Raw genomic sequence first — 72,089 nt, 5'->3', positions numbered from 1 at the left:
GAAGCTGAAGAATCTCTAGAATTCTCTTCATTCCTACTGTACTTGGTGCCTGCAAGGCCTTTAAAAAATAATTGTCATTATTTAAAGGTGTAATAATACTGATGAGAAAGTAGAAAAATCATATCTATACAAATGATTGTCTAGCCCTCAGCATTATGTAAGAGAACCCATGGTTTTAGCAAGGACCTCGCACTCTTCACTGTGCTGGGCACGTGGAGTATGAGGAACAAGGAACCTCACCTATTCTCAGCGTCACCATATTCTGTGTTCATATTCCATTTTGAAATAATTACTAAATTGGACAACAAAGACAGACTTCTTGTTGTCAAGTCAATTTTGACTATATCGACCCCATGTGACAGAGTAGAACTGCCCATAGGGTTTTCAAGGCTGTAATTTTTACAGGAGCAGATCTCCAGGTCATTTTCCCGTGGAACCACTGGATGGGTTCTAACTACTGACCTTTGGCTTAGCTGCCAAGCGCTTAACCATTGGGCCACCGGAGCTCCTGGACCGTACAGAATGAAGTCATTGCCCTTGTGATCATACTGCCAACCCTCTTCCTGCATTAATCCCTCCTTTCACTTTAAATCATTCCCATTAGCATACGAACATGCCCTAGGCTTGGTCCTGAGCCTTCTACTCACTCTTCTGATTCATCCAGTCACAAATCATTGTGTACCATCTATATGCTGGTAACTCTCAAGCTTATATTTCCCTCTCAGTCTATTCATATGAGTTCTACACTTGCATAGTTAACTGCCACCTTGACATTGTCTTTTGAATGTTTTACAGGCACCTCAAACTTGTTCTTAACTTGTGTATTTCCCCAAAATCTAACCTCCGTACTCCACTTCCCTATCACAGTAAATGATAAATGTCCATCCATTTAGGTCTCATGTCAGACACCTAGGAGTCATTTCTTTTTTGTTGTTGGTTAGTTGCCATTGAGTTGGCTGTGACTCATGGCGATCCACATACAACAGTACAAAATGTTGCCCAGTCCTTCGCCATCTTCACAATCATTGGTATGCTCAAGTCCATTATATTTGAGTGCCTTGCAACCTACGGGTTTATCTTCTAGCACTATATTGAACAATATTATGTTGTGATCCACAGGGTTTCACTGATTTTTTTGTAAATTGCCAGGCCTTTCTTCCTAGTCTGTTTTAGCCTGGAAGCTCTGCTGAAACCTGTCCACTATGGGTGACCCTGCTAGTATTTGAAATACTAGTGGCATAGATTCCAGCATCATAGCAACACACAAGCCACCACAGTGTGACAAAATGACAGACAGGTGGTTTTTTATTTCTTTACTCCTCATAGAAAACCACCAGCAAGTTCTTTTACATCTATTTCCAAAACATTTTAAATCCATTTGCTTTTCTCTATCACTCTAGTTCAAGTTACCATATCAAGTCATTTGAACAGAACAAGGGGATGCTTCATGGTTTAAAATCAGAAAAGATGTGTGGCAGAGTTGTATCCTTTCACCATACTTATTCAATCTGTATGCTGAACAAATAATCTGAGAAGCTGGCCTGTATGAAGAACATGGCACCAGGATCAGAGGAAGACTCATTATCAACCTATGATATGCAGATACACACCTTGCTCGCCAAAAGTAAAAATGACTTGAAGCACTTACTGATGACGGTCAAAGACTACAGCCTTCAGTATGGGTCACACCTCAGCATGAAGAAAAGAAAAACCTCACAACTGGACCAATGAGCAACGTCATGATAAATCGAAGTTGTCAAGGATTTCATTCTACTGGGATCAACAATCAATGCCCATAGAAGGAGCAGTCAAGAAATCAAAGGATGTATTACATTGGGAAAATCTACTGCAAAAGATTTCTTTAAAGTATTAAAAAGTAAAGGTGTCACTTTGATGACTAAGGTGTACCAGATCCATGCTATGGTCTTTTCAATAGCCTTTTATGTGTGTGACAGCTGGACAATGAAAAAGGAAGATTGAAGAAGAACTGATGCATTTAAATTGTGTTGGGAAAGAATACCGAATATACCATGGACTGCTGGAAGAACAAACAAATCAATTTTGGAGGAAGTACAGCCAGAATGTTCCACAGAAGTGAGGATAGCGAGAATTCATCTTGCGACTTTGGACACGTCATCAGGAAAGACCAAGCACTAAAAAAAAATGGAAATCATGCTGCAGCAGTGGGCTCAAACATACCAACAATTGTGAGGATGGTGCAGAACCGGACAATGTTTAGTTCTGTTATACATAAGATTGCCGTGAGTCACAACTGACTCAATAGCAGCTAACAATAACATGGCAACAACAACAAGGGGACAATGCATGGTTTTGATCAAAAGACTCCTTGGTCTTGAACAAGGTAATTACATGATAAAATCGATATTTTTATAAAATGAGTGTGGTAGGGTCATGAAGAATGGATTGAAACAAGGGACAGCCCAAAGGCTGGAAGAGCTGACTGGTGGCACAAACAGTCATCTGGGGTTGAGGAGGTGAGGTTGTTAGAGCTGTGAAGGAAGAATCCCCAAGACTTCATTAGATGTAGAGGGAAAGAAGAGGGAGGAGTCTAACAGGATGCCAAGATTCTGAGGTTGAGAAACTGAAAGAATCATGGAGTTGGAAAGAACCTCAAAAATCAGAGAGTCTAACCTGCTTCTCTGTAGCATCCCTGACACGTGACTGGCATCTCTGCCTGAACCATCCAGAGTCATTCTATTAAATGTCACAAGTCTAATTATTTAGAAAGTTCTGTCACATATTAAATCAGGCTTCCTTTAGCTTTTGTCTAATTGGTCTCAATTCTGCCCTTGGAGTAAATACACAAGAAGTCCAGTTGTTATTCCACATGCCAACCCTTAGATAGCTGAAAACAGCTATTATGTTCCTCCTAATTTTCTCTTTCCCAAGCTAAGCCCCTGGTCCATCAACCAACACCCACGAGATCTGGCTTTGTGTTCCCTAACCACTTCATAATTTTATCATGTTTTATCACAGTTTATACATACCTTGCAAGTGTGATATCCAGAAGTAAAGACAGTGTTTAGTGCCTTAATATTGTCTGATCAGCACAGAGCACAGTAAGACCATCCCTTCCTTTTATCTGAACACAGTTCTACTAACAGGCAAGTTTTTCCTTTTTTTCTGCCATAGGCTCACAGTGACATTTTAGGAAATGAAAACCCAGATGTTTCCCATATAAAATGAGTCACTGCTTATTTTTTAATCCTGAATTCAGAATTTTACATTTATCCCTGTTTAATTTCAGTATTGACCTATTGTTCCAGAATCATAAAATCCTTAGAAACTTGTTCTAAAATTCTTCATATTGATTCTCTTTAATTTTTGTATCAAAAGCAAAGCTGTTAAGATGTTTAAGTATATCAGACAGGGCCCAGAATAAAATCCTAAGGTCCACAATTGTTGTTGTTAGTTATTGTCAACTCAGTTCTGACTCAGGGCAACATTTTGTATGACAGAATGAAACATTGCCTGATCCTGTGCCATCTTCATGATCGTGATAGGTTTGAGTCCATTATTGTAGCTATTGGGTCAGTTCATCTCATGGCCCACAATTAGAGCTACTCTCTAAAAAAAAAAAAGAATTTTTTTTTTTTTTAACTCTCTAGACGACATCAATTCAGTAATTCATTAATTTTTTTTATGTACTTGTGCAGCCACTTATAAATCCACCTGCTATCATCCTGCTCACATTTCCCATTTAGCCATTAAATTGTTGCATTGCTGTTGCTGTGTGCCATTGAGTCTATTCCGACTCACAGCAACCCTATATGACAGAACAAACTGCCCCATAGGGTTTCCTAGGCTCTAATCTTTACAGGAGCCGACTGCCAGGCCTTTTTTCTTGTGGAGCTGCTGGTAGGTTCAACCTGCTGACCTTTCCGTTAGCAGCTGAGCGCTTAACCACTGCACCACCAGGGCTCCTTACGCCTTAAGTATTATTTAATTTATTCTTTTAATTGGTATTTTAAGGCTAGGAAGTGTGCCGACAGCAGTGAATTGATCAGGGATGGTCCTAACCCTGCCTTCACCAAGCTCAAAATCTACTGAAGAAATTAGATACTGAACAAGTGCAGCATGACATGAGAGAAGAAAAGGGAACTGCTGACACAGAAGACAGGCAAACAGCCTCGTCTGAAAGACTGTCAAATTCCTGGCAGTCCTCAATCTGTTGGTCTATCAACCCAAATAAGAAAGGGAATAGTTTAGTAATTAGTGATTCTTAATGATGTTTCTTTCTTTCTTGCCTAAGTGCTCATGTGCTTTTATTTGTTCAAGAGGACACTCTTGACTTTTACTGGGGACCAAGAAGCTCACCAGTCTTCAGATCCTGGAGTCTCTCATTTCATGGGTCTTAGAAGCTAAGGCCTCAGTTGCCTTTGTATATTTGGCACTCCAAGACTGGAAATCTGAGAGTATCTTACTTTCTCATAGATTACTGTCTGAAGCAACATCTATAACTTCCGTACTTACCTCAGGTGTGAAGGTCCAAGGAAACCCTGGTGGCGTAGTGGTTAAGTGCTACGGCTCCTAACCAAAGGGTTAGCAGTTTGAATCCGCCAGGCACTCCTTGGAAACTCAATGGGGCAGTTCTACCCTGTCCTAAAGGGTCGCTGTAAGTTGGAATCGACAACGGCACTGGTTTTTTTGGGGGGGTTTTTTTTGGTATGAAAGTCCAAATCATTAAAAGCAACCAGGTGCTATGTCCTCGCCTCTCTGAGATTTCAATCCCTACCAACAAAGCTTGTTTTGCCCTTTTTGGTTTCAAGATTGTTCTCCTTGTTAGGAAAGACTTACTGGAAAATAAAAAAAAAAAAGAAGGCGTTCGGAATTAACTGGTTTCATTTTGTCACTCTGCTAAACCCTTTTCCCCAGATACTGGGCCCACTGTTTTTCTTTTTTTACTTCATTTTTCTCTCTCTCTCCAAATACGGCTTAAATGCTTAAAAGCCCTCAGCTTCCCTTCTTCACCCTCTCCCTCACCCCAGCCTGTGGTATCGTGGGTAAAAATTGGGGAAGCCGGGAAGAAGTGCTTCTTGGGGGGTTGAGGGAATGGTAAGTATGAAGTGATGATGTGGCATCCATGTGTGGATGGTCGGAAATAAAGGGCAAAGGGCTGAGTGAGAGGTCTGTGCTAGTTATTAAAAACCCAAACCAAACCCATTGCTGTAGAGTTGATTCTGACTCATAGCGACCCTATAGGGCAGTGTAGAACTGCCCCATAAGGTTTCCAAGTAGCGGCTGGTGGATTCGAACTGCTGACCTTTTGTTTAGCAGCTGTAGCTCTTAACTGCCACACCACCAGGGCCCCGGGCTCGTTATAGACAATCAATTCCTCCACATAAAGATGAATATGGATTATCTCCTTGTGGGAATGAGAGAAGAGAGAGCCTAGTAGAGGTCCAAGAATTAAGTCATGAGGGGTTGGTACAGTCAGAGGACTCCCAAAGTTGCAGTAAAAGAAACTGAAATCCATAGAAGAAGAAGAAACCTTAGAAATGATCTAGCCCACCTCGCCCATGTAACTGATAAGGAAATGGTTGTCCATAAAAAAGAATCAGCCACTGAGGTTGGCAGACAACTACAAAGTATAAAAACCCAAAAACCATTGCCATCGAGTTCATTCTGACTCATAGCAACCCTATAGGACAGAGTAGAACTGCCCCATAGGGTTTCCAAGGAGTGCCTGGTGGATTCGAACTGCTGACGTTTTGGTTAGCAGCCTGAGCTTTTAACCACTACACCACCAGGGTTTCCACTACAAAGTATCCAAAAAAATAAAAAACCAAACCCAGTGCCATTGAGTCAATTCTGACTCATAGCAACCCTACAGGACAGGGTAGAACTGCCCCATATAGTTTCCAAGGAGCACCTGGCGGATTCAAACTGCTGACCCTTTGGTTAGCAGCCATAGCACTTTAACCACTACACCACCAGGGTTTCCACTACAAAGTATAAAAAAACAAAGTATAGAGTTGCGTAAATCCTAAGAGAGCAGGCTTTCAAGAAATACAAGGTGGTTTACAGGGCCAAGTGCTGCTGGGGGATCAAGGAAGGGGAGGCACTAAGAATGTTTCTTGAAATCGATTGATGCACTGGTCTCTAAGAATGCAGTTTTGATAAAGCAGAAGAAATGTAAGGCAGCCTATAAGGGGAGAAGGTCTGGATATGAAAGAGACAAGGAAATACCGAGTTATATACATGCAGTAGGGTTGGAGCCCTGGTGGCACAGTGGTTAAGAGCTACAGCTGCTAAACAAAAGGTCTGCTGTTCGGCTGTCCGAATCTATGAGCAGCTCCTTGGAAATTCTATGGGGCAGTTCTACCCTGTCCTATAGGGTCACTATGAGTCAGAATTGACTCAGCTGCAACAAGTTTTAAGTGGCCTGACGTTAAAGGGCTGGCAGTGCCAGATAAGAGAAATAGGATGATAGCTAGAAGGAAAGCGGAAATAAGGGAAGTTTAAGATAATGGAAATATTAGTAGGTTTAAGACAGAAAGAAGAGAACCAAATGAGAGGGAAGGTTTGAGGATATAAGAGAAAAGGATGGCGGGGAGATCCAAAAGAAGCAGGAAAGGGATGAGAGCACACATGGAGTGTAAGCTTGGGGCAAGGAGGATACCAACAAGTGAAAGAAAGGAAGAAGATGCCACAGGTGGTAAAGGAGACAAAGGAAAGAGGAAGCCCCACCTCAGAGAACAGACCTGGGGACGTGGAGAGAAAACAAAGGCAATGCCAAGGTCAGAGAAGTGAGTCTGAGTCCTGCCTCGGCCTCTCTCTGGATCTTTGCCTTCCATCTCTTTGAGTCGGCTGCTTTAGGCTTACATGTCATAGTACCTGTCTCACAGGGTTTCCATGAGACTTAAATCAGGTAACATATGTGCATATGCTCAGTACAAAGCCTTTCATTTATCTTGGAGTTATCAGAGTTTTTTTTTGAGATTCACCTCAGGGCTTACAATGCAAAGAAAAGATCCAAATGGCTGCCCTAGTGAGTAAATTTGAAAGCTCCTGATATGCTGGCTGGAATGTAGCAAGGTTCTAGCTGAAGCTGGAAATTGTGCTTCTTTGAGAAGGGAGACATGGGGAGCCCATCTTGCTGCTTTCCTAGCCAATGAAAGGCAGCACCCGAAAGCCTTCCAGAGAGATGTACTAGAGTGGAAATTGACAGATGGAATGATGGTAGCAACAGCAGTTTTTAGAAACTACCGTTCTTTGGGGTCCCAAAGTCCAACCAGCCCAAAGTGGTGGTAGCAACGCTTTTAATAGGGTTACCTTGGGGTCACCAGATTCTCAAACGCTTCCCTCCTCCTTCTTTAAAGCTGAGAATATCGAATTGGAGGACCACGCCCCATTCCTGACCACATGAAAGGTAAAATGAGGCCTGTCTCTGACTCAGACTGTTCACAGGGGATGCAGAATCCTGTGGAATCATAACAGCCTCAGATTCTCACACAGGCAGAAATTTGAAAGGCCATTTATTCCAGCTACCTGGCTACTGTGTGGCTCTCACCACAGTACTCTAGTTTCAACTCAAAATCCTCCAGTGACAGGAATCCTCTGGGGTAGCCCAATTCACGCATGGTTGGCCTTGATTCTTTCAAACATTTTTTATATTGATCCAGAATCTTTATCTCCCTATAGCTTATATGTACTGCTCTGAGTGTTGTTCTCAGGGTCCACATAAATCAAATAGCTGATATGAGACCCCTCGATCCCTCCTCCTTGATGGCCCTCCTCCAGTGTCTGTCTTTGTGATCAAGTGTGGCCTCAGCAATGAGCACTGTTCTCTGGCTGTGCTCTAAGCTGGGCAGGACCATCGCCTCCTTCAGTCCAGAACGCTAAACAGCCATAGCACGTTTAGCATTTTGAGGGATACATCGTACTATTGATTCACACTGAACAAATTGCTCACTGTGAACCCTATCCTGTTGGGGGTGATCGCTTTTAAGGACCTAAAATCAGAACTCTGCATATATCCCCAGTAAGTTTCATCTTATAATATTCAGCCCAGGATCCAAAAGAGATGTCAGCATGGACATATTTAACAGAGCTATCATTTATGCATTCATTCATTCAACCATTCAATAAGCCATTTCTCTCAGTTTTATGACTTCAACAAATGTGACCAGCCCACACTCTACATCTTTATTCAGTTGCATTTTTATGCTGGTCTCTAAGAAACATGTCCAACGGGGCAGGGGCTTCCAAACAATATTAAGCCCCTCCCTGCAGAACAGCTGACCAGTGAATTAGTTACTTTATTAACTCAGTAAATTCATTCAATAAATATCTATTGAGCCCTTACTATGTGCCAGGTAGTGACCCACATGCTGAAGAAACAGCACAGAGCAGTGAGCAAACCAGACAAGGTTCCTGCTCATTACAGAGAGAGAGAGAGAGAGAGAGAGAGAAAGGATAATAATAATAAAGTTAACATTTACTGAGCACTTCCTATGCATTAGGCATTATTCTAAACAATTTATGTGGTTAATCTTCACAAAATACAATTATTATTCCCATTTTATACGTTAAGTGTGCAGAGGCCCAGAGAAGTTAAGTCACTTGCCCAAGGTCATACATATCTTAAAGGATATGGTATCCATCGAGGCAGCCTGGCTCCGGAACCTGTGTTTAACCGTTAGACTTCTATTGCATCTCTATAAAAATAGACACTAAATTAAACACACACATAAACACATAAGAAAATATTCTCATGTGAGAAAGAGTGATATTTAAACTGAGATCTGAATGACAAGAAGGAGCCAACATCTCATGCTCTGACGGGAAGGAGAGGAAGGTGCTAGGATATGAGGCTGGAGACGGAGATGGGCAGGTGGCCTATCGTGTGGGGCATTGTATACTAGAGATTTGGACCATAGTAATTCAACCAGTAACGAGACAGTGGTGGGTGGGTCAGTGGTGGAGTTACTGCCTTCCATATGGTAGACTGGGGTTTGATTCCGGGCCAGTGCCCCTCATGCACAGCTACCACCTGTCTATCAGTGGATGCTTGCGTGTTGCTATGATGCTGAATAAGTTTCAGCGAAAGCTTCCATCTACTTCCAAAAATCAGCCAGTGAAAACCTTATGAATCACAACAGTCCAATCTGCAATCAATCACGGGAATAGCACAGGACTGGGCAGTGTTTCATTCCATTGTGCATGGGGTCACTAGGGGCCAACTCGACGGCAGCTAACAGCAACAATTCAACTGGCTGTGAATTGCCCAATTACTTCAGTATCCAGCCTACATATAGCCATCTTGTCCACACAGACACTGTTAATGATTTCCTTTCTTGACCATACCCATGATCGAAGGATGCCCCCTTTACACTCACAGAAGTTTTTCCTCCCAGTTGTTGCACCAGTGTGGCACAGCAAAACACCCTCTGGGTGCAGAATCCGGATTCAGAATCCCCTGAATCTCCATCTTATTATGTGACATTGGCTAAGTCACAGCCTTTCTGATCTTCAGTTTCCAGGGACGTTTCCCATTGCTCTATAATGTGACCTCATCCTAGAATTGAACTGCTAAGATAATAAACATTTTGGGACACTTTGACTTAGGGAGTAATCACTCCTTCAGCCTGTCCTCTCTCCGATCTCTTCCATCTCTTTCTCCACAAGGCCCAGGTAAACTGTGTCTACCTTTATACATCTGGTTTCAGTTATACTACCAGCTCCAGGGACGCACTCTCATCTCCCAGAAGCCCTGCTGGTTTGACCTTATCAAGTTCTACTTACCCAAGTGTTATACAACCCTCCCCTTAATTACACACTCAATCAGCTCTTCCCGAGCTCAGCAATTTGTGGTCTTTGGGCATCGCCCGGCTGCTTTTCCAGAGGTAGCTCCCAGGCCGGGCCTTGGCGAGCCTCTGAAGCACTGACTGGGTTTCTAAGGCCACAGTGCCCAGAGCTGAAAGCCTTGCTGCTATTTCACACTCTATTTCCTTCCAAATTAATTCTCTGATGAATACCGTCCTTTGCAGTGATTCAGTGTGGGCCATTTCCTCATATCTTTCCCTTACCTCTGAGGCTTTTAATCTCTTTTGAATACAAATTTTCCTCTGTGGAAAGCCCCCCTCAGAGAAGAGTGTTCTGCTTAACAGGTGAACAGCTGTACCAACACCAGCCCCCACCTCACAGAAAACTTCTTTTACTGGTTTACCTCGTGTGTTATGCCTCTGATTTCAAAGCACGCACTTTCCTTCTCTAAGAATCTCTGCACCCCAAGGGGCGACTTGAACTGGGCATACAGTCAGCCACTATATTCCGGTTTTCTTATGTGCCAAATAAATGAAGGCGTAGATTCAAAATTTGTATTTGAGCAGCTACCATGTCCCACAACCTTTCATATAGTATGTTTACTTAACATTCTCCCTCATTCCCCTGCCAGGCAGATAGTATCATCATCCCTAACATACAAAGAGAGAATGAAATGTTAAGTGAATTCCCAAGATCACTGGGCCCAGTAAGGTGGAAAGCTGGAATTCAAATCCCTGGCTCTTAACTCCAAGATAGGCATTTTTTCCACCTTGCTACAAGTGGCTTGTTGTTCTTAGCTGCCATGTCAGCTGCACAGCGACCCCGTGCACAATAAAGCTGCCCGATCCCATGCCGTCCCCATGGTTGGTTTCAGATTGGACTATTGTCATCCACAGGGTTTTCATTGGCTAAACTTTGGAAGTAGATCACCAGGTCTTTCCTCCTCGTCCATCTTAGTCTGGAAGCTTGGCTGAAACCAGTTCAGCATCATAGCAACATGCAAGCCTCCACTGAAGAGAGGTGGTGGCTGCACTTGATGTGCGTTGGCTGGGAATGCTGTTGTTGTGTGCTGTAGAGTCAATTCTGACTCAGCGACTCGTAGAATTGTCCCATAGGGTTTCCTAGGCTGTAATCTTTACAGGAGCAGCTCACCAGGTCTTTTATCCCTCGGAGGCCAACCTTTTGGTTAGCAGCCGAGCACTTAAGCATTGAACCACCCAGGGCTGGGAATAGAACCCAGGTTTCCCACATGGAAGGCCAGAATTCTATCATTGAACCATCAACATCCCAAACCAAAAACCAAATCAAACCCATTGCCGTCAAGTTGATTCTGACTCACAGCAACCCTATAGGACAGAGTAGAACTGCCCCGTAAGGTTTCCAAGGAGTTAGTTAGCAGCTGAACTCTTAACCACTGCACCACCAGAGCTCCATCAATGTCTCAAACACCTTAATATCCTAACCTTAGCCACCAAGGTCTTACAACCCAGTTGGTATGCCATCGAAGACGGGGCACCCACTGCCCACAGCTGCCTGCAGAACACTCAGGAGGAGGCATAAAGAGGCTTTGTTGGCAGTAGCATGAGCAATGCCTTACATTTGTACTTCACATTACAAAGGGCTTTACATACCTTACCTAAGGGTTCCCCAGGATAATTCTACAAGGGAGGCAGTATATCAAATTCCCGTTTTAGAAAGAAATCAGCTCAGGGAAGTTAACTGGCTTGCCCAAAGTCACACAGATAGAACCTACAGAGCAGAATTTGAACTCAGAGCTCGTAACTCCAAGACCAGTGCTCTCTCAAGTTCTCAGACAATAGTTTGGACCCTTGCTTCAGGATGGTGATTGTGCGCAGTGCCCCCTGCCCCCACCCCCATATAGACACACGCACACACACTCTTTTCCTTCAGAGAGGGGTACATTTCAATAGCCAAGTGGAGTGAAAGGAGTCTGGTGAAGACCAGCATATTATTGGGAAAAACGTGTTTCAGGTCTTTCCAGGAGCCAGCCTAAGAAAGGGACGAAGTTCCTAGAGGCCAGCAGGGTGGACTGGAAGGGTCAGGACTGCAAGATCCCCTTGGCCACTAGAGGGCAGGGTCTCAACAAAGCACACAGCTGCTACTCCAGAGAATTCCCCAGCCAGCCCAAGGGACTCATACTTTCCCTAGCAGTCCCCAGGATACAAGCTGAAGAATATTTACCTGCCATATGGTAAACAGAGTAGTTGCCTTTACCCCTCCCAACCTCCTTTGCAGGTACATGGGCAGTGCCCTAGAGGATTCCAGCTGAGGAGAAGGGGTGCCAGGTGCCACTTACAAAGATCTGGGTTTCTTATGATGAATACAAACAAGTGTGCATAGGTCCCAGTGCTCCAAGGACTGGGTGGGGGTAGGGGGCAGGGGGCTGAAAACTCTGTCCTTCTCCCTCTCCCCAGGTGGGCCCTTCAGGTTTCTTTCTTCTTGCTGCCCTGTCAAAGGGGAATCAGCACAGAGCAGTGACTGGCCTTGTCTGTTGTTGTTAGGTGCCATCCACTTGGTTCTGGCTCATACGAGCTCTCTGTACAAGAGAACGAAACACTGCCTGTCCTGCGCCATCCTCACAAACATTGCTATGTTTCAGCCCATTCTGCAGCCACTGTGTCAATCCATTTCATTGAAGGTTTTCATCTTTTGACTGACCCTCTACCTACTAAGCATGATGTCCTTCTCCAGGGACTGGTACCTCCTGATAATATGTCCAAAGTAAATGAGATGAAGTTTCGCCATACTGAGGTGATTGAAAATGCCATGGTTTAGGTCAGGCACACCTTAGTCCTCCAGGTGACATCTTTGCTTTTTAACACTTTAAAGAGGTCTTTTGCAGCAGATTTGCCAGTGCAACCTGTCATTTGATTTCTTGACTGCTCCTTCCATGGGTGTCGATTATGGATCCTTGACAACTTCAATCTTTTCTCCATTTATCATGATGTTGCTTACTGGTCCAGTGGTGAGAACTTTAGTTTTCTTTATATTGAGGTGTAATCCATACCAAAGGCTGTGGTCTTTGATCTTCATCAATAAGTGCTTCAAGTCCTCTTCAGTTTCAGCAAGTAAGGTTGTGTCATCTGCATATTGCATGTGGTTAATGAATCTTCCTCCAATCTTGGTGCCTTGTTCTTCTTCGTAGAGTCCAGCTTCTCCAATTATTTGCTCAGCATGCAGATTGAGTAAGTATGGTGAAAGGATACAGCCCTGACACACACCTTTCCTAACTTTAAGCCACGCAGTATCCCCTTGTTCTGTCCGAACAACTGCCTCTTGATCTATGTACAGGTTCCTCATGAGCACAATTAAGTGTTCTGAAATTCCCGTTCTTTGCAATGTTATTCGTAATTTGTTATGATCCACACAGTAGAATGCCTTTGCACAGGTAAACATCTTTCTCATATTTTCTGCTTTCAGCCAGGATCCATCTGGCATCAGCAATGACATCCCTCATTCCACATCCTCTTCTGAATCTGACTTGAATTTCTGGCAGTTCTCTGTTGATGTACTGCTGCAACAGTTTTTGAATTATCTTCAGCATAATTTTACTTGCATGTGATATTAATGATATTGTTTGATAATTTCCACATCCTGTTGGATCACCTTTCTTTCCAAAAGAAAGGCCTTGTCTAATGAAAGTTACTTCATCCCAGTGCATGCCAGAGCCAAGAGCTCTGTAAGATAAGCCATGGGCCTCTCAGGTGGGTCTGTCGGGTGGATTCCAGAGGCAGTCAACCTGCCCAAGCAGCCCAGCTGTGTGAGAGAGGAGTGATTGCTCTCTTCTTTCCTGGAAGGCCCTTTACTTTGCCATCCAGGGACGAGATGCCCCCGCTTCTGGCAATTCTTTTAAATCTCAACAGCATTCATTTTAAAAGCATTTAGAGAAAAGAGTCAAGGCTAGGGGCAGGTTAGGTGTTTATGAAGTGCTTTTCACATCTACCGTTTCCCCTTCTATCCTCAGGACAAATTGTCAGGAAGGCAAGCATTAACATCCTCATTTTATAGTTAGGAAACATAAGCTCAGAGAATTGAAGTGACTTGCCCATGGTCACACAACTGGTGAGTGATGGAGCCAGACTCTGACACTAAATCCCCCGTACACACAGGCACACACCCTAGGTGAGGGCAGGCAGAGAGGACCCACTGCCTGTAGAGACAGTGCCTGGGAAGACCATTGCCCAAGGTTCCCTACGGGCTGAAGGAAAAAAAAAAAAAATTGCCTTCAAGTTGATTTTGACTCATGGCGACCCCGTGTTTTACAAAGTAGAACTGCTCTGTAGTGCCCTCTTGGCTGTAATCTTTACAAAAGCAGATTGCTGGGACTTTCTTTCATGGCACCACTGGGTGGGTTCAAACTGCCAACCTTTAGGTTAGCAGCTGATTGCAAACTCTTTCCTGTGTCAGTTAAGCTACAGAAGGAAAAAAAAAAAAAACCCAATGCCGTTGAGTAGACTCTGACTCATAGTGACCCTATAGGGCAGAGTATAACTGTCCCATGGGGTTTCCAAGGAATGGCTGGTGGATTTGAACTGCCAGCCTTTGGTTAGCAGCTGAGCTCTTAACCACTGCACCACCAGGGCTCCAAACTACAGAAATAAGTGGGTGGAAATAAGGGGGAAGAAATGACATTTGAAGGCCCTTACATTTCCTCATTTAATTCTCACAACAACTCCGATTAGTAGGCATAATTTTCCCCATTTTACAGGAGAGGGAAAACAGGGTCAGAAACATCTATTCAAGTGTCACAGAGAAACAAAGACTCTAAGTCAGAATTTGAATCCAGCGAAAGCCTCATTTTTCCCTTTACTCCATGCCGCCCCCTAGTGGTGAGTGGGGACGAATACACAGAAGCCTCCTTTGTCCCCAGCAGGAAGGCAGAAAGGGAAGTCTTAGAATTCATTCATTCAGTCAATAAATCTTTGCTGAGGTCCACTCTGTGCCAAGCCCTGTATTTGGCCCTAGAAATGCATTAAAGGACAAGACATACAGCCCCCTACTGGGAGACAGATACAGAGAGGCCTAAAGGGGGAGCAGGGAGGGCCGAGACAGGCAAAGGTGGTGTGTGTGTCAGTGGCCGGGTGGAACAACATGTTCCAAGGTCCAGAGGCCAGAGAAGTAGGGCTGATTTTCTGAAAATATAGTTCAGTCTTGTTAGGGGAGGGTGGATAAGGGGGTGTGAGGAATAAGGCTAGAAAGGTAATAGGGGCCAGGTCTTAAGGATTGACAGGGGGCAAGAACGGGTATGACCCATTAGAAAGCCACTAGGACGGTTATGGGCCCAGGAGAGTAGTGGCAGAGGGATGTGTCCGTTTATTCAACAAATGTTCAAGCATTGTTCTAATGCCGGGGCCACGTCAGTGAACAAGTCTGTGCCTTTGTGGAGCTCACATTCTAGTCCAGGAGACAGATGAATACACAGACATGGAATATCAAGCACTGATAAACACAATGCGGAAAAAAAAAAGACAAGACAAGGTGATAGAGTGTAACTAAGACTGGGGGTGGAGGGTGGGGAAGGGTCTGAACTACCTTACATAAAATAACTCTGGAATGGCCTCTCTGGATGACATTCGAGCTGAGATCTGAATGAAGAGAGGGACCTAACCATGCAAATATCTAAGAGAGTATCCCAGGGAGAGGGAGCAGCATGTGCAAAGACTCCACGGTGAGAACACAGCTTGGACAACTTGGCATGGTCCATCTTCAAGAATAGTAAGAAAGCTTGAGTACAGCAAGAAGAGAGGTAGGAGAGGAGGCCATAGGGACTTGAGGGTCATTCTGATGACTGGTTCTCACTTTGAGATGGAAGCCAAAGGGAAATTTTGAGCAGAAGAGTGACATAATCTGACTTATGCTTTATTTATTTATTTTTCAATAAATATTAAGTTTTTGGTGAAAGTTTACACAGCAAATTACATTCCCATTTAACAATTTCTATACATATTGCTCAGTGACATTGGTTACATTTTCCACATTGTGTCAACATTTCCATTCTGGTTGTTTCACTTCCATTAATCCAGCTTCCCTGCCTTCCCACTCCCCAACATTCTCACCCATGCATTAGGGTAAATGTTGACTGTTTGGTCTCATATAGACGATTTTGTTTTTTAAACAAGCACAGGACTCACTGGTAATACTGTTTATTGTATAAGTCAATCTGTTATTCAGCTGAAATGTGTCCTCTAGGAGTAGTTTCAGTTAAAAGTTTACAGGGCATCTCAGGATGATAGCCTCAGGGGTTCTTCTAGTTTACCAGCCCAGTAAGCCTGGTCTTTATATATATACCACACATATATATATACATACTTATAAACATATATATAATAAGACTTAGAGTTTTGTTCTACAATTTTCTCCCATTCTGTCTTGGAACATCTATTATGTCCTTGGTCAGAGCAGTCGGTAGCGGTAGATGGGCACTATCTAGTTTTCTGGTCTCTGGATAGATGAGGCTGTGGTTTGTGTAGGCAGATAGTCCCGTAGACTATATTCTTACTTGAGTCTTTGGTTTCCTTTTTTCTCTTTTACTCCAGACAAGTAGAGACCAATTGTTGTATCTTAGATGGCCGTTTGCAAGCTTTTAAGACCTCGGATGCTACTTAACATACTAGGATGTAGAACATAAACTTTAAAGACTTTGTAGGACATAAACTTTTGTGCCAGTTGACCCAGCTGTCCCATTAGTTAAGACTTCAAACGCAGTAAACCAGTCCTGCAAGGTGTTTGGTTATATCTGGGAGTTAATCGTGACTGTGTCCCCTTTGTGTTTTATTATATATATGAATATACACACAGCACACACAAACATGTACACCTATGCCTACAGATGCACACATATACCTTGCTATACACATGCATGCATGTATATCTACCTATATAACCACTCATGTATTTTGGGGTTGCTACTGCTCTTGTTGCCAAATTGTATATGTTATAGCATTTACCTGTAAGGTTCCTTAATCTTGTGTATTTCTTATTGTCATCATTTACTTTGGTTAAGTTGTGCACACTGTACCCACATTCAGTATTGCCTTTCCCACCACCAAAAATACCAAGTGTCTACTTTCTAGAGAGTGATTCTCCCCCCCATCCCTGGTAACCACCAAAGAACATTGATTTCTGTATGTATACGTATTTTCGTCCTTGTATCATATAATATTCATCTTTGACTTATTTCACTCAGCATAATTTCCTCCAGATTCATCCTTGTTATATTTTGCGGATTCATCATTATTCTTTATAAAAAAAAAAAAAAATTATTGTATTTTATTTATTATTATTTTTTTTATAGGTGCATACTATTCCATCTTATGTATATACCACATTTTGTTTATCCATCCATCTGATGATGGGCACTTAGGTTGTTTCCATCTTTTTGCTGTTGTAAATAATGCTGCAATGAACACAGGTTTGCATACATCTATTCATGTCACTGATATCCGATCTCTAGGGTATATGCCTAGGAGTGGGATCGATGGATTATAAGGTATTTCTAGCTTCTTGAGGAAGCACCATACCGTATTCCATAGTGGTTTCACCAGTGGATAAGAGTTCCAATCTTTCCACATCCTCACCAGCATTTGTCATTTTCTGTTTTTTTTGATCAATGCCATTTTTGCAGGGGTGAGATTGTATCTCATTGTAGTTTTGATTTGCACCTCTCTGGTGGCTAATGATCACAGGCATTTTACGTGTGTTTGTTGGCCACTTGCGTGTTCTCTTTGGTGAAGTGTCTATTCGTGTCCTTTGCCCATTTTTTAATTGGATTGTCTTTTTGTTGTTGAAGTTTTCTATATATTTTAGAGATTAGACCCTTATCAGAGATATCATTCTCAAAGACTTTTCTGACTTGTGTTTTAAAAGCAACACCTGTGTTGAAAATAGATTTGGGGGAGAGAGGAAGAGCCGAAATAGGGACACTAGTTAGGAGACCTTTGCAATAATCCAGGCGAGAGATGATGCTCGGACTAAGTAGCAAAGAAAGTCTTGAGAAGTGGTCAATTGTGGATATGGTTTGAAGAGAGATACAAAAGGATTTACTGATGGATTAGATGTAAGACAGGAGAGAAAGGCGAGCCAAAGGTGATTTGAACAGGCATGAGAATTGAGTTTACTGTGGACAATGGGAAGTTTCATACACATGAAATATCTTTAATATCCACAGAGATGTCGAGTAAACAGTTGGAAATGAGACGAGGTCAGGAGAGAGGTTCAGGTTGAAGGAATAAATTTAAGAGACGTTGTAAAAATAATATTTTAAATTACAGAACTGCCTGAGATCACCTATGGGGTGACTGTAGATAGAGAAAAGGCCTGAGGACTAAACCCTTGGGCACTTCAATTAGAGCTTAGGAAAAGGTAGATTCAGCAAAAACTGAGAAGTTGGAGGAAAACCAAGGGAGTATTTATTATAGAAGCCAAATGAAGAAAATATTCCAAGAATGCTGATGAGCACTGAGTAAGAAGACTGAAAATTGGCTATCGGATTTAGCACATAAAGATCACGGCTGATTTTGACAACAGCAATTTCCATGGAGTTAAAAAAAAAAAAAAAACCATTGCTGTGAATTCGATTCTGACTCACAGCAGCCTTATAGGACAGAGTAGAACTGCCCCATAGGATTTCCAAGGGGAGGCTGGTGGATTCGAACTGCTGACCTTTTAGTTAGCCAAACGCTTACCACTGTGCCACCAGGGCCCCTTCCAGGGAGTGGTGGGGGTAAATACCTAATCACAGTTGGCTTCAAAGAATGGGAAGGGAGGAATTAGAGATGGCAAGTATACAACTCTCGAGTTTTTCTGTAAAGTGGAGAAGAAAAAGGGCGTAGTAGCTCAAAGGTGTAGGGAAAAAAAATTTTTAAGATGGGAAATTTTACAACATATTTGTATGCTAATGGGAATAACTGGAAAAGAAAACAGACAATGCAGAAAAAAGTTAATTGTAGGAATCAATGTAAAGCTGGAGGGTTGGATAGGAATAGGCGCAGTTCATCCTTAGTAACAGGACAAAAGGCAGGCCACATGGGTATCAAAGCAATTGGGTCAGCAGATTTGGTGATGGTGATGGGGTGGAGAGGGTATGAAGTTCTCTTCTGATTGCTTTTACTTTCTTAGCAAAATAAGAAATACAGCAATCAGCAGAGAGTGAGGGTGGGAGGGGATATTGGAGATTTGAGGATAGAGAGATGTGAATAGAGTCATGAAATAAACAGGTGATATTGATAGAACTTAACTGATTAGACATAGGGATAAGCAAGAAGAAGGAGACAAAGAACAGATTTCTGGTTTAGCAACTGGGTGAATGGTGGTGTCTTTCATTCAGATAGGGAAGCCTAGGGGAGGAGCAGGCTTGGGAAGGAAGAAGGATTTGGTTTTGACATGGGGCATCCAAGTGGGCCTAAGTGTCTGAAGCTCAGAAGGGAAACCTGAACTAGAGAAATAGATCTGGGAGGTGTCAACATAAAGATGGTGGCTGAAGCCTTAGGAGCTGATGAGAATGCCCAGGGAAAACACACAGAGGGACAGTAAAAGAGGGCAAAATGTGTGTGGTCAGAGAGGTAAGAGGAAACTGGAGTGTGAGGTGACACAAGGTAAAGGAAGAACATGTCGAGGAAGAGTGGTCAGGAGTGTCCAGTGTTGCAGAAAGGGGGATAAGGACTGAAGAGTCCCACTGGATTTAGCAATGAGATGGCTGGTGACAACCTTGGCTGGTTCAGTGTTGGGGAGTATGAGAACAGGGGGAACAGAACATAGAGACGAAGTGAGTGGGAAGTAAGGGAATGTAGACCACTCTGAAGAAGCTTGGCTACAAAGGGGAGAAGGTGGAAGCTGGAAGGGAACATGGTGGTTAAGGTTTTCGGTATGTTTGATGTTTTTGAAGGAGGGGAAGATCCTGAACGGGTTTAAAGCTGATAGGAAGGAGTCAGTAGAGGGATAACAAACAAAGGTGAGCAAAGGGGCAGTAGGCAAAGGGGCTAGGATGCAGATTCAGACAGGACAGACATCTTCCTCTGATGTGGGTACGCTTGGGGCAGCAGGAAGTGGAGAGGCTTTCCTGACTGCTATCTTCTCTGAGAGGTGAAGAGACTGGTGCTTTGAGATTGAAGAGTGCTTGAAACAGATTCCAGGAAAGAATGAGAAGGTCAACAAGGAAGTAGGGGGATCATCAGGCAGCCTTGGGGGCCTAGTTAAATCTAGAGCCCTTATGTTGACAGCAATTCACCCCACCACTGCAGAGCCCTCAAAGGTTGCTGCTGGAGCCACAGCCCCCCGGTGGCCCAGCAGCCTTTCTGCTTCCTCCTGTTGGGCCTCCACATCAGGGCCCCATCTTGCTACCCAGCAATGTCCCCTGCCCTTCAAGCCTATCTTTTACCCACATGGCATACCCTTCCCTTCATGCTTACCTGGCTAATTCCTACTCACCTTTCCCTACTGGGCTCAGGCCAGAATCTCCCCAGAAGCCTTCCTCAACTGCACTACCCAGCCACCTGTATCCCCCCATCCCAGAGCTGAGGGTTTCTTCTTTGCACCCAAATAGCCCCTCCCATAACTTGATCACAGCATGACACATACTGCATTTGTAATCACCGATTTACTATCTGCCTCTCCCACTGGACTGAAACAACTTGAGGGCAGAACCTTTTCATCTTTATAATGATCACTGCTTATTAGGTTGGAGTTCCCGGGTACTGCAAACTGTTAACAAACTCGGCTGCTGCCGAAAGGTTGGAGGTTTGAGGCACTCGGATCTACTTCCTAAAAATCAGCCATTGAAAACCCTATGGAGCACAGTTATACTCTGACACACACGGGGTCACCATGAGTCAGAATCAACTCCATGGCAACTAAAACTGGAACTTAGTAGGTGCTCCATAGATGTCTGTGAAATGAAGATAGGAGAAAAGAACTGAAGTCCAAAAACAACACAATTCTACAGGGTCATGATGTCCCTAGCCCTGTGTCACATGTCAATACTTCTGATGATGAAAATCAGCCGTAAAACAGAGAAATATCCCTTTGGTCTCAACATTTCACCTCTTTTCTTTTCAGGAAGAGACCTCCTACAGGGAGGAAATACCTTTATCCTATACATTAATTCTTGCCTCCCCCACCAAACATACACAGTCCAAGGCATTGTGAACTGTCATTTTATTTTAAAAATCAACAAACCTTATTTATATAAATCAGTCACTCTGTACCCCCAAGCTCTATCGCCTGTGCCTGGGAGCAAAGTCTGTGGTATTTTTCTGGACTTAAGGCGTAAGCTGACATGGCATTCAAGAACTTGTCCAGTGGGCAGAGCCCTTCAGGGCATCCTTTTGGCACCTGCTCCTGCAGAAGAGACACAACTCAGCAGGTCCACTGAGGACCTTTTCCTTCTATTTTCAGTCTGAGAGGCTTTCTCCCAAGCAGTATCTGTATGCACACATATAACAGCCAGAAAGGCCCTACTACTCAGTCAGCTTCAGAATAAAACCACCAGGTCCTGCTTGTAAAAGGCACTCAAGAAATGTTTGTTGAATTGATGGGGAAGACACAGTCAAGTTATATTCTTGAACTGGAAGAGCCGAAGGTCTCATGTTCCCTGGAGGGGGTGCTGCATTATACCCTGGACACACCCTGATGAAGCCACCAAGACACCAAGAGTGCGGACACCACCTCCCAAAGACACCATCATCAATTTTCAAATAGGACTCATAGTCAGGATGCTGCCATCCTGGCAGAGACACTCAGGAGAAGAGAAAGAGGTTGCCCTGTAACTAGGAATCTGTAACAGAACTGGGCTAAGGCCCACATCCCAGCCCGCCATCATGTACGAAGACCTGCCTTGTCCCTGGGTCACCTCATAGGATTCAGAAAGATAATTACATCAACGGAGACTTCACTGGGCCTGAGAAGGGAGACGTGGTGCTAAACCAAGGTGGGTAGAGCTGAGGGGAGGGTGCCTAATCACCACCCGATCCTACCTCAGAGGTCTTACCTCCCCATGGTAAGAGAGCCGCACAAACCACTCCTTAGATTCCTGGTGCTGGTAGAGTTCCATGGTCAGGTCAACAGCAAACGGGGGCCATTTGTGGTCAAAGATCCCCAGGGCCATTAAGAGAGGCATGAGGGTCACATCATGAGCTGCATAGAGGTACAGCTTTCTGCAAGGAAGAAACAGTTCTCCACATTTGTTTACTTCAGGACTCTGGAGTCCAGGACACTGCCTGCCTTTGAGTAAGGCATAACATTAGCCTCAGAAACCAGGTGACATCTAGAAATCAATTGCGCCTGGCTTAAAACTCCTTTTAAGTAGGTGGCGGGGAGAACCCTATTCCCTACTCCTTGTGTTTTCATGAGGAAGAACCTCCCCATAGTAGTAACTCTCAAAAGGCTTCCACCTGTTGGCTCGCTCACTCACTCACTCATTCACTTATTTGTTCACTCACTCCTCCTTTGGTGAGTTTAGAAGAAGGAACTGTGCATGTGTAGTTTAGGCCCTACTTCTCTTCTGTCTTTGGGACCTGCCTGTTTATGAATGTTCTTCTACTCTCAGCAATGTCATGTGTTTAGTAGGGCAAGCTCTGCCCCTTGTTAGGAAAGCTTGCAGTTTTAAAATGAATTAAGTTCATTTTAAACGAGTATTAATAAACCCATTTAGCCCTCATCACATTTTCCAAATGGCTTTAATCAGTAATAAAGGTACATTTTAATCTCTATTTGACTCCCACGTCTATCTCTTGGGCAGGATCAAGAATATTATTTATTGACATCCCCCTCCCCCCCGCCCCGTACCCTAGAAGACCAGCATTAGACCTGCAGCATTCCACAGATACAAGGCCAAGGGTGGCAAGGTGGCAAAAGCATCAAGAGATGTACTGTCATCGCAGGTACCATGAAGGGCGTTCACGTGGTTTCCTATTAGAAATCCTGGCCAGAAGTCCCTGCAGGTTCCTATTTGAGCTCTCTGTCCACTACCCCTCCCGCATCCATCATGAGTCTCTGGGTGTAATCTCTCTCACTCAAGAAGGCAGCCTACAACAGTGCTTCTCCAACATTAAGGTACACACAAATCACCTTGGGGTCTTCAGCCTGGGGCCTGAGACTCTAACAAGCTCCCAGGTGATGCTGAAGCTGTGTGTTTGCAGACCACGCTTTGAGCAGCAAGTGGTCCCCAACCTGGGGTTCCAAGGCTCTATGAAGGTAGCAATGGAGGTTCGTGAACCACTTCCAACAGCTTCCGATGCCTAATAGACACCATCCCCTTATACACACTCACTGAAGGTGTTCAAGCTAAACAACCTATTAAGCAATTATCTTTGTTGTGGGCTGTTATGATATCTAATCAGTGTGAATATCATAATTAGCTACTCTGTTTGACATATGTTCAATTAGTAAAAAAAGAAAATAAATTTCATAAATGCAGGGTTCTTTTTTGCAAAATAAACATTTCAAAACATGGTAGGAGAGGTGTGGCAGAAAGAAAAGTAAAATGATTGTGAAACTCCGAGGGACCCAGGGCCTCCTAAACACCAACGCTCAGTCACTGAAAGCCTGATTTTTGTCCCCTAAGACTCAGGCTCCGTCCCTTCAGCCACCCCTGCCCCCAACAGCACAAAGCAGAGCCATGCCAGGTACCTGATCTTGCTGGGTGGAGTGGCAGGGTCCACGGCTCTCAGCAGGTTGTTCTCCAGGACGTGGAGGAAAGGGCCTACCGCCAACTGAATACTTTCCCTGTGTCAAGTGAACAACATTGAAGCACCCAGGGGGCACTCAGCACAGGGAATATAGGCTAGTTCTGCCCTCGAGGACCTCACGGCCCAACCAGACAGAACTGAGGAAAAGACAAGGAACACACGAGGGAAAGTAGATAGGAGTGAAATGGTGCCGCCTCTCCTGTGTGGGATCGCTGTGAACAAAGGCTTCCAACCACAAAGGCAACCAAGATGTAGGGCGGGTGGGAGGAGTACAGGGGTGGTAACCGGGATAAGCCACGAGGAACAAGGCCTTTAGGGACAAAAGAACAAAGCTGGGAAGGATGGCATGTCAAGACTGCCAGGAATTCCAGAAGACCCTTAGAAAAGAGATCAGAAGGAAATATTACAGCAACATCATAAGCTATGTTTTCTATGTGCCACCCCTCCTTTCGAGACTAGACCACAGAGGTTTTCTTATTTATTTATTATTTGATTCAACGAGAAGTTCTGGGGTGGTGCTCCCAGAGCTGACTTTGAGGCTCCACCACTTTCATTCTCAGGCTTGCCACCTCATGGTCACAAGGTGGCTCCTGCAACTCAAACCAATCCTTTCACTGTAGTAAACAAAGCAGATAGACTGGGGCGGGGGTGGGGAGGCAGCTAAAAGGTCTTGTTTTTGTGCCTTTCATCTTTTATCAAAGAGGAAAAAACCTCTCCCGGAATCCCCAGAACTATCCCTAACCCAATCACCAACAACAAGGAACTGGATTGCCATCATTGGCTTAGAATAAGCTTTATTCATGGTGACTGGGTAAACTGCCACCTTTATAAATCAAGAATGTTGGAGCAATGCATGAGGAATAAGCAACCAACACCACATGGGACATTCTCTTTCCAGAAGAATGTGTGCAGGCCAAGCTGAGTTAGACTGCGTTGTGAGGCTGTAACCACTTGTCCTTGAAGAAACGACAGCTTTATGAGATCAGGGCTAATTGAAATGGAAATGAGAGTGGAACAGGTCCTGTTTTAAATGGTTTATACCAGAAGAAAGCAAACTATGGCCATGCGCCATATTTGGCCTACTTGTCTTTTTTTGTGAATAAAGTTTTATTGGAAGACAGCCATGCCTATTTGTTTACCTATGGCTGCCTTCATGCTACAAGGCAGATATGAATAGTTGTGACAGAAACTGCATGGCCTGCAAAGCCTAAAATATTTATTAAGGGGAGACAGTGGGTGACAATTTAGGTCTGGAGGAAACAGAAGAGGAAAGCTGGTAAGTCATAGGCAGTGGCACTATGCTGGGTAGCTTGGCTGGAGCCTCAGATGCCCAAGGCTAGTGCACCAGTGGACATGCTAACTGTGAGTGGGAAGAAAGCAAACAGAGGCTCTTATTCTTACTCAGCAGACCATGCAAATTCTCCAACTGTTACTTTTTCCTCCCACTCACCTTTCCCAGGACTATTCCTCTACCTCCCATGTCCCCCCTCTGCCAAGGTACCTATTCTGAGTACAAGCTGAATGCTCTCAATCCATCTCAGAAGAGTGTCTCTCACAATTGCCTAAGAGATAAATGTTCATTCTAGTGGTCCGGAAACAAGCTTTCTACACACAGAGCCCTAACTAGCAGTAATACAGAGAAAACACGGGATTTGTAGTCAGAGGGTCTGGGTCCAAGTCCTGCCTCGGCCACTTGCAGTGGAGCCTAGGCAAGGTAACCACCACCTCTTGGTCCCAGTTCCTTCGTCTATAAAGTCAGGGATAATGACACCTACCTCACGGTGAGAACTAGAAAATGATTTGTAAATTATAACGTGATGAACAAAGTTAGCAATAATTATTTTTCCTCCAGCTTTCCACACCCCCAGATCCTTTGACACTTAAAGCAAAAGGAAAAAGTCAGTGATGGAGAAAACACAGTAGGTTGTGGCTCCTTGATCTGTGTCACAGTGAAAGGAAGCACTAGGTCAGCAGTCCCAGCTCCAGAGGTACAAGTTTTTAGGACTGAACCCATTCAGTAGGCAGCAGAATGGGGTCATTCCAGCCTCTTCACACAAAGAGACACCAGTTGGCAGGTGTGAGCAGGCCCGATGAGTCCCTCTTCCCCGCACACACTGGGAGACCTGATCAACCGTGACTTCATGACAGAAGCTAAAGGAGGCCCTCACCTGTCTTCTCTTTGTAGCATGTACAAGGCTGTGTCCACAGCTCTCTGCTCAATCATCTGGGCATATCTCTTCAGTGCCGGGCAGCTTGGGAGGCTGTGCACCTGAAAGGGCCACAGGTCCAGTTTGAGAAAGAAATGCTGAGCCTGGCAGCTGACCACCTCCATGCAGCCAGCAGGGTCTTCTCCTGGAGAGGGCTTTACAGCTCAAGAAGCTATGTCCCCAAGGCCCTTCTCTAGCTAGTCCTAGAGATCAGAAGGCCCAGAAAAACAAAAAAAAACAAAACTTTCCCCTTCCTTTCTGATGGTTCCCCATCCGCTATAAAAAAAAAGATAAATAAAATACAAGGCAACATAAAGTTCTACTTGGCCTTCATTTTCCTCAAATGATTTCTAAAAAGTATGCCACAAAAACACTTTATATAAACTCTTGCCTTATTATCTTACACTTTATTGCCTTATCATTGCTTTCACAAGGGTAGAAAGGAGGATCTGAGCTATGCTTCCTTTGGGTGTCTGACTTTTGAATCTAGAAAAGCATTTGCCATTGTGTGTTCTTCAGCACTTACTAAGAAGAAAAAGATTCTGTGAGTAAATAAGCTTGGGGAAAACAGTCTTAAACCAGATTAACCAGCTTTTTTTTTTTTTTTTGCCATAGACTTCTCCCAAAAGTGACATGATAAGCAAGAATTCCAAAAATTTTAGATGACAATCCCTCCTTGCCCACTGCCCACCTCTCCCCACCCACTCATAACACACTCCCATCACGGGAACAGGGACCCTGGCGAACACAATTCAAGAAACACTGTGCTACACACCCATGTTCACTGCAGCATTATTCACAATAGCAAAAAGATGGAAACAACCTAAATATCCATCAGCAGATGAACGGATAAACAAATTATGATACATACACACAATGAAATACTATGCAATGATAAAGGATAATGATGAGTCCACAAAACATCTCACAACATGGATGAATCTGGAGGGCATTATGCTGAGTGAAATAAGTCAGTCACACAAGGACAAATATTATATGAAAGCACTATTATAAGAACTCAAGAAAAGGTTGACATACAGAAAAAAGCATTCTTTGATGGTCACGGGGTAGGGGAAGAGGAATTCACTAACTGATAGTAGACAAGAGTTAACTTCGGTGAAGGAAAGGACAACACACAATACAGGGGAAGTCAGCACAACTGGACCAAAGCAAAGAAGTTACCTACACACATCCAAATACTTTGAGGGACGGAGTAGCTGGGGCCTGGGGACCATAGTTTCAGGGGACATCTAGGTCAATTGGCATAACATAGTTTATAAAAAAAAAATTCTACATCCCACTCTGGCGAGTAGCATCTGGGGTCTTAAAAGCTTGCAAGCGGCCATCTAACACACATCTATTGGTCCCATCCCATTCAGAACCAAGGAGAATGAAGAGAACCAAAGACACAAGGAAAATACTAGTCCAAAGGACTAAAGGCCCAAATGAACCAGAGAGTCCACCAGCCTGAGACCAGAAGAACTAAATGGTGCCCGGCTACCATCAATGACCACCCTGACAGGGAACACAACAGAGAATCCTAGACAGAACAGGAGAAAAATGTAGAACAGAATTCAAAGTCACATAAAAAGACCAGACTTAATGATCTGACAGATGGGAGGAACCCCTGAAACTGTGGCCCTGGATGCTCTGTTAACCCAGAACTGAAACCATTCCTGAAGCCCACTTTTCAGACAAAGATTAGACAGGCCTATAAAACAAAAAATAATACACGTAAGGAATGTGCTTCTTAGTTCAATCAAATGTACAAGACCAAATGGGCAGCTCCTGCCCAAAAGCAAGTTGAGGAGGCAGCAAGAGATAGGACATGGATGAATGGCCACAGGGAACCCCAGGGTGGACAGGGGAATATGCTGTCACATTGTGGGGATTGCAACCAACGTCAAAAAACAGTATGTGTATAAATTTTTGAATGAGAAATTAACTGGAGCTGTAAACTTTCACCTAAAGCACAATAAAAAAAAAAAAAAGGAAACACTGTGCTAGAGTTCAATGTCTGTATTCCTGAGTGAGAGTCCTCCTTGACTGCTCTCTACCCCTCAGTCCTCATGTCATTCCATCCACAAGACCTATCACAGCTACCTCAAAAACAGAAGGCATCCAGCACTTCTCTCCACCACAGTTCTAACTCAGGAGCAGGCCCATCCAGGTGACCAGCCCAGGCTTCCCCCAGACCCCGGGCCCAGGACATACAGGCATCCCACCTGCTCAGCAGCCACATTGTCCAGGAGCATGAGGAAGTCCACCTCATCACTACTGCCAATGCCCATCCTTTCCTTCACCTTTTTCAGATCCTCTGAGATTCCTGGCTGCAAAGAGGCAGCCTGCCTCCGGCTTCTGCCAAAAAAAAAGAAGAAATTCCTTACATTGTGCAGTGCTTAAGAGTTTGCAAAGTGTACTTCATTCAACATTTGGGATCCTTACAACAACCCACTGGTGCTAGCTGGTATTACTCCCAATTTACAGATGAGTAAACTGAGGCTCCATGAGGTTAAATGACTTGTAAAATAAGGGCTAGACTCAAAACTTGAATTTTCCAAATCCCACTCTGGTATGTTTTCCATGTCTGAAAACAGCATGCTCTTTCTTCTGTAAAACAAATGCTAATACAGTCTTAGTGTGGCCAAGAAATACCTGAAACTAAAAAGTGCAATCAGTCCAAACTGATCCTTCCTATGAGGCAGTGTGTTGGTAAGAGGAGGGAAACCGGTCTCTTCTGCTTGCACACCTGGATTTGCAGGTTGGTGACTGACACAACCATCTTTCACTTAACCTGTTTCTTCATCTGCCCTGCCTGATGGAACAGGTCTGTTAAGATAATGCTTTGCAAACAGCAAAGCCCCACCCATGGCTGTGTAAGTCATCTCCCCATCCCAGCACAGGCTTTTCCCAGGCTTTCTGGGCCTTCACCATGAGCCTGCTGATGGGAGTCAGAGATTCCTCACTTCATGGACAGTGGACATCAGACCTGCAGGTTAATTCCTCCAAACCTTTATCCACCGGCAGGGTAAGCTGGACAGGCTCTCAGTACAGGCAGAGTCCTGCCAGCAAAGCTGTTAAAAGGATGGCCCCTGCTGGTGAAGGGGAACCCAGAGGACATCACCTGGTTCTTTGCCTCAGGCTCCAGCAGTTTTGGTAGTTGGGGTATAAGACTTCAGAGCTTGCTTCATCAGTATGGATGATGATGGGGCCTGAGAGGAAGGAAGCAGAGACAAGAAGAAGCTTCAGCTTGGTTCTTCCCAGGATCCACACCCCTTCTAATTCTTCCTAGGAAGAGAGAGCTGTTCCAGAAGCCAGACGATCAAGGCTACTCCCTAAGAACAGCGAATGCCTTCCACATGCCCTGGCCCCACCAAGCAGGAACTCTCCTACGGCCTGAGCAATGGAGAAAAAGCAAGTGGCAGCCTTGTTGTGTCTAGCATAACCTCTCCTTTTGGGCCACATGTAGATTTGATTAGGTATAGACCTGGATCAGACTGGCACTTCCTTGCCACGTTCCAGCAGGTAGCCTGGAAAATCCCAGCCTTAGAGCACTACCAGCAGTTGGACATTCTATCGAAGAATGAGTTGTTTCTGACTTCATCAGAACTAGCTTCCTTTCTTGCTTCCCAAAGTTCAGCCCTATGGACCAATATGGTGACTTACGACATAACAAACTGAGCACTATGACCACGAAGCTGGGGAGCATCCAGATCCTCTAAGAACCCATGGCCTCGCACAAACAGAAAGCAAGGGTTCTAGATAAACTCGAAGATTAGATTACAAACAATGCTTCTTACATACTTCATAGCAACTCCCTGCTGCCCAGGGCTCATAAGTACCCTTGGACCAGCCTATCAATGCCCAAAGAAGTCATTCTAACTCCTTCCCATGCTCTTCTCTGTGCCAGAGATGGCCAGGGCCTGTGGTATGTTCCCTGTAAGCTCCCTTCACCCCTTTCCACATAGTTCAAGCCTGACCTTGTCTGTTGCCAAAACAAATAGCTTCCATCCGTTGCTTGCTAGAGTTCACGGAGGTCTGTCCAGAGAGTGCTTAGAACAAGAGCTATTACTCCCAAAGAAATTACTGATAGTCAAAACCCCAGAACTTTAAAAGTAGCCTATGATAACTTCACTAACCCATAGCCATCCAGTCGATTCCAACTCATAGCAACCTTATAGGACAAAGTAGAACTGCCCCATTGGGTTTCCAAGGAGCGCCTGGTGGATTTGAACTGCTGACCTTTTGGGTAGCATAACTTCACAAGAACATCAGCATCTGAGCACACTTTATTGGTCTGGACAGAAGAAAAAAACCACATCGGAAGTCATAAGACCTGCAGTTTAGTCTTGAATTCACAACTAACTGGCCTTGGGAAGTTAGTTCCCTTTTCTGGGGCTCAGGTTAAAAAACCAAAACCAAGCCCATTGCCACTGAGTCGATTCCAACTCATAGCGACCCTATAGGATGGAGTAGAACTGCCCCATAGGGTTTCCAAGGAGCAGCTGGTAGATTTGAACTGCTGACCTTTTGGTTAGCAGCCAACCTCTTAACCACACAGTTTGCTCATCTATAAATTGAAGGGGTTAGACTATATAAGTGATTTTCAGTTGTTATATAAAGTAATGCAAGAAAAGGTGTTGATGGCTGCATGATGTGGTGGGGGGGGGAGGCGGATGGAGACAAAGCAGAGTCTATTTGCATGCCCCATCCCCTCTTTTTCTATAGCTCCCGAGACCCCTCTGAAGAATCTTGAGACCCTTTGAAGAAACCAAATGATCAGAGGTCCTCTCCAGACATGTATGTCCTCTGTGAGGCAGCAGATCACAGAGACGAAGAATACGGATGCTGAAACCTAACTGCCAGAGTGTGAAACCCAGTTCCACCATTTTCCAGTTTTTATGACCCTGGGAAAATCATTTAGCCTCTCTGTGCCTTGGTTCTCTTATCTGTAAAGCAGGGATAATGACACCTATCTCTCACAGGGTCACAGCAAGAATTAAACACTTTAAAATATGGAAAGCTCTTAGAAAAATGCCTGGTGCATTGCTAGCCCTTTAAGTGTCAGAATAACAATAAATACGATTTAAATATCTAATATAACACATGGTAACTGGCATCTGGTTGGAGTCTGATATTGGATCCACAGTTTATGATAAACATGGCACATAGCAGGCACTCAAATAGCTGTTGAATGAATGAATGACCAAGTGGGGCAGACGAGCAGCCCCCAGCTTCCCCCACAATTTTTGTTCTCCGTAGCTTACACATAACCTTTTGCAGTTTCTCCAGGATTTTCACTCCTGAAGCAACACCCCAAGTTTGCATCACTTTCATTAATAGGGGCACCTTCTGGGGTTCCTTGGTCTATTCAAGTTCCTTGATACCGGGCAAAGCTTGAAAGTTATTATGACAGAAGTCAAACTGGTGTGCAGGGAGCTGCTACCCAGGCAGCCACACAAGAGGCTGGTTATGATTCCAGTTCCTTCCCTGCTGGAAACCTCGGGCAACCTCAGTCTGAGATCTGCCTGTAGGTCGGGTTGCCACCAAGAACCATCCTTCCTGGTCCAGTCACAATTTTGGTGTTTCTGAGGACATTTGCCCTTTTGAATCTGAGCAAGTGAAGCACTTTCAGGTCAGGCATTGTGGATTACTCCTTAGCTCAGGGGCTCCCAAAGAGTCAGGGGCAGCCAGCCAGTTTGCTTTATGTAACCCAGACAGACGCTGCCAGCTACAACCAGAATTAGCAGCAGCACCCAACCCAGGCAGGGATAAGGCCTGCTTCCTCTGGCCTGTAGGTCCTATTATTTTACATATTTTTTTTAAAGCCTGCTGGAAATCTTTTATCTATTCGAGATACTGCTGAAAAAGCTAAACAAAAAACAGGAACCTTAGCCTCAGGGTACCATTTTAGTATTTTAATATTGGTGAGGTCATACTGATCTGAAACTCAGACCAGCAGTTAAAGGTGAATTTGAATCAGTTACAAATGACAAAATGCAGCTTTATGTGATAGTCAAAAGCTTTCAATACATGGGATATATGAGGGAAAATAATAGCTGTGGTTCTTGGTGGTGAAAGATTGGGAACCACTAACTGCAATCATTCACTGGCTGAGTATATCAAACTCAAACTCGAAAGACTTTCTCAACTAGGAAAGACTGAACAGAATACAGTCCACACCATCTAGATCACGCTGTGGATCAGCACCAAGACCAGAGCAGTAACAGCAGATATGGTTCTCAGCTAAGCATCCCTCCTGGCCTCCCTCCTTCTCAGCAGTGTTCACCTAAGCAAAAAGCCCCCTATGTTGTTCACGAGACCTGGCAAGAGCTGCTCTGATGCAGCTCATGTAAAAGCTTGAGAGGAGAAGTCTGGAGTCAGAGGCATATGAGAGCAGCTGCAACACTGATGCTGATGTGGAGGTCAGGCTAGCAAGGGCAGCCTAAAGCCAGACAGGAAAGGGCCCATTAAGTAGGTGCACCAAGATAGCCACGTGTACAGGCAAGAGACCAAGGAATAGGTACCGATAGAGAGAAGGCCTTTGGAAGTAAGAAGAATAAGCTCCTCAGGGGCAAGGAGCAAGTTTGGACCCCAAACTCGAACCTTCTTTCTGACGTTGGAAAAGCCCAGCCAGCAAACACCGGGTAGACTCCAGATTCCGATATATGTTAGTGGATCGGACACTGGAAAAAACCAAAAAGGTAGAGACATTATAAAAGGAACATTTAATTATATACATTCTACCTTATCCCTCAGAGCAGGTGGGAAGCTTTCAAGACTATATAAGGTTTCTCTCTGTGGGATGGATGCCCCAAGGGAATTCCTGAGGGCCAATGAGTAAGAACTCCAGTGACCATCTGTTACATAGGGTAACTGCATTGTGACAATCCCAAGTTGTCCTCCAAACTACTTTGGGTGAGAGTGGGAACCATCTGGGGGTTAGGACAGGTTCTGTCATGCTCAAGGCCTTAAACTGGGTGCAGAATCCCTTTCTCAAGTGACTCACAAGACCTCCAGTGGGTTGAAGGTTGGTGAAAGAAAGGGGATGTCCTCCACATAGTTCTTCCTCAGCCTCTCTCCCAGGGCAAACATCTGCTGCATGCCCACCTTGGTCAGCTGCCCAGCAAACACGCCCCCCTGGGGTGGGGGAGAAAAAGAGGTAAGAACAAAACACCTGACAGCCTGATGAACCCAGCCCTGAGGAAACCATTGAAGCTTTGCAGCAGGTTTCCTAGGGAAGGAAGGCATTACTCACCTTCAGTGGGGTCTCATGGTATCGAGAGTCGAAAGGAGAACACGGTTTCGGGCCTCCAGCCAGATTGGTGACTGTGTAATCAAACTGGGTTTGGGGAGGGACCTCTAATAGCTGGGGGTTCCACTCTACCTGTTGTGACTACAAAAAAAACAACACATTGTTAAAAATGATCCTTGAAACTTATAGCACTAACTTTCAGTAGCACTCAGAATACATAGTTGGAATCACCCCATGTAAGGTGTGGAATCACCTTGCAGAAAACCATTTGTCATTTGTTCTAGGTTTGTTAAAGCCAGACCACACCGGAGGCTAATGAGTGGGTGAGCTTACCAAGCCAAGATGGACCACTTGGTGGCCCAACATTGGCTGGCCTAAGGAGGCATGATGTAATCTACCATGACCATATGGTGAGGCCAGAACGTGGAGGCTCAGTGGCCTTCCTGGTTAGTGAGAACATTTGCTCTAGGGAAGGTAGAGCATCCCTTGGGACATGGAAGCTTTGCGTTAGCAACCCTCCCAGACCTCGTCCTATGCATCTCCTCATTTGTATCCTTTTTGGCTGTAATAAATCTGTAGTCATAAGTACAGTATACTCTCCATGAGATTCTGTGAGTTGTTCCAGTAAATTATGGAACCCAAAGGGGTAGTGGGAGCCAGCAGGGCAGAAGGCTGGGGTGTCATGTGGACTTCTGAGTTTGTGGCTGGCATCCTGAAGGGGTAATGGGAAATGAGTCCTAAATCTGTGGCCAGCAAGGCAGAAGGTTGGGGTGTCATGTGGACTCCTCAAACTTATAGTTGGTGTCTGCCTAGTTGGCAGTCTGAAGAATGATATCCTTTTAACGTGTGAGCTCTGACCCAGCTCCAGGTGGCTAGGGTTGGAGAGAGTGCTGTATGGGTGGCTGGTAACAAGGATGGAGAAGTGGGAAGCTGAGGACTAGATCAATCCCCACATTTGGGGAATTGGATTCATGCTGATCCTTACCACACAGCTGGCGACTCTGGTGTGACTTGTCCCTTACTTAGCACACTGCATCACTAGATCTGCAAACTTCCCGAGGGAAAGAAGGAAAGAAACTTTAACTCTAGCTCCAACTAAAAGAGAAGACCATGATTTATTATTCCAGGTGTCCTTACCCTAAGTCCTATTATTGTTACACTAGTACTCACTGTTTAAGCTGCTCTGGCACTAAGTCTCACATTAAAGTAAAGGGAAAAAGCGGCCAGGAGGCCTGGTACTCAAATATTTGATAGATGGATGGCTGAATGTAATATGACCCTTGCGATCACATATTGGTAAGAAGAATTTCTAGCATGCAGTCTTCTATGCCCCACCTTGAGAATTCTACTTAATGTCCCTTGTAATTACCACATATTTCCCTTCCTTTCAACTACTTTTCAAACCAATAGCTGCCATCTAACAATCCTTCGCTTCTTTACTATCTTCCTTTACTCCTTGCAACCTGGTGCCTGCTCCAACTGCACTATAATGGTTTTCAAAACATCACAAATGGCTTCAGGTCTCATACCTTCAACTGCGTATAACGCTCTTAACACTCACTGAGTCAGATGTGATGACTTTAGTTTTAAAAACAAAAGTCTTTTTTCTAAACCCACACAGCAGTCCTCTTCACAACCTATTCTATCTCAACACCAGCACAATTCTCCTAGGCTCCAAACTCAAAACCTGACTCTTCCTGTTGCTACACCATCTCAGCACCAAGCCCTATTGATCACTGCTTAGAAAAAAAGCCACTCCCAATGGTCCTTTATCTTATTGTCAGAGCGTAAGACCTCACTACCTTCCAACAAAAGCCTTTGACAGACTCCCTCTCTTTTACTCCCACAACCCATCCATACATAACCACCTGATTAATCTTGCTCAGCACTGTTCATCATACGAATAGCTATCTCTTAATCTTTCACAGGTAACCAACTGGCTTTCAAGGGCTTCCACTTTGGTCCAGCCTCTGTCCCCAGCTGAACTGCCACAACACCTCTCTCCTCATCTCCCCAGAAAAGACCTTGTTCATTGCTTTCTTGCATCTTCTTTCCTTTTGGTTCCCTTACTTGGAGGGCCTCTTGTTCCCATTTGTCCATCCAACTTCTCTTCAGTGTTCAATGGTATTTCAAGTCTTTCTTCCCCATCACTGACTACTTCAATGATCGTCTTCTTATCTGAATTCCTACAGTACTTAAAGTCAAAAGAACAATATTTAACTCAACATCTTACTAACCTTTTTTGTTTTAAAACATGTGAAAACCTACTATGTCACAAATCATTGCATTTCTCTTCCTCCATACCAAGAAAGTGCCACTGGGAGTCACAGGTTCTCTTCGCACAAAGGAAGCCCTCCATTCTTCCAAAAGGCACTGTCTCGGTCCCACCTGCACCCAGTCTCTAACACCTGAGGCTCCTCCCCAGTGGCACTGCACCAACTGATATCAGAAGACTGGGTGTCCCGAGCAGACACTTTCTTCCTACTACCTTTTAATCATTGTTCCTTCTTTCACAGTTCAGATCCTTTAAGTCCCCTACATATAACTCTTCAAGGGCTCATAGCTGCTCACCTCTTATCTGCCCTGTACACTTAATTTTCAGCCACACAACTTTGTTTCCTATAGCACCATTCTCACACCTGCCGACCCTTGAACATATTGCTTCTGTCTGGAATTTTCCTGCCCTTTCTTCTGGAAAGACTTCTATCCATTCCACGAGAGTCAGCTTAATTGCTCTGGGACACCCAGACTACGCCACGGTCCCTGCTCTGTGCTCTCATAGCAGCCTCGGTGGCTTTCTTCTGTAGCTTTTACCAAGCTGGATTAGAAGAGCTCCTTTACTGGTCCATCTTGCCTGGCACTTCCTGAGAACAGAGACTGGATCATCTATTGACCTGGGTATTCTGGACACTCAAGAAATGGCCTGGCACACAGTAGGTACAATTAATAGCTCCAACAATTTTTCAGATCCTGTAGAAGATACCAAGATTGAGATAACAGGACCATGCTTTTCCTGAGTGTTCAGATTAGTGTAAAAAAAAAAAGCAAGCTATGAATGTAAATGATAGCAGTATTATGGCAGAAACTGCTATGTGTTGAAAGCCACAGGAGTTCAAAAGCAAGAGAAACCTTCTCTTCTGGCTGGGGATTCAGGAAGTTTCATGAAAGGTATGCCATTTGAAATGGATAGAATCTAGACCAGCAAAGATCCAGACTTGAGAATGGGACAGAGGTAAGAAGGAAGGGTGGTGTTCAGAATTCCAAGAATAGCTTGAGAGTTTGAGCAAAGGAAAGATGGAGAAGACTGCATATAGGAAAGAAGTTGTTTGGTTTGCCTCAACCTGAGAGTGGTTTTCAAACTTTCTAGTTAGCAAATACTAAGCACAGCTTAATTTTCGATTTGTATATATAAGGCAAAAACTGGAGCTTTTCTAGTTGAAGTAGAAATAGGAATCTGGAGCCCCAACCACTCAGCTTCCCCCTATCCCAGAGGCTCCAGAATATAGTCTGAAAAGCCACCAGCACAGATCCCAATTGGAATGGGAAGACTAGATGCAGGAAGGCCAGTGTAAAGATGCCTGCACTAGTCTAGATGAGAGCCTAGAGCCTAAGGCCTCATCTAAGACAGAAGAAATAGAAGGGGTTGATGCCAGACATTTGAGTTGGACTTGGCAAGTACGTAGATAAAAGCTTTTAGGGGGGAGGGGGTTGTGTTGATAGCTAAATAAGGAAGAATAAAGAAAAAAAGTAAATTGTGCGTTTTTTTAAGGTAATAAGGGTAATGGAAGTATTCCTTGATCAAAGCTAAGACCAAGACAGAACAGTTGGAAAGTTGAGTTTAAGGTAACTGTGCTTAAGTTCGAGGTACCTCCTTGGTGTTGCCAGTGCCCCCAGCACATTCCCATTACTGAAATCTGCTTTGGCTTTCTCTTTCACCACAACGTAACTCCTTTAGGGCCAAGGCTGAATGACCCATCCTTACAAATCCCATGCCTAGCACAGGGCCTAACAAACAGGTCCACAGGGCCAAGAGGTCTGTGCATCTTCACTAAGAAATCTCTTGCTATGCACATTCACGAATACAAGGTCTTTGGTGCTGCCCAGGAGATGACTCCTGCAAGTTCAAGTCAGTCTAGAGTACAATTTTTCAGACTTTCAAGAATGGATATTATCGGTTTCAGGCATGGTATCCACCCCACATAGACACTCTCATTCTTATTCCTGCTCTTCAGCTCTCAAATCAGTGGCAAAGACTAACTTTGTAACTTTACTTATTTACTTATATCCCACCTTCAAGAAATAGCTTATAGTGGATCATTGCAATATCTAAAATACAGTAAGGTAAAAAACTCAAAGTAGGCAAAAAAGGCAAAAACAAACAAACAAGGATAGGGACAAAAAACGGATGCAGAATGAAGTCATCCAAAAAAAATACCCCATCAAGATTCATGTATTTATTATAAGTAGGCCACAAATTCAGCACTAAGATTTCTGCCTTTTATGTAAAAGGAGAAACTTGATCAGCTACCCAATATCCTAAAGATAAAAGCAAGCCAGCTGTTGAGGAGAAGCACACCATTTCTAATGCTAACAGACAAATTTCTCTCAAGGGGCCTCATAAAGGAGATAATGTAATATAATGAACATCTTAAAAAAAAATTTTTTTTTTTCAGTAGTCACAGCAATGAGTTCCATGGGACTGTTTCTCATAGTTCCCTCAACACAGAATGATAGCATCTCACTGAAGTGTATTTCAGTGACGGCAATTCTAGACTGAGATCAATATGCTATAGTCCATGTAAAAGTGGGTTTTCCCCTTTTACATAAAAGTAAACAAAAACTTTCTAGGTACAGATTTTAGAATAAAGCAATGGCTTTCAGCCTAGGTTACATATTAGATCACCGATACAACTGTTAAAAGTTACCAATGCCTAAACCCCATCCTGGACTGATCATATCTGAGTCTGCTGGGGTGGGAACTCAACTTTTTTAAAGCTATTCAGTCCAGGTAATTCTAAAGCTTCACCAGAGAAGCTTATACAAAGTCTCAATGCTCAGGCCACTCCCCAGCCAATTAAATCAGAATCTCTGGGAATGGGAGCCAGGCATCAATATTTTTCAAAGCTCCCTGGTTGAGTTCAATGTCCTGCCAAAGTTAACAACCACTGATCCAGAGAATGGAGAGACTGACTGGCATATTCTTCAAGCAATGCTCCTTGAATACTGCTTCTCTCAGCTGAGCTTTGGATAGGTATCAAGCAGCAATGACACTGAGATTATGCTTCCCAGTTCATCTATATCGTCAAATAAATATGGACCCTAATGCCTTAATCAATGGCGGCGCTGGGGTAGGCAGAAAACTGAGGAACCTGCCTGAGTTGGGAGCCATCTTGCCACCATCTGGCAAGAAACTGAGGGAAATCTTGAAAGCAGGGTCAAATTTATCTTTTGAGAGTGTACTTGCATCTACGCTAATGATCAGGAAAAAAAAAAAAGGCCAATCAAGTTCCGGGGTTTTATTTCCAATGCACAGACACAATACCTTTAGCAAGAAAACATTTTCAGAGAAGTTAGGCCAACAGTCATCCAAGCCTTAAGAAAACAACTCAATAAAACATTTAATTTTAAAACAATGCTTCTTTCTGAAGATTTGTGAGCTAACTGAATGAAATGATTTGTCATATTTACTTATCTATAAACCAGTCAGAAGTCAGGAAAATATCTCCCAAAGGCAATATTAGTTTTAGAATTGTTGCCAAGTAGTCCCCCCTGACTATAATAGCTGAGCCAGAAAGATTAGCCAATCCCAATTACAACCTCTATCAAACTGAATCTTGAAAAGAAAATCTAAAAGAGAATATCCAGAAACAAGTTACAGGAAACTGATGACATTTGCTCAGAGCCTAAATTGAGTGTTGGTTCCATCTCTGGCTTTTATCCAAAAGCTTTTATATGAGATAACCAAAGATGCTTAGAGTGTCTGCCTAAAGTCTGAGAATGTCAGCGGGCAGGAGAGGTGATGGGCTTCTAGTTACAAAGCAAGACTGAAACCTCAGATGCTCAGGCAGCAGATGAATGAAGCTGTATTCTACCCAAGCTAGAGCTGCTGCTTCCAACATAATGGCAAAGGGTACTACCACACAGCCACTGGCTCAGGAGGAGGAAGCCCTAGAAGAACCTAAATCTTCTTCCAGGCCCTTTATGGAGTACATGTACTGTGATACTAGGTCCAGGCCTAGACATTCAGACTTTTATTCTCCGCTACCACTGATAACTTTGTCTCTAACATGAGTCTCCTTTTCCTAGATATTATTTTCTAGTTCTTCTGTAACAACAGTAAATGGAGAAGAGCAGGGGTATTGGGTGGGTACACAAGAGATGGGCTATCTGTGTACAAAAGCATAAAAAAAAACTGAGTGACCTAATATAAAAGGCAAAGTAAGTGACTGAAAAAAGATCAAAGCAAGGCATACAAAGAAAAAAAAAGAAGGAAAGAAAAAAATTCAGATACCAAAACCAAACAGAAAGTGGTGCAGCCATGGAAAGACAAGCTAGAAACCGGACAAGAGAATTTAGTGCCTGCCACAATTTATGTGGGAAGTGCTTTAGAGATCTGACTTCATGTGTGGCCAGCTTCATAAACTAGCTTTTCAGTTGTACAACGTCCAATGAGAAGACACAACCCTGAAGGTTTCTAAACGCAACTATGATCATGAAGAACATGCCTAACAGGTTTGAATACCCTGCTAACCGTGTTCCAACACCAACCTAGAGGACCAAAAGCACTCCACAGGTGTGATGTCTGGGGACCTGGGGATTTCAGGTTACCTGTTCCTGTCAGAAATGATTCAGCGGCAATGAGTTTGGTTTGGTTCCTCTTTACCAGGAAGCCAGTTCTTCAGTCGCAGGCCAACCTGCTATGAAAGGTCACTGGCCTTCGCTGGCTCTCCCCAAGAATCGCATCAGGGGAATCATTAAGAAAATGAATTATCTGTGCTTTCATCATAATTATCCTGACCAAACCGGGTAGATTTTTTTTGCCTATCTCAAATCATTTCCACCATAGGCTTGAAACCTCCAATTAAAAAGGACAGCACCAAGATGCCGCACTTCTTGCCAAAAAGCCTTCAGAGATTTTAAACGGTCTCCAGCAAGTCCCACCTCTGAAAAATCTCCTGTAAAATCTCTTCCCAAAGGCAATGACGTCTTAGCAGATGACCTTAGATCCACTGTGATCCCAGTTAGGGTGGTTCCTGTCACAAAGGTCCCTTTGACAAACAATCTTCAAAACTATACTCGTTTAAGGTCACACACAAGAAGTGCACTACACTCTTGTATTTAAGTTCACTCAGAAACTTGTTAAACCCACCGCCGTCAAGTCGATTCCGACTCATAGCGACCCTATAGGACAGAGTAGAACTGCTCCATAGAGTTTCCAAAGAGCGCCTGGCGGATTTGAAGCCGACCTGTCGGAAACTTGTTAGGTAGGCGGAATCTCAGGCCCTGCCGCACACCTACCGAATCATAATTTGCATTTGAACAAGATCTCCAGGCGATTTCTGAGGAGGTAAGAAGAGTAGCACTATTGGCTGTACTACACTACAGCCATCAAGCAGCGCCACTCGAAGTTCCCGGGCTGCCTTACTCCCGGGAAGGGTAGGAGATGGGGGACGCCAGGCCAACACCTCTGCTCAAGAGCCGAGATAGGCACCGGCTATTGCCGGCCTCCCTTCGTCTGGACCCCCGTCGGAGCCCCGTCCCGTGGTGGTAAAACTTCGAGGGTGTGTGTTCGGTCAGAGCGCCGGGTCCGCCACGGAGTGGTCACACGGTCCTCGCCCCACCTGCCCCGGCCCGGGTCGACCTCTCACCTGCTCCTGCGGGAGCGGCTGGAGAGGGCTCCGAGCCCCGTGCCGAAACACGACCTGCACCATTTTCAGCTCTAGCAGGTTGCGGTCGACGGGATGCCGGCTGTGGGCCTCCTGTGGCTCCGCCAGGGCCACCCTCCGCTGGTGAAGGCAGTATGTCAGCGAGGTCAGGACGCCCACCGGGGCCCACACCCGCATGCGGAAGACACCGCGGATCATAGCGGTAACCCCGGGGCTGCGCTCCGCTGCGAGCCTCCAGGGGTGACCACAAGCCCTCCGCGGGTGTCGGGGCTCAGCTGCCTCCCTCAAGTTCGCAGAGACAGGCGGGAGCGCACATCCAGCCCCCCAACAAGCGGGGATCGCTGCGACTCTTGGCCCTGAGGGGGACCCCTGAGCGGGAGCGTGAGAAACGAAGAGGTGGGAGCAGCGAAGATCTTTGGGCAGGAACCCTGGGGGGTTTAACGGGGGTCGGGATCGGTCGCTTCTGCTGCAGACTGGGCCCGGGGGAAGTCAGCTCCTCCAGGGAACCTTCAACTTGAATTCCAAGTTTGGCCTCCAGCTCTTGAAGGATGGGTGTCCAGCCCTTAGCTCCTCGGTAGCGCCGATACTCCACTATCACAGACGACTTGGACTCCACTCTTCTATATCCAAGTTCCCTCCCACTTACTCAGCCACTCAGTGACCTGTCCCAAGAGGGCCCGCGCAGAGGAGTGCGGGAAAACGAGTCCCGCTGTGGCGCCTCGTACGGCGCTCCGAGTTGTGAGAACTACAATTCCCACAAGGCCGTGCGCGATGGGGGGGCCCTCAAGGAGAGGGACTTCCCCGCCCCGGGCAGGGAGCCTGGTCCCTCAGGCCCAGCCCACTGAAGTCTCCCGGAGTCTCCAGGCCTGGGTGGCCAGTGCATGTGCCTGAGCCGGGCTTGGACTGTAGTGATTCTCTGGAACTAGCGATTTGTTATGCCCGGATGGGGAGGAACGGAAAGACAGGGATTGAATGAGTGGTGGAGGGGAGTATTTTGACTCTAGCGAGTGTAGAAGACTTTCTTGAAGTTTTGAAACGGGGATTGCTAAGGGCCTACTGAGCGATTACCATTTGCGAAATATGGCCCTCGGTGTTTTTTATTTAATATTCATTTACTATCTCCCTTCTTTGTCTAAGAAGCCCAGGTGGCGCAGTGGTTAAGAGTTTGGCTGCTAACCAGAAGGTCGGCAGTTCGAATCCACAGCCGCTCTTTGGAAACTATGGGGCAGTTCTACTCTGTCCTACAGGGTCCCTATGGGTCCCTATGAGTTGGAATCCATTCGACGGCAACGTGTTTGTTTTCTTTTTTCTATGCCTAAAAAATTTCCCAGACTTAAATTGTCCCAGTCATGTAGAGCTATTAAGATCATTGATGTGTTTACTTAGACCCAGAATACTTATTGTGGAAAAATCCAGGCCTTGCCTTCGCGTGTCCCAGTGACCCTCTAAGCATCTTTATTACTTGGAAGAATGCCAATCTTACTCTCTGCCAATCTGCTTCTCTGGAGTGTACAGCTACCCCCCAAGCCTCTGTTCCAGATACCTGCAACAGGCAACAGGACATGATCTAAACTGTATCTATCCCAAGGCAAAGACTAAATTAAGTGTGCGGGAGGGGGAGGGACCCGGGGGAGGAGGGTGATATCTGTGGAAAAGAGTCTGAATGTATACTATCTAACAATTTTTTAAATCATTTTAAATTCGATCCTTGGGGAAAAACAACTGGACCAGATATAAAGGTAACATACTTATGGAGCATAGCTCCTGATGTGAATCTAAACTCTGTTTCCCAGGCTAGAAGCTTCTGAATTCCCCCAGGTGGGAGGAGGTTAGCTTTGAGGCACTGCATGCTCTCATAGTTTTCCCCCTGGCCCAGCCCATGGATTTACCTTTTGGAGTCTTACTGTGTGTCCTGATGTAATTAAAAATTGAGAGCTGTTTTATCAGAGTCGCAGCAAGGCATCAAGAGCACCAGGCAACACTGCTCCAAAAAACCATCGAGTAGATTCTGACTTATAGTGACCCCATAGGAGAGAGTAGAACTGCCCATAGGGTTTCCAAGGAGCAGCTGGTAGATTCAAACTGCTGACTTTCTGGTTAGCAGCCAGGCTGTTAACTACTGCACCACCAGGGCTCCAACACTGCTTGGGAACCTACATATCCAAATGTAACCCCAAAGGTTAACCCAATCAAACCCACTGCCATGGAGTCAATTCTAATCCGTAGGGACCCTATAGGACAGAGTAGAACTGCTCCACAGGGTTTCCAAGGCTGTAAATCTTACAAAAGCTGACTGCCACATCTTTCTCCTGAAGAGAAGCTGGTGGGTTCAAACCGCGGACCTTTTGGTAAGCGGCCGAGCCCTTTAACCACTGCGCCACAGGGCTCCCCCCAAAGGTTGGGAAGAGCTATTCCCAACAGTTCAGCAAGAACATGGTGCAGCTTAGTGTAGGAAACCAAACACACCAAAACCAAGCCCGTTACAATTGAGTCAATTCCAACTCATGTCGACCTCACGTGTTACAGAATAGAACTCGGCTCCATAGGGTTTCCTTGGCTGTAATCTTCCCGGAAGCAGAGGGCCAGGCCTTTATTCTGCAGCACTGCTGGATGAGTTTGAACCACTGACCATTGGGTTAGCAGTGTGGAAGGGTCCTGATGATCCCGCACGTTCAGCAGCTTCAGTAGTCCTGGTTGTTTAGCACGTCGCAGCAGCAATGTAAAGTTGGCTTCTGGGTGTGAAACCTTCTGCAATAATTGACAGGGCAACTCTAGTCCACACCCTGCACTCTGGCAGCGTTGGCACCACCTTTGGACTGTACCAGCAGTAACTGCAGCTTTTTCTGCCTAGGTGCACACGTGTGTGTGGGAGGGGGTAAAGGGGAAGAGGCGTGGAATGTCTCAGTAGCAGCAGCTCTCTGCAGGAAGCCAGAGTATGTGAGGCTGCAAAATGACAGATTCCATGTGGTAGTTGAAAGCACTGCTTGTGAACATACGTGAGTCAATCCTTGGGGAGTCTTACAAATATTTTCTGTGTACTGTTTGGTAGTGATGGTGGTAGTGAGCTGGAGTTTGAAAGAGAGGCTAGAAGTCCTTGAAATTGTGCTCTGGGAACAGACCCAGGGAAAAAAAAAACTGACTGCCTGTTATCATGAACCTGGTTTTACCATCAGGCAGGGATGGCTTGGGAAACAAGTCCTTCTCCCATCAATATGTCTTTAGAAGGTTCCATTTAATATTATGCAAAAATGTGGTTTTAATCACAAGATTAGATAAGAAACGACCAGATTCACTGTTTTATCTCCTGGAATGAGCACAGTGCTTCATAAATATTTATTTATGGTAAGTACTCCGTAAATACTTATTGAATGAAATTGCAGGATATATTGTAGGAATGTTGTTGAAGACATTGCCCATTACATCACTAATTGCTCTCTATATAAATCTCCTGAGAAACTTGTTTTAGAGCAAAGTGTTAGCATTAGAATAAGCCTTATTAAGAAATACGAAGACCATCTTTCCTTCCCTTTTGCATTAGCTACCAGGAAGCAAATATTTAGCAATAGCAACTATTTAGACCCTAACTGTTAAGCACTCAGCTGCTAACCTTTCATTTGGCAGTTCAAACCCACCTCGTGGCTCACAGGGAAAAAGACATGGTGATCTGATCCCATAAAGATTAGAGCCTAGAAAACCCTGTGGGCAGTTCTGCTTTGTCTCATAGGTTTGCTATGAGTCGAAATTGACTTGATGGCACCCAACAACAACAATGGTCAATAAAAAGGTCGCTGAGTGGAGCAAACAGTTTTGCTTGACTAGATCAAACTGTTGGTAGTTCGAATCCACCCAGCAGCACTGTGGAAAAAAGGCCTGGTGATCTGCTTCTGTAAGATTACCGCCATTGAAAATCCTATGAGTGTAGTTCAACTCTGACACACACGGGTTAGCCATGAGTTGGAATTGGCTCAACGGCAGCAAGTTTAGCCAGTATAACTGTGCTCTTTTCCTCCTGAGTATCGCTTTGGATTGGAAGGGAGCAAAACTGGAGAAGGGACAGTTAGTAGGATGTTGCAACAATAAAGGTGTAAAACCTTTAGGAGGTAGAGTCAACAATAGAGACTGAGGGGGAGGAACGAATCAAGATGACTCCTAAATTTCTGGCTTAGGCAACTTGCAGATAATGCCATTCACTTGGGGAAGAGGTTAAGCAGAAGTTAGCAAGTAATTGTAGTTATACAGGTTAAGAGGTACCTATGAGACATTTAAGAACATGCTCATTTCTCAAGCTGAAAGAGCCAAAGGAAAAATTTAAACCTCTAGTTGCAACACTGAAAGATTCTATGGGCAAAAAATCAAAAGAAGATGGAAGGAATACACAGAGTCACTGCACCAAAATGAATTGGTCGATGTTCAACCAATTCAGGAGGTACCGCATGATCAGAAACTGATGGTATTGAAGGAAGAGGTCCAAGATGCACTGAAAGCATTATCAAAGAACAAGGCTCCAGGAATTGACAAAATACCAATTGAGATGTTTCAACAAGTAGATGCAGCCCTGAAAGTACTCATTTGTCTATGCTAAGAAATTTGGAAGACAGCTACCTGGCCAACCCACTGGAAGAGATCCATATTTGTACCCGTTCCAAAGAAAGGAGGTTCTACAGAATGTGTAAATTACTGAACAATATCACTAATATCACACGCGAGTAAAATTATGCTGAAGATAATTTCAAAATAGTTGCAGCAGTACATGGACAGGGAACTGCCAGAAATTCCAGCCAGATTCAGAAGAGGACGTGGAACAAGAGATATCAGTGCTGATGTCAGGTGACTCTTGGCTGAAAGTGGAGAATTCCAGAAAGATATTTACTTGTGTTTTATTGATTATGCAAAGGAATTCGACTGACTAGCTCATAACAAATTATTGATAACATTTTGAAGAATAGGAATTTCAGAACACTTAATTGTGCTCATGAAGAACCTGTACTTAGAGACCAAAAGGCAGTTGGGGATACTGCATGGTTTAAAATCAGGAAAGGTGTACATCACGGTTATATCCTTTCACTGTATTTATTCAATCTATGCTGAGCAAATAATTCGAGAAGCTGGACTATATGAAGAAAAGCATGGCATCAGGATTGGAGGAAGGCTTATTAACAACCTGGGATATGGGGATGACACAACCTTGCTTGCTGAAAGTGAAGAGGACTTGAAGCACTTCCTGATGAAGATCAAAGACTACAGCCTTCAGTATGGATTACACCTTAACATACAGAAAACAAAAATCCTCACAACTGGACCAATATGCAACATCATAATAAATGGAGAAAAGGTTGAAGTTGTCAAGGATTTCATTTTACTAGGATCCACAATTAATGCCCATGGAAGCAGCAGTCAAGAAAGCAAACACATTGTATTGGGCAAAGCTGCTGCAAAAGATTTCTGTAAAGTGCTGAAAAGCAAAGCTGTCACTTTGAAGACTAAGGTATGCCTGACCCAAGCCGTGGTATTTTCAATCACCTCATATGCGCGCAAAAGCTGAACAATGAATAAGAAAGACCAAAGAAGAATTGATACATTTGAATTATGGTGTTGGTGAAGAATATTGAATATACCATTGACTGCCAGAAGAACGAACAAATCTGTCTCAGAAGAAGTACAGCAAGAATGCTCCCTAGAAGCAAAGATGGCGAGACTTTGTCTCACATACTTTGGACATGTTATCAGGAGGGACCAGTCCCTGGAGAAGGACATCATGCTTGGTAAAGTAGAGAGCCAGCGAAAAAGAGGAAGACCCTCAATTAGATGGATTGACACAGCAGCTGTAACAGTGGGCTCAAACATAGCAGTGATAATGAGGATGGCACAGGACCAGGCACTGTTTCATTCTGTTGTACATGAGTTGGAACTGACTAGACAGCACCTAACAACATGCCATTGAACCCTCATCCTAACTCAAATGATAGGTCCTATTGCCATTTCATAAGCAAAGAAACTGAGATTAGAGAAATTATGTAACTTCCCCAAGGATAAACAAATCTTTAATGGCAGAGTCTGAGTAGTCTGAATTTGAACCCATTTTTATCTGATTTCTGAGTCCACATTATATTGCTAAACTTGTATTACTGGTGGTGGTGGAGGTGGGCGTAATTTATGTGTGAGCAATTTATGTGGCATTTAGCATGGATGATACTCTTCCAGCATGTGATACTGAAACTTTGTTTTTCCATCCTTCCCAACTTCCCTCTAATAAGTCTCATTTTTCTTTTTTTTTTAATTTTTATTGAGCTTCAAGTGAATGTTTACAAATCAAGTCAGTCTGTCACATATAACTTTATATACACCTTACTCCATACTCCCACTTGCTCTCCCCCTAATGAGTCAACCCTTCCAGTCTCTCCTTTCGTGACAATTTTGCCAGCTTCCAACCCTCTCTACCCTCCCATCCTCCCTCCAGACAGGAGATGCCAACACAGTCTCAAGTGTCCACCTGATACAGATAGCTCACTCTTCGTCAGCATCTCTCTCCTACCCACTGTCCAGTCCCTTCCATGTCTGATGAGTTGTCTTTGGCAATGGTTCCTGTCCTGGGCCAACAGAAGGTTTGGGGATCATGACCGCCGGGATTCCTCTAGTCTCAGTCAGACCATTAAGTCTGGTCTTTTTGTGAGAATTTGGGGTCTGCATCCCACTGATCTCCTGCTCCCTCAGGGGTTCTCTGTTGTGCTCCCTGTCAGGGCAGTCATCGGTTGTGGCCGGGCATCATCTAGTTCTTCTGGTCTCAGGATGATGTAAGTCTCTGGTTCCTGTGGCCCTTTCTGTCTCTTGGGCTCATAGTTATCATGTGACCTTGGTGTTCTTCTTTCTCCTTTGATCCAGGTGGGTTGAGACCAATTGATGCATCTTAGATGGCAGCTTGTTAGCATTTAAAACCTCAGATGCCACATTTCAAAGTGGGATGCAGAATGTTTTCATGATAGAATTATTTTGCCAATTGAGTTAGAAGTCCCCTTAAACCATAGTCCCCAACCCCTGCCCTTGCTCCGCTGACCTTTGAAGCATTCAGTTTATCCCAGAAACTTCTTTGCTTTTGGTCCAGTCCAGTTGAGCTGACCTTCCATGTATTGAGTATTGTCCTTCCCTTCACCTAAAGTAGTTCTTATCTACTAACTAATCAGTAAAAAGCCCTCTCCCACCCTCCCTCCTCCCCTCGTAACCACAAAAGTATGTGTTCTTCTCAGTTTATACTATTTCTCAAGATCTTATAATAGTGGTCTTATACAATATTTGTCCTTTTACCTCTGACTAATTCCGCTCAGCATAATGCCTTCCACGTTCCTCCATGTTATGAAATGCTTCACAGATTCGTCACTGTTCTTTATCAATGCATAGTATTCCATTGTGTGAATATACCACAATTTATTTAACCATTCATCTATTGATGGACACCTGGGTTGCTTCCAGCTTTTTGCTATTGTAAACAGAGCTGCAATAAACATGGGTGTGCATAAATCTGTTTGTGTGAAGGCTCTTGTTTCTCTAGGGTATATTCCGAGGAGTGGGATTTCTGGGTTGTATGGTAGTTCTATTTCTAACTGTTTAAGATAACGCCAGATAGATTTCCAAAGTGGTTGTACCATTTTACATTCCCACCAGCAGTGTATAAGAGTTCCAGTCTCTCCACAGCCTCTCCAACATTTATTGTTTTGTGTTTTTTGGATTAATGCCAGCCTTGTTGGTGTGAGATGAAATCTCATCGTAGTTTTAATTTGCATTTCTCTAATGGCTAATGATCCAGAGCATTTTCTCATGTATCTGTTAGCTGCCTGAATATCTTCTTTAGTGAAGTGCATGTTCATATCCTTTGCCCACTTTTTGATTGGGTTGTCTTTTTGTGGTTGAGTTTTGACAGAATCATATAGATTTTAGAGATCAGGTGCTGGTCGGAGACGTCATAGCTGAAAATTCTTTCTCAGTCTGTGGGTGGTCTTTTTACTCTTGGTGAAGTCTTTAGATGAGCATAGGTGTTTGACTTTTAGGAGCTCCCAGTTATCTGGTTTCTCTTCGTCATTCTTGGTAATGTTTTGTATTCTGTTTATGCCTTGTATTAGGGCTCCTAACGTTGTCTCTATTTTTTCTTCCATGATCTTTATTGTTTTAGTCTTTATGTTTAGGTCTTTGATGCACTTGGAGTTAGTTTTTGTGCATGGTGTGAGGTATGGGTCCGGTTTCATTTTTTTGCAAATGGATATCCATTTATGCCAGCACCATTTGTTAAAAAGACTATCTTTTCCCCAATTAACTGACACTGGGCCTTTGTCAAATATCAGCTGCTCATATATGGATGGATTTATCTCTGGGTTCTCAATTCTGTTCCACTGGTCTATGTGCCTGTTGTTGTACCAGTACCAGGCTGTTTTGACTACTATGGCTGTATAATAGGTTCTGAAATCAGGTAGAGTGAGGCCTCCCACTTTCTTCTTCTTTTTCAGTAATGCTTTACTTATCCGAGGCTTCTTTCCCTTCCATATGAAGTTGGTGATTTGTTTCTCCATCACATTAAAAAATGTCACTGGAATTTGGATCGGAAGTGCCTTGTATGTATAGATGGCTTTTGGTAGAATAGACATTTTTACTATGTTAACTCTTCCTATCCATGAGCAAGGTATGTTTTTCCACTTAAGTATGTCCTTTTTAGTTTCTTGCAGTAGTACTTTGTAGTTTTCTTTGTATAGGTCTTTTACATCTTTGGTAAGATTTATTCCTAAGTATTTTATCTTCTTGGGGGCTACTGTGAATAGTATTGATTTGGTGATTTCCTCTTTGATATTCTTTTTGTTGATGTAGAGGAATCCAAGTGATTTTTGTATGTTTATCTTGTAACCTGAGACTGCCAAATTCTTCTATTAGTTTCAGTAGTTTTCTGTAGGATTCCTTAGGGTTTTCTGTGTATAAGATCATGTCATCTGCAAATAGAGATAATTTGACTTCCTCCTTGCCAATCCGGATGCCCTTTATTTCTTTGTCTAGCCTAATTGCTCTGGCTAGGACCTCTAGCACAGTGTTGAATAAGAGCGGTGATAAAGGGCATCCTTGTCTGGTTCCCGTTCTCAAGGGAAATGCTTTCAGGCTCTCTCCATTTACAGTGATGTTGGCTGTTGGCTTTGTATAGATACCCTTTATTATGTTCACTCATTTTTCTTAACATCACCTTGATCCAGACTGATGATTTACTAACTAGTTTTCTTGAATATCATTTAGTATTCTTTCTGTTGCAAGTGGCAGAAAACCTTACTCGGGCTAGTTTCACAGTGAAAGAAAAAAATAAAAAATGATTAGTCAACATAAAGCACTGGTTTCTGGGTAATTGAAAATTTCAGAACTGCCTTGCCTTTAGGCTTAACTAGGTAAAAGCTCAAATAACACCGGCTTTCTGATTTCTTCTGTAGCTTCCAGCTCTGTTGACATTATCCTCAAACTTTATCTGGTGACTCCTAGCTCCGCTTTGAGTCACACGGTAGCTATAGCAGTTTTCCTCTCTTCACCACTCAGTCCGAAGAGTCTTTTTTTTCTTTTTAAATATTTTATTGTGTCTTAGGTGGAAGTTTCCACAGCAAATTAGCTTCCCATTTAACAATTTTTATATAAACTTATAATAACAATTTTTATCCAACTTGTTCTGTGACATTGGTTACAATTTTCACAATGTGCCTGCCTTCTCATTATTTTCATTCTGTTTGTTCTGTATCCATTGATCTCTCTTCCCTTCCCCTCCTTGCTTTCTCATCTTTGCTTTTGGGTAAATATTAACCATTTTGTCTCATATAGTTGATTGTTTAAGGGAGCACATTACTCATAAGTAAGATTGTTTATTTTATAAGCCAATCTATTACTTGGCTGAAAGGTGACCTCTGAGTGTGGCTTCAGTGCCAACTTCAAGGGGTATCTTAGGATGATAGTCTTGGGGATTTCTCTAGTCTCTATTGGTCCAGTAGGTCTGGCCTTTTTTTTTTTTAATATTTTATTGTTTTCGGTAAAAGTTTACACTGGAAGTTAGGTTCTCATTTAACAATGTCTAACCCAGTTTTTGGGTGGTATATATATTGTTCAGTGACATTGATTACATTTTTCACAATATATCAGCCTTCTCATTATTTCCATTCCAGTTGTTCTGTTTCCCTTAATCTAGCTTCCCTATCCCCCCTTACCTTCTCATCTTCGATCTAGGGGAAATGTTTACCATTTGGTTTTGTTTAGATGATTATTTACAGGAGCATAGTACTCATGAGAGGTATTTATGTTATGGGCCAATCTGTCATTTGGCTGAAAGGTGACCTCTGAGAGTGGTTTGAATTCAAGTTTAAGGGGTATCCCAGGGCGATAATCTCGAGGGTTCATCTAGTCTCTACTGGTCCAGTAAGTCTGATCTTTTTCTTTAGGAATTTGAGTTTTGTTCTAAGTTTTTTTCCATTCTATCCGGGATCATTCGTTGAGTCCCTGATCAGAATGGTCGGTAGTTGTAGCCGGGCACCATCTAGTTCTTCTGGTCTCAAGGTAGGTAAGGCCTTGTTTGTTTTAGGCTATTAGTTCTGTAGACCAGTTTCTTCTTTGCATCTTTGGTTTCCTTCTTTCTCTCTTGCTCCGGATGAGTAGAGACCAGTAGCTTTTAAGACCCCAGACACTAGTCACCAAACAAAGATGTAGAAAGAACATTGGCTTTATGGACTATATTGCGCCAATTGACTGAGTTGCCCCACGAGACTGTGGTCCTAACGCCTCAAACACAGTAAACCAATCCTGTGAGGTCTTTGGCTATGTCTAGTAAGTATCCATAACTGTGTCCCCTATATACTTTATTTTATATTTGAAAATATATGCAACAGACATAAACATGTATATACATATGCCTGCAGTTATACCTACATGTGTACATCCGTATATTCATATATCCCTTCTTGTACAGATATATCTATCATGTAACCACGCCCCTATTTTTTTAGCTATTAGTGTTGTGGAAACCCTGGTGCTGTAATGGTTAAGTGCTACGGCTGCTAACCAAAGGGTCGGCAGTTTGAATCTGCCAGGTGCTCCTTGGAAACTCTATGGGGCAGTTCTACTCTGTCCTATAGGGTTGCTATGAGTCAGAATCAACTCGACGGCACTGGGTTTGGTTTTATTATTGTTGTTGCTAAATTGTGTATCCCCAATTAATTTTTTGACATTTTCCACATAAATTGTTCATTGACATTATTTACATTTATCACAATTTGTCAGCATTCTTTTTAATTGTGTCTATATCTTTCTATTTGTGCTCAAACACTCATCTTTACAATGGTTGTGCCATGCTCACTACTTCCACACTCAATCGCACTTTTCCCATCTCCAAAAGTAACAAGGCTCTGCGTTCTAAAGCGTACTTTCCCTTCCCCTCTCTTCTGCCTGGTAACCACTGATGAACATTGGTTTCTTTATCTGTTCTTGTCTTCTTATAAAAGAGGGATCATATTTGTCCTTATATGCTTGACTTATTTCACTTAGCATTATGCCCTCCGGGTAGGTCTGGACTTTTTTTTAGGAATTTGGCTTTTCTTCTACATTTTTCTCCCATTCTGTATGGGACCTTCTATTGTGTCCCTGGTCCTAACGGTCAATAGTGGGAGCCAGGCTCAGTCTAAAGAGCTTTTTTCCCTATGCAAGTAGAAATCCTGGGCCTCAGAATCACTGCCATAATTGCTTAGTTGTTGATTTTGTTTTTGTTGCTGGTGTGTGACTTTGGAGAGACCCCATCTCTTATAGAGTAGGATTTCCTTGGCTGTAATCCTCATGGAAGTAGATTGCCAGGCCTCTTTCTTCAGCAGTGCTGTTGGGTGGGTTCAAACCGCCAACTTTTTGGTTACCGGCCAAGTGCAAACCATTTGTTTCACTCAGGAACTTTCACTGGCCAGAATTGGAACACACTCTTCATTCCTGAACAAATCATTTCAGGCCATCCTGGAGCTCCAGAGGAAGTCAAACCAACCCCAAATACATGAGCTAGGAGAGGTGCAGAAGTTCTTCAAAGGAGATTCAGATAACTGTTTTTTACTAAAAAAGGATGAATGGATGATGAGGGAAAGTAACAGACGTCTTCATGCCTTTCTCCTGTCTTCCCTGCTGTCATTAATCAACTTTCTACGTGCATCCTTGGTGACTCATGCTGAAGTTGCTGACCTTTTGGCAGAGGGAGGTGGCCTTGATACTCTCTACAGCTCTTACAATTCTAACAAGGTATGTCTGTGACTATACACCCTTGTCATTTCCTTGTTTAAAGATCTTTATTGGCTCCCTATTGCCCACAGAAGAGTGATTTACTGTATCAGTTTTCAATATTCCTCTAGTCTGATATTCCATGCTATTTTAAAGTACTGAAATACTGGTATTTCTGTTGATGTGATACTGTTGGAGTTAAAAAAAAAAAAAAAATCTGAGATCTGAATCATTTCTGTCTTGAGAGGCACCAGGGATGTACGTCATAAAATTTTTGAATCAAATATAGGAGGGCTTGTTTAGAAAGCAGTATTCTATGCTTCCATAATCCTCAAACCCACCCACCCACTGCCCTTCAGTCGATTCCAACTCATAGCGACCCTATAATCCTCAAGAAGAAGGAAATAACAGCCAGCAAAGCAAAGTCTCTAATGCAAGAATAATTCTTATCTATCACAAAGTCTTTCTAACAAGTGGAATGTGAGCAGAACTATTGATATTAATATGGTGTCTCATTAGAATCTCCATTTATATGAGACAGGAAAATGAAGACAAATCAGAAACAAAAAAACACAGCTCCTTATCAATTAAAAGCAAAAAAAAAAAGAAACAAAACTTACCTCCCCAAATGTCCTCAGGTTATCCAACCCAGAGATGGGGTTGATTGAAGATAATGAGTCAAAGAAAAATATTTAAGAGCAGCTTATAGCTATCTCCTTATCATTCCTTTGGCCAGCAGAGATTCAGCAACTGGAAAATTTTTCCCAACTCAGTATGACATCATTGATGCACTGTCGTTGGTGGGTTAGCAGCCAGTTCCTGAATCACGGTGACCCCATGCACAATGGAACAAAATGCTACCCAGTTCTGTGCTATCCCCATGATCAGTTGTTGGACCCTTGTGCTCCACAAAGTTGTTATTGGGTGATTTTCAGAAGTAGATTGTCAGGCTTTTCTTCCTAGTCCATCGTGGTCTGGAAGGTCCACTAAAACCTGTTCAGCATCACAGTAACATCAGAGCCTCCACTGACAGACAGTTGATAGCTGCACATGAAGTTCATTGGCCAGGATATACTAAAAACCCTTAAAAAAAAAAAAGATTATAATATTATTTCATTTTTAGCCTCAATTAAATTTTGCTTATTTTTATCTACTGTCTATTTTCAGCAGTATTACTAGAATGATAAGGCATGTTTAATGTATGTATTTCAGTATATTTACATTTTACTTACACTTAGGAATTTTTGTATTTAGAATGCATTAAATACTTAGTTTTAACGATCTCAGATACTTAAATTTGATATTATGTGAAATAAATACTGAAATATATTGATATTTTACTCTACTATTTAAATGGCTCTTTACTTTGGTACTGGATGTCCTTCCAGTCAGCTCTCGTCTACATTTCCAGCCTTTATTTCACTATTCCCATTCCAGGGATATGTTTGTCTATGTGTCCTTTCCCAAACAGACCTTGGGTCTGACTGCCCCTATTCCTTTGTTTGAGGCCAGTTTTCCCATCTCTATTATAATTTTTTTTATAATGTTATTAAATAAGTGCAACCGACTGGTAGACTGGAATCCTACAGCAAATTCATTTTTGGCTCCCACTGTCTCTTTAAATCTGCACCAAGGGGCTATTAAGCTGTCCCTAGAAAAAAAACTCATAAAATCCATAATCAAAATCAAACCCAGATGTCCTTCAGTGGGTGCATAGTTAAACTGTGGCACATTCAAGCCATAGAAGACTACTCAGCAGTAAAAAGGAACTATTACAGCCTAGCGGTTAAGAGATCCGCTGCAAACCAAAAAAGGTCGGCAGTTGGAATCTAGCAGCCACTCCTTGGAAACCCTATGGGGCAGTTCTACTCTGTCCTATAGGGACACTATGAGTCAGAATTGACTCCACAGGGTAACAGGTTTATTCTTCTGTTTGTTGGATTGATACATTCAACAACCTGAAGAATCTGCAGAGAATTACCCTGAGTGAAAAATAACTAATCCCAAAATGTTATATACTGTACCACTACATTTATATAACATTCTTGAACTGACAAAATTACAGAAATGGAAAACATGCTAGTGGCTTGCTAGGAGTTAAGAAATGGGTAGGCTTCTAAGAGGAAATGGGTGTGGCTATAAAAAGGGAACAGGAGGGATCCTTGTGGTAATGAACTGTATCTTGACTGTATCAGTGTCTATACGCTGGTCGTGATACTGTTTTATAGTTTTGTAAGATGTTACTATGGGGGTAAACTGGGTACATAGCATCTCTGTATTATTTCTGACAGCCGTGTGTAATGCTACAAAAATTATCTCAAAATAAAACGTTTAATTCTAAAACAAACAAAAAAAGAATTAAAATCAATTCAAAGTTCAGGCCTCTCCTTCAGCTTGGGCTGGTCACAGGCTGTTATTATGTGCCATTGAGTCAATCTCAACTCATAGCAACGGAATATGACAGAGTAGAACTGCCCCATAGGGTTTCCTAGGCGGTAGCTTATGGGAGCACATTGCTGAGTGTTTTCTCCTGTAGAGGCACTGGTGGGTTCAAACCACTAGGTTAGCAGCCGAGCACTTAACCACTGCACCACCAGGGTTCCTGGGCCACAGGCTAGAAGCCTAAAATTGGAAGGCCGGAGAGGGGAAAGAGTTCTTGGCATCTTCGCTCTTTCCTCCTCTCTTGCTCCTTTTCTTTTTCCATCTTGCTAAAGCTGTTTCGAACCCCTCCAAGGTCTGGACCTTGGGGAGAGAGAAGAGGAAGGGGGATTAGCAAAGTTCTTAGTTGACTGGTATTTGGAACGGTGATAAAGCCAGTGCTCTCTGGACCTTGCAGATGTTTAATGCCCCTGCTGTTGAGGGATTTTCATGGTTCTTCCTAGAACTTCTATTTCTCCACCCTTCTGCATCCTTGGTGTCCAGCAGTAGTTCCTCTCCAGCTTTCTTCTACTGAGGGCTCTCACTCCAGCAGAAGGTCATTTTGGACAGGGGCTAAGCACCACACCAACTTTCTTTCCCTCATGGGCCATATGCGGTCCATGGGAAACGACCTCTGCCCAGAAAACTCTAGGGATGCAATTGCTTCCCCACACCTCAGCACTCTAGGGTTAGATTTCTCAAGTATGATCGAGCCAGAAGTCCCCCTGTGTCCCTCAGACTGTAAGAGACAGACATTAAGCTCTGCAGACAGGTTCATCAAAGTCCTGTTCTTTGGTTTGAGGTAAGGGGCACACATCCCTCTTCCTTCCCCCTTCCTCCTGGGTGAAAGTATAGAATTCTTCATACTCAATAGTTCTCTCCAAAGCAACTTTTTTCAGAAAGCTTCCTGATCTCCAAATCAGCATTCCTTTATGCCACCAACGTAGGTGACGATTTCAGAGTTATCTACCTCCCCGCCTTTTACCACCGACTTTGAAAGTGTTTGCATTTTGGTCCAACACATCACCCTGGAATGTGCCTCAGCTGAAGCTTTTGTTTTAACATCTTTTTACATCCCTAGAGCTTGCTTTCATGCCACTGCCTCTATAAAATCTCCGCCTGTGACCCCCAAGGTGATCATTTCTTCCTTCTCTGAATTGTTGGTGTAGTGGTTTAAGTGCTACCACTGCTAATCAAAATGTTGGCAGTTTGAATCCACCAGGCGCTCCTTGGAAACTCTATGGGACACTTCTACTCTGTCCTATAGGGTCACTATGAGTTGGAATTGACTCAACGGCAATGGGTTTGGTTTTTTTTGTTTTTTTTTTTGAACTGTTAGGTATGGATTATTATATTATTCACATGGCATTTGTTTTCTGCCTTGCCTTGTAGTTATTTAAGTACAATTATTTCCACCAAACTTTGTAAATCCCTTGAAGGTAGAGACTCTACCTGTTGTATCACCAAAATCTTGCAACAGTATGTACGTAATATTTATTAAATCAATAAATGGACCTGTTCGATATTATTGTGGATCATAAAGCCTTGGAGAGTAGATAAGCTCCTCAGTTATATACATATATTTATTAACTATGTGCTGAGTGTCAAGCATTGTGTCCAGTTGAGATACAGTTGTAGAAAGACATAGTCCTGCCTATCAAAAGCTCATGCTCATCAGAGAAGGCTGGCATATCACAAACACCTGCTCATGTGTGGATGGATTTATATCTGGGTTCTCAATTCTGTTCCATTGGTCTATGTGCCTGTTGTTGTACCAGTACCAGGCTGTTTTGACTACTGTGGCTGAATAATATGTTCTAAAATCGGGTAGAGTGAGGCTTCCCATTTTGTTTTTCTTTTTCAGTAATGCTTTCCTTATCTGGGGCTTCTTTCCCTTCCATATGAAGTTGGTGATTTGTTTCTCCATCACTTTAAAAAATGTCATTGGAATTTGGATCGGAAGTACATTGTACGTATAGATGGCTTTTGGTAGAATAGACATTTTTACTATGTTAAGTCTTCCTATCCTTGAGCAAGGTATGTTTTTCCACTTATGTAGTTCCCTTTTAGTTTCTCGCACTAGTACTTCATAGTTTTCTTTGTATAGGTCTTTTACATCTTTGGTAAGATTTATTCCTAAGTATTTTATCTTCTTGGGGGCTACTGTGAATAGTATTGATTTGGTGATTTCCTCTTCAATATTCTTTTTGTTGATGTAGAGGAATCCAAGTGATTTTTGTGTGTTTATCTTGTAACCTGAGACTCTGCCGAACTCTTCTATTAGTTTCAGTAGTTTTCTGGAGGATTCCTTAAGGTTTTCTGTGTATAAGATCATGTCATCTGCAAATAGAGATAATTTGACTTCTTCCTTGCCAATCCGGATGCCCTTTATTTCTTTGTCTAGCCGAATTGCTCTGGCTAGGACTTCTAGCACAGTGTTGAATAAGAGCGGTGATAAAGGGCATCCTTGTCTGGTTCCGGTTCTCAAGGGGAATGCTTTCAGGCTCTCTCCATTTAGAATGATGTTGGCTGTAGATACCCTTTATTATGTTGAGGAATTTTCCTTCAATTCCTATTTTGCTGAGAGTTTTTATCATGAATGGGTGTTGGACTTTGTCAAATGCCTTTTCTGTATCAATTGATAAGATAATGTGATATTTGTCTTTTGTTTTATTTATATGGTGGATTACATTAGTGGTTTTTCTAATGTTAAACCAACCTTGCATCCCAACTGGTATAAATCCCACTTGGTCGTGGTGGATTTTTTTTTTTTATGTTGTTGAATTCTATTGGCTAGAATTTTGTTGAGGATTTTTGCATCTATGTTCATGAGGGATATAGGTCTGTAATTTTCTTTTTTTGTGGTGTCTTTACCTGGTTTTGGTATCAGGGATATGGTGGCTTCACAGAATGAGTTAGGTAGTATTCCACCATTTTCTATGCTTTGAAATAGCTTTAGTAGTAGTGGTGTTAACTCTTCTCTGAAAGTTTGGTAGAACTAGGCAGTGAAGCCATCCGGACCAGGGCTTTTTTTTTTGTTGGGAATTTTTTGATTACTATATCAGTCTCTTTTTTTGTTATGGGTCTATTTTAGTTGTTCTACTTCTGATTGTGTTAGTTTAGGTAGGTAGTGTTTTTATGGGAACTCATCCATTTCTTCTAGGTTTGCAAATTTGTTAGAGTACAATTTTTCATAATAATCTGAAATGATTCTTTTAATTTCAGTTGGGTCTGTTGTGATATGGCCCATCTCGTCTCTTATTCGGGTTATTTGTTTCCTTTCCTGTATTTCTTTAGTCAGTCTGGCCAATGGTTTATCAATTTTGTTAATTTTTTCAAAGAACCAGCTTTTGACTTTGTTAATTCTTTCAATTGTTTTTCTGTTCTCTATTTCATTCAGTTCAGCTCTCATTTTTATTATTTGTTTTCTTCTGGTGCCTGATGGATTCTTTTGTTGCTCGCTTTCTATTTGTTCAAGTTGTAGGGACAGTTCTCTGATTTTGGCTCTTTCTTCTTTTTGTATGTGTGCATTTATTGATATAAATTGACCTCTGAGCACTGCTTTTGCTGTGTCCTAGAGGTTTTGACAGGAAGTGTTTTCATTCTCGTTGCATTCTATGAATTTCTTTATTCCCTCCTTGATGTCTTCTATAACGCAGTCTTTTTTCAGCAGGGTATTGTTCAGTTTCCAAGTATTTGACTTTTTCCCCCTGATTTTTCTGTTATTGATTTCCACTTTTGTGGCCTTGTGGTCTGAGAAGATGCTTTGTAATATTTCAATGTTTTGGATTCTGGAAAGGTTTGTTTTATGACCTAATATGTGATCTATTCTAGAGAATGTTCCATGTGCACTAGAAAAAAAAGTATATTTTGCAGCTGTTGGGTGGAGTGTTCTATATAGGTCTATGAGGTCAAGTTGGTTGATTGTAGCAATTAGGTCTTCTGTGTCTCTGTTGAGCTTCTTACTGGACGTCCTATCCTTCTCTGAAAGTGGTATGTTGAAGTCTCCTACTATAATTGTGGAGGTGTCCATCTCACTTTTCAGTTCTGTTAAAGTTTGTTTTATGTATCTTGCAGCCCTGTCATTGGGTGCATAAATATTTAATATGGTTATATCTTCCTGGTCAATTGTCCCTTTTATCATTATGTAGTGTCCTTTTTTATCCTTTGTGGTGGATTTAACTTTAAAGTCTATTTTGTCAGAAATTAATATTGCTACTCCTGCTCTTTTTGCTTGTTGTTTGCTTGATATATTTTTTTCCATCCTTTGAGTTTTAGTTTGTTTGTGTCTCTAAGTCTAAGCTGTGTCTCTTGTAGGCAGGATGTAGATGCATCGTGTTTCTTTATCCAGTCTGAAACTCTCTGTCTCTTTATTGGTGCATTTAGTCCATTTACATTCAGTGTAATTATAGATAAGAATATGTTTAGTACTTTCATTTTGATGCCTTTTCGTGTGTGTTGTTGACAATTTCATTTTTCCACTTACTTTTTTGTGCTGAGACGTTTTTCTTTGTAAATTGTGTGTTCCTCATTTTCATAGTAGTCGAATTTATGTTTGCTGAGTCGTTATGTTTTTCTTGGTTTTTATTTTGAGTTATGGAATTGTTAGACCTCTTTGTGGTTACCTTAACATTTGCCCCTATTTTTCTAAGTAAAAACCTAACTTGTATCGTCCTATATCGCTTTGTTTTCCTCTCCATATGGCAGTTCTATGCCTCCTGTATTTAGTCCCTCCTTTTGATTATTGCAGTCTTTTACATAATGACTTCAATGATTCCCTGTTTTGAGCATTTTTTCCTTTTTAAAATTAATCTTAGTTTGTTTTTGTGATTTCCCTATTTGAGTTGATATCAGGATGTTTTGTTCTGTGTCTTTGTATTGTGTTGTTATCTGATGTTATTGATTTTCTGACCAAACAATTTCCTTTAGTATTTCTTGTAGCTTTGGTTTGGTTTTTGCAAATTCTCTAAGCTTGTGTTTATCTGTAAATGTTTTAATTTTGCCTTCATATTTGAGAGAGAGTTTTGCTGGATAAATGATCCTTGGCTGGCAGTTTTTCTCCCTCAGTGCTCTCTATATGTCATCCCATTGCCTTTTTGACTGCATGGTTTCTGCTGAGCAGTCTGAACTTATTCTTTTTATTTATTTTTTTAATAATTTTTATTGAGCTTTAAGTGAACGTGTACAAATCAAGTCAGTCTGACACATACAAGCCTATATACATCTTACTCCATACTCCCACTCACTCTCCCCCCAACAAGTCAGCCCTTCCAGTCTCTCCTTTCATGACAATTTTGCCAGTTTCTAACCCTCTCTACTCCCCCATCTCCCCTCTAGACAGGAGAAGCCAACACTGTCTCAAGTGTCCACCTGATACAAGTAGCTCACTCTTCATCAGCATCTCTCTCCTACCCATTGTCCAGTCACTTCCATGTCTGATGAGTTGTCTTTGGGAATGGTTCCTGTCCTGGGCCAACAGAAGGTTTGGGGATCATGACTGCCGGGATTCCTCTAGTCTCAGTCAGACCATTAAGTCTGGTCTTTTTGTGAGAATTTGGGGTCTGCATCCCACTGATCTCCTGCTCCCTCAGGGGTTCTCTGTTGTGCTCCCTGTCAGGGCAGTCATCGGTTGTGGCTGGGCACCATCTAGTTCTTCTGGTCTCAGGATGATGTAAGTCTCTGGTTCCTGTGGCCCTTTCTGTCTCTTGGGCTCATAGTTATCGTGTGACCTTGGTGTTCTTCTTTCTCCTTTGATCCAGGTGGGTTGAGACCAATTGATGCATCTTAGATGGCAGCTTGTTAGCATTTAAGACCCCAGATGCCACATTTCAAAGTGGGATGCAGAATGTTTTCATAATACAATTATTTTGCCAATTGACTTAGAAGTCCCCTTAAGCCATAGTTCCCAAACCCCTGCCCTTGCTCCGCTGACCTTTGAAGCATTCAGTTTATCCCAGAAACTTCTTTGCTTTTGGTCCAGTCCAGTTGAGCTGACCTTCCATGTATTGAGTATTGTCCTTCCCTTCACCTAAAGCAGTTCTTATCTACTAACTAATCAGTAAATAGCCCTCTCCCACCCTCCCTCCCTCCCCCCTCGTAACCACAAAAGAATGTGTTCTTCTCGGTTTATACTATTTCTCAAGATCTTATAATAGTGGTCTTATACAATATTTGTCCTTTTACCTCTGACTAATTTCGCTCAGCATTATGCCTTCCAGGTTCCTCCATGTTATGAAATGTTTCACAGATTCATCACTGTTCTTTATCGATGCGTAGTATTCCATTGTGTGAATATACCACAATTTATTTAACCATTCATCCATTGATGGACACCTTGTGAACTTATTGATTCTCCGCTGTAGGAGACCTTTCTATTATCCCTGTCTGCTTTTAAAATTTTCTCTTTATCTTTGGTTTTGGCAAGTTTGATGATAATATGTCTCGGTGATTTTCTTTTTGGATCAATCTTATGTGGGGTTCGATGAGCATCTTGGATAGATATCCTTTTATCTTTCATGGTGTCAGGGAAGTTTTCTGCCAACAGATCTTCAACAATTCTCTCTGTATTTTCTGTTATCCCTCCTTGTTCTGGAACTCCAATCACACGCAAGTTATTCTTCTTGATAGAGTCCCACATGATTCTTAGGGTTTCTTCATTTTTTTTAATTCTTTTATCTGATTTTTTTTTTCTCATTTTGGTGTCATTTGCTTTATCCTCCAACTCCCCCACTCTGCATTCCAATTCCTCGATTCTGCTCCTCTGACTTCCTATCGAGTTGTCTAATTCTGTAATTTTACTGTTAATCTTTTGGATTTCTGAACGCTGTCTCTCTATGGATTCTTGTAGCTTATTAATTTTTACACTATGTTCTTGAATAATCTTTTTGATTTCTTCAACTGCTTTATCAGTGTGTTCCTTGGCTTTTTGTGCAGATTGCCTTATTTCATTTTTGAGGTCATCCCTGATGTCTTGAAGCATTCTGTAAATTGGTTTTTTATATTCTGCATCTGGCAATTCCAGGATTGTATCTTCATTTGGGAAAGATTTTGATTCACTAATTTGGGGAGTTGTAGAAGCAATCATGGTCTGCTTCTTTATGTGGTTTGATATCAACTGTTGTCTCCGAGCCATCTATAAGATATTGTAATGATTTATTTTATATTTGCTCACTGTTGTTTTGTTTTCTTTCAATATACGCAGATGGGCTACTAGATTGTGCTGTCTTGATTGTTGTAGGCTTTGAATCACTTATGTCCTCTTACCAGCTGGTTTGGGCCAGTACCAGAAATATAAGCCTAAGAGTCCATTCACTATTCTTGAGTAGAATCTGATTTTGGGTCACCAAGTGTGTGGGGTGTGGGGTAGACTGTCACCTATTTGCTTAGAGGAGTAGTGGTGATAGTTGTGTGCACCAGATTCTAGTAGCAGCAGGGGATCACATTCTAGGGGGGCAGGATGCTGATAGGCTTCCCCCAAGTGCCAGTGAGGTAGGTGTGTCTCTATTCCTAAAGCACGTTGGTGAGTGGGCTCTGCAGCTGTACCTTAGGCACCCATTGCACGTACGTCTACAGATTGGTAGAAGTCGCTATCCTCAGACCCCTATGGCAGGAGGTTAGGTGGTTTGGGTGGAGCTTCAGCCCTCAGTTCCCCGTTGTGGGTCAGCGAGGGCTCTGTTGAATATGCAGAGATATCAGACCTGGGAAACTTGTCTTTCCAGTAATCCGCTAAAACAATTACAGTCAGATCACTGTCAGAATTGCCTTTGCATTATAATAGCCACCCTCGTTCCCTGTAGGGATGAAAGCCCAAGACTGTGGATCCAAATGCTTGGCTGGAGCTGGTTCTGTATTTTTAGTCCAATTTCAGGAAGTCAGGGAAGGATTCTTGGTCCCTGGGTTTTTTGTAGCTGCTTCTCTCAGGCCAGGAGAATGGGTTAGGAAAAGACAAAACAAACAAACAAAGAAAAAAAAACGCAGAGCACTTCACTGTCTGGCCCAGGAAATTCCAATGTTAATGAAGCCACCTGGGAAGGGGAGGGGAGGGATCAGATAGATAGGAGAGATCACACCCAAGAATATAGACAAAGTTACTTATCTTGCTTGGGATGACTGTTTTCTCTGAGATTCCCAAGGGGCGTGTTGATTGTGTGCACTGGCTGGGTAGAGATTGCCCCCAAGGGTCAGGCCCACGTCCTGTGCTTGTGCTGTCTTTGAAGCCATGGTCATTTCCTCTGCTCCCAGTCCAAAGCCCAGCGCCAAGGTTCCCCGGCTGGGATGCCTCACTCCCGGCTCCAAAATCAGTTGCTGCCTCCCAGTGACTTCTCCTCCTGTTAGCTGCGTCACTGCACTGCCTGTGTGCACTGGCTGGGCTTCCCCTGGGGTCACTTCAGGGGGCTAGGGCTGTGCCCCATGTTTGTGCCATCTCAGGAAGGTGTGCTCGGCTCCCCTGCGGCCACACCAAAGCCCGGCGCCAAGGTTTTCTGACTGGGATGCTGGCTCCAGACTCTGAAAATAGGCACTGCTTCCCCGTGGTTGTTCGTTCTCTCGTTAGCCCCGTCAGTGTGCAGCCTGCTTGCGCTGGCTGAGTCTCTATGGAGGTTACCCCTGGGGGCTAGGGGTTAGGGCTGTGTCCTGTGCCTGCCCCGCCTTAGCAAGCCGCAATCAGCCCTGCCACTCGGCACCAGGGAACCGCAGGGGCTCAAGGCTGTGGGGCGGGTTGCGAGTTCCAGAAGCGGTCACTGGTTCAGGGGGCAGCTTTTCGCTCACCTGTCACTCAGGTCAACTCTTTAAATCTATGTTTGATGGTCAGGGTTCATAGATTGTCATGTATGTGATCGATTCACTTGTTTTTCTGAGTCTGTTGCAAGAGGGATCCGAGGTAGCGTCTGCCTAGTCAGCCATCTTGGTCCCGCCTCCGTGTGATAGTTTTTGAATAAGATAATCTTGTTTGCTCTAAGGGAAGATTTTCTTTCTAAAAGAGGAAGGATGGGAGTGGGTAGAACCGGTGAAAAGAAAATGACTAATGTCCAGTTGAAAAAAAAAAAATACCTCCCCATACCATTACTTCCAAAGGTTAATTTATGTAGAAGGTGTTGAAGAGCCCCACTCTCCCATTCTCTTGAAACAGGGCAGACTAGATTGACTCAGAAGTATTCTTTTCCTGAGCAATGTTAGTGTGTGCTCATACTCATTTCAAACAACTCCCCTACCCAGAAATGCCTTCCCTGGTTCCTGTGGACACAGTGACATGTTCCATTTATGCACTTCAATGCTCTTCACACTCATTTCTAATAGCTTTTATTGTGTGTTTTGATTGCATTTGTCTACCTGTTTGTGTTCTTCACTCTTTTTTTCCAGTAGTGCTTTGTACGTAGTAGGCACTCAATAAAGCATTCAATTTAATTAGCCTGAAGTGATGACCCTATGCTGGTAGCCTTGTATCCAGTCTGTGCATCATGCTAACCTCAGCTTCATGAGGAAGGGAAATCACCACCCAGGGCAGCACAGAGCTTTGTTGGGTTTATATACTAAGTTTACATATTGTGAGTCAGACACAGAATTCCCAATTTTTGAGCCTCCATGACTCTATCTATTCATGCAAAAAATTCATTGGGCACCTACCATGTTCTGAGTGGGATGCTGAGGTGAACAGGGTAAGGATCTATGCACAATATGCCAGGCTGTTGCATCATCATCACATTTACTTCCTCAGTAAAGCAAGGTAGATGCATTAGTCATGCCCTTTCTGGCTGCAAGGGACAGAAAAGACAACTCAATGAAGTAAACAAAAAACATTCATTGGCTCATGTAACCAAAAAGTACAAATGCAAACTTCAGGTATTGCTGGGTCCACTGGCTAGATGATCCTATTTTGATGCAGTCTCACCCTCTCCATCACTTGGCTCTATTTTTCCTGTGTCTTTTCTATTCTCTGGTAGGTTTTCCCCTCATAGTGACAAAATGGCAGCCAACAACTTTGGTTTTTAGCCTCCATCCTGTTGGTAGCCCTTGCCAAGAAAGAATAATTCTTTCCTAGTTGCTCCAGCAAAATTCTTGGGATTCGCTCTGTTGAACTTTGAATCTCAAGCCCATTTCTGAACCAATCACTGTGTTTAGGTGGAAGGAATATATTGATTGGCCAGACCTGGGTCACATGTCCACCCCAGGATCTAGAAAGTGGACTCAGCCTATGTAAACCTTAAAGACTGAGTATGGAAATTGGCATCCCCTTATAAGAAAGGGAGATGGATACTGGATCATCAAAGTTCATTACAGTAGATATGATTAACTCCATTTTGTTGTTGTTGTTAGGTGCCGTTGAGTCGGTTCCGACTCATAGCGACCCTATGCACAACAGAACAAAACACTGCCCGGTCCTGTACCAACCTCACATTGTTATGTTTGAGCCCATTGTTGCAGCCACTGTGTCAATCCACCTCGTTGAGGGTCTTCCTCTTTTCTGCTGACCCTGTACTTTGGCAAGCATGGTGTCCTTCTCCAGAGACTGATCCCTCCTGACAACATGTCCAAAGTATGTAAGACGCAGTCTCGCCACCCTTGCTTCTAAGAAGCATTCTGGTTGTACTTCTTCCAAGACAGATTTATTCGTTCTTCTGGCAGTCCATGGTATATTCAATATTCTTAGCCAACACCACAATTCAAAGGCATCAATTCTTCCTCAGTCTTCCTTATTCATTGTCCAGCTTTCACTTACATACGACGCGACTGAAAATACCATGGCTTGGGCCAGGCGCACCTTAGTCTTCAAGGTGACATTTTTGCCCTTCAACACTTTAAAGAGGTCCTTTGTGGCAGATTTACTGAGTGCAATGTGTCTTTTGATCTCTTGGCTGCTGTTCCATGGCTATTTATTGTGGATCCAAGTAAAATGAAATCCTTGACAACTTCAATCTTTTCTCCGCTTATCCCGATGTTACTCATTGGTCCAGTTGTGAGGATTTTTGTTTTCTTTATGTTGAAGTGCAACCCATACTGAAGGCTGTGGTCTTTGATCTTCATTAGTAAGTGCTTCAAGTCCTCTTCACTTTCAGCAAGCAAGGTTGTGTCATCTGCATAATGCAGGTTGTTAATGAATCTTCCTCCAATCCTGATGCCCCGTTCTTCTTCATATAGTCCAGCTTCTCGGATTATTTGCTCAGCATACAGATTGAATAGATATGGTGAAAGAATACAACCCTGATGCATAATGATATTGTTCTATAATTTCCACATTCAGTTGGATCACCTTTCTTGGGAACAGGCATAAATATAGATCTCTTCCAGTCAATTGGCCAGGAAGCTGTCGTCCATATTTCTTGGTGTAGATGAGTGAGCACCTACAGCGCTGCATCCGTTTGTTTAAACATCTCAATTGATATTCCATCAATTCCTGGAGCCTTGTTTTTTGCCAATGCCTTCAGAGCAGCTTGGACTTCTTCCTTCAGTAACATTGGTTCCAGATCATATGCTACCTCTTGAAATGGTTGAACATCAACTAATTCTTTTTGATATAATGACTCTGTGTATTCCTTCCATCTTCTTTTGATGCTTCCTGCATCATTTAATATTTTCCCCATAGAATCCTTCACTATTGCAACTCGAGGCTTAAATTTTTTCAATTCTTTCAGCTTGAGAAACACTGAGTGTGTTCTTCCCTTTTGGTTTTCCATTTCCAGCTCTTTGCACATGTCATTATAATACTTTGTCTTCTTGAGCCACCCTTTGAAATCTTCTGTTCAGTTCTTTCACTTCATCAATTCTTCTTTTTGCTTTAGTTGCTTGACATTCAAGAGCAAGTTTCAGAGCCTCCTCTGACATCCATCTTAGTCATTTCTTTCTTTCCTGTCTTTTCAATGATCTCTTGCTTTCTTCTTGGATGATGTCCTTGATGTCATTCCACAACTCATCCGGTCTTCGGTCACCAGTGTTCAATGTGTCAAATCTATTCTTGAGATGGTATCTAAATTCAGGTGAGATATACTCAAGGTCATATTTTGGCTCTCGTGGACTTGCTCTGATTTTCTTCAGTTTCAGCTTGAACTTGCATATGAGCAATTGATGGCCTGTTCCACAGTCGGCCCCTGGCCTTGTTCTGACTGATGATAATTGAGCTTTTCCATTGTGTCTTTCCACAGATGTAGTCAATTTGATTTCTCTGTGTTCCATCTGGCGGGGTCCGTGTGTATAGTCGCTGTGTATGTTGGTGAAAGAAGGTATTTGCAATGAAGGCCATATTTTCCAACTACTGATCCTTCTTCTTTGTGTCCAACTTTTGCATTAAAATCACCGGTAATTATCAATGCATCTCGATTGTATGTTCGATCAATTTCAGACTGTAGCAGCTGATAAAAATCTTCTATTTCTTCATCTTTGGCCTTAGTGGTTGGTGCGTATATTTGAACAATAGTTGTATTAACTGGTCTTCCTTGTAGGCATATGGATATTATCCTATCACTGACAGTGTTGTACTTCAGGATAGATCTTGAAAAGTTCTTTTTGATGATGAATGCAACACCATTCCTCTTCAAGTTGTCATTCCCAGCATAGTAGACTATATGATTGTCTGATTCAAAATGGCCAATACCAGTCCATTTCAGTCTAATAATCCCTAGGATATTGATGTTTATGTGTTCCATTTCATTTTTGATGATTTCAAATTTCCATAGATTCATACTTCATACATTCCAGGTTCCAATTATTAATGGATGTTTGCAGCTATTTCTTCTCTTTTTGAGTCTTGCCACATCAGCAAATTAAGGTCCCGAAAGCTTTAGTCCATCCACATCATAAAGGTCGACTCTACTTTGAGGAGGCAGCTTTTCCCCAGTCATCTTTTGAGTGCCTTCCATCCTGGGGGGCTCATCTTCCAGCACTATATCAGACAATGTTCTGCTGCTATTCATAAGGCTTTCATTGGCTAATGCTTTTCAGAAGTAGACCGCCGGGTCCTTCTTCCTAGTCTGTCTTAGTCTGGAAGCTCAGCTGAAACCTGTCCTCCAAAGTTGACCCTGCTGGTATCTGAATACCAGTAGCATAGTTTCCAGCATCACAGCAACATGCAAGCCCCACAGTATGACAAACTGACAGACACGTGGGGGCATGCGTAATTAGTGTCCCTAGTCTAGTAGGCTACAAGTTCAAATTCAGGGTGTGAGCTCCAGGGGAAGGCTATCTCTCTCTGAGAGCTCTGGAGGAAGGTCCTTGTCATCAATCTTCCCCTGGAGAAGGAGCTTCTCAGTGCAGGGACCCTGGGTCCAAAGGACGGACTATTCTCCTGGCTCTTGTTTCTTGGTGGTATGAGGTCCCCCATTTTACAGATAAGGAAACCAAGGCTTATAAAGTTTGCATATGTTGCCCACGGTCTCATTGCTAGTACGTATTGGAGAGAGGACTAGAACACATGTCTGTCTGATTTCAAATTCTCTGTTCTATGCCATGTAGCCCTTGCCAGCCAGTGGGGATACCTTTTGAAATCTAAGTGTTTGGAAGAATAATGCACTGTCATTAGTCATTAGAACACGTGTGCATAAATGTATGGGTTATTTTCCACTTTCAGCCAGTTGAAGTTTTATTGGTTGAAAAGAGGAGGGGAGCTACCTGAGGAGAGGTTGGAGGAAGGATGTTACAATGGTTGAAGGGATTTTAACAAATATCAGAACAACTGTCTGATAGGGAAAAGGGAAAGAGTTGTCAGCAGTGGGAGAGAGATTTGTTGAAAAGAGGAAGCAGAAACATTACCTGTTTTGCAATGTTAACCACTCTTAGGTAAGATTGCCTAAAATGAAGTGAAGTGTGATGAAAGCAAATGCTATGAAAAAGTACAGTGCTTTAAAAAATATCCCTCAAAATCTTCTTGGTTCAGTATTATACATTAGGGAGGCACACCACATGCTAAAGCGTTATAAAAGCACTATACAACTATAAGGTATTATTATGATTACTAATGTGTTTGTTCACATCAAATGGAACAAACATGAAATAGGAGTGTCAGAATGTAGACCTTGGAGGGAAGTGGCATACATGGAATTGCACCATCCACATCTCTCTTAAAGGAAAGACTTGCTGCCCAGCTGTGGAAAGTGTGATCAGCAGATGGACTCCAGCTGTCAGGTCCTTTGGGGTCTACTGCAGATGCAGAAGGTGACATCACCTGAGCTCATGCCTTTCCATGTGCAGCCCACATTTGGTGACTGAGTGAGGTGAGAGTGTAAAGGCCCCACCATTTTGGCCTAGTGTGGGACAGTCTTGTGGAGAATACTTGCTCTAAAGTTCCCCACTGGGTCTGCCAACATTTTATTGGATCTGAATTACAGTTTAACTTCTTCCTCTGTCTAGTCTTGCTTCCGCCCTATTCCCATTGTAGGTGATGGTCCCTAATAAACACCTTATACCCAAACTCCAACCCAACATCTGCCTCTGAAGGACCCATCCTGGGATAAGTGTCCTTAGAAACCATCTAATCAAAACTATCTTTTTCAAGAGTAAAAAGATTACCTACAGACTGGGAAAAAGTTTTTAGCTGTGACATTTCCGATCAGCGCCTGATCTCTAAAATCTACATGATACTGCAAAAACTCAACTACAAAAAGACAAATAACCCAATTAAGAAATGGGCAAAGGATATGGACACTTTACTAAAGAAGACGCTCAGGTGACTAACAGATACATGAGGAAATGCTCACTATCATTAGCCATTAGAGAAATGCAAATCAAAACTACAGTGAGATTCCATCTCACTTCAACAAGGCTGGCATTAATCCAAAAAACACAAAATAATAAGTGTTGGAGAGGTTGTGGAGAGACTGGAACACTTATACACTGCTGGTGGGAATGTAAAATGGTACAGCCACTTTGGAAATCGATTTGGCACTTCCTTAAAAAGCTAGAAATGGAACTACCATACAATCTAACAATCCCACTCCTTAGAATATATCCTAGAGAAATAAGAGCCTTTACACGAACAGATATATGCATACCCATGTTCATTGCAGCACAGTTTACAATAGCAAAAAGATGGAAGCAACCAAGGTGCCCATCAATGGATGAACGGATAAATTAATTAAAGTATATTCACACAATGGAATATTACGCATCGATAAAGAACAATGATGAATCCGTGAAACATTTCATAACATGGAAGAATCTGGAAGGGATTATGCTGAGTGATATTAGTCAGTTGCAAAAGGACAAATATTGTATAAGACCATTATTATAAGAACTCGAGAAATAGTTTAAACAGAGAAGAGAACATTCTTTGATGGTTATGAGAGGAGGGAGGGAGGCAAGGAGGGAGAGGGGTTTTCACTAATTACGTAGTAGATAAGAACTATTTTAGGTGAAGGGAAAGACAACACACAACACAGGCGAAGTCAGCACAACTGGACTAAACCAAAAGCAAAGAAGCTTCCTGAATAAACTGAATGCTTTGAAGGCCAGCATAGCAGGGGTGGGGGTTTGGGGACCATGGTTTCAGGGAACATCAAAGTCAATTGGCATAATAAAATCTGTTCAGAAAAAATTCTGCATCCCACTTTGGAGAGTGGCGTCTGGGGTCTTAAATGCTAGCAAGCGGCCATCTAAGATACATCACTGGGTCTCAACCCACCTGGAGCAAAGGAGAATGAAGAACACCAAATACACAGGGTAATTATGAGCCCAAGAGACAGAAAGGGCCACATAAACCAGAGACTACATCAGCCTGAGACCAGAAAAACTAGATGGTGCCTGGCTACAACCGATGGCTGCCCTAATAGGGAACACAACAGAGAACCCCTGAGGGAGCAGGAGAGCAGTGGGATGCAGACCCCAAATTCTCGTGAAAAGACCAGACTTAATCGCCTGAGACTAGAATGACCCTGGTGATCATGGTCCCCAGACCTTCTATTAGCCCAAGACAGGAACCATTCCTAAAGCTAACTCTTCAGACAGGGATTGGATTAGACTATGGGATAGACGATGATACTGGTGAAGAATGAGCTTCTTGGCTCAAGTAGATACATGAGACTATGTTGGCATCTCCTGTCTGAAGGGGAGATGAGGGGGTAGAGAGGGCCAGAAGCTAGCCGAATGGACTCAAAAAGAAATAGAGGAGGGAAGGAGTGTGCTGTCTCATTAGGGGAAGAGCAATTAGGAGTATATAGCAAGGTGTTTATAAATTTTTGTACGAAAGTCTGACTTGATTTGTAAACTTTCACTTAAAGCACAATAAAAATTTTTAAAAACTATGTTTTTTCAGTAATAAGGTTTATTCTTTTCCAAAATCACAATTGTGCTCACTGCTTATAGGATGAGATGAATATTTAAGTAAAAAGAAAAAAAATCACTCATAATGTTGGCAGTCATCTTTGAAGACCATCTACGACAATCTTAAGTAACCGTATAATATTCAATTTGGGGATGTATCATAATTTACTAACTTATCCTGAGACCAATTATTCCAGTATTTCTTTTCGGTTTTTACTAGTATAAATAATGCTATAGTAAGCATCATTGTACATAAAGGATTTTATGTATTCTGAATTATATTCTTAGGATAGATTTCCAGATGAGGAATTACTGGGTTAAAGAATATGCCATTGCAAATGCT

At 43.0% G+C, this 72,089-nt stretch overlaps 1 protein-coding gene across 1 annotated transcript; it reads right to left on the bottom strand.

Moving 5' to 3' along the window:
- Positions 1 to 18,453: 18,453 nt before the first annotated feature.
- Positions 18,454 to 41,578, bottom strand: ACP6 (acid phosphatase 6, lysophosphatidic). The gene is made up of 10 exons (XM_010601317.3): positions 40,823 to 41,578; positions 32,958 to 33,095; positions 32,709 to 32,839; positions 32,306 to 32,385; positions 28,824 to 28,911; positions 27,925 to 28,057; positions 25,661 to 25,761; positions 23,434 to 23,529; positions 21,794 to 21,959; positions 18,454 to 21,144 (listed from the first exon to the last, which is right to left on the bottom strand). Exons 1-10 carry the CDS (start codon positions 41,036 to 41,038, stop codon positions 21,001 to 21,003), a joined length of 1,293 nt encoding a protein of 430 aa, XP_010599619.1. The 5' UTR covers positions 41,039 to 41,578; the 3' UTR covers positions 18,454 to 21,000.
- Positions 41,579 to 72,089: the final 30,511 nt, after the last annotated feature.

Source organism: Loxodonta africana, chromosome 3 (genome assembly GCF_030014295.1).
Source record: "Loxodonta africana isolate mLoxAfr1 chromosome 3, mLoxAfr1.hap2, whole genome shotgun sequence".
Classification (NCBI taxonomy): domain Eukaryota; kingdom Metazoa; phylum Chordata; class Mammalia; order Proboscidea; family Elephantidae; genus Loxodonta; species Loxodonta africana.
This window is presented reverse-complemented; position numbering and strand designations above follow the sequence as displayed.

Coding starts and splice junctions, on each gene's coding strand:
- ACP6 (XM_010601317.3), bottom strand. CDS start 41,038: ATGATCCGCGGTGTCTTCCGCATGCGGGTGTGGGCCCCGGTGGGCGTC. Junction 32,386..32,708: donor TTCAACCCACTGGAGGTCTT/GTGAGTCACTTG, acceptor GGTTTTTTCCAG/TGTCCGATCCACTAACATAT. Junction 28,912..32,305: donor TTTCCAACGTCAGAAAGAAG/GTTCGAGTTTGG, acceptor CCTTCCTCTCAG/GCCCCATCATCATCCATACT.